The sequence below is a fragment of the Leptodactylus fuscus genome, chromosome 5 (assembly GCF_031893055.1).
Source record: "Leptodactylus fuscus isolate aLepFus1 chromosome 5, aLepFus1.hap2, whole genome shotgun sequence".
Taxonomy (NCBI): Eukaryota; Metazoa; Chordata; class Amphibia; order Anura; family Leptodactylidae; genus Leptodactylus; species Leptodactylus fuscus.
Genome location: NC_134269.1, coordinates 198,862,326 through 198,934,414, shown reverse-complemented (window position 1 = coordinate 198,934,414; position 72,089 = coordinate 198,862,326). Strand labels below are relative to the sequence as shown.

At 43.4% G+C, this 72,089-nt stretch overlaps 1 protein-coding gene across 2 annotated transcripts; it reads right to left on the bottom strand.

Annotated features, from left to right (window-relative positions):
- Positions 1 to 27,295: 27,295 nt before the first annotated feature.
- MACROH2A1 (macroH2A.1 histone) lies at positions 27,296 to 70,203 on the bottom strand. 2 transcript variants are annotated; one of them, XM_075275038.1, is made up of 9 exons: positions 70,115 to 70,203; positions 64,485 to 64,676; positions 63,075 to 63,181; positions 60,947 to 61,144; positions 59,729 to 59,839; positions 57,434 to 57,533; positions 46,416 to 46,505; positions 39,041 to 39,215; positions 27,296 to 28,235 (listed from the first exon to the last, which is right to left on the bottom strand). In XM_075275038.1, the coding sequence occupies exons 2-9, from the start codon at positions 64,654 to 64,656 to the stop codon at positions 28,070 to 28,072; spliced, it is 1,119 nt and encodes a 372-aa protein (XP_075131139.1). In that variant the 5' UTR covers positions 64,657 to 64,676; positions 70,115 to 70,203; the 3' UTR covers positions 27,296 to 28,069. The 2 variants fall into 2 exon arrangements, with proteins under 2 accessions (XP_075131139.1, XP_075131140.1); XM_075275039.1 differs by lacking the exon at positions 57,434 to 57,533 and adding an exon at positions 52,026 to 52,116 and having other exon boundaries at positions 27,297 to 28,235.
- Positions 70,204 to 72,089: the final 1,886 nt, after the last annotated feature.

The following is a 72,089-nucleotide window of genomic DNA, read 5'->3' as shown; positions in this document are numbered from 1 at the left end:
TGCAGCCGGCACACAGCCTGTACCGGCGTTCGTCCGCTTAACCCCCTACGCTTTGGCTGCATCCATTCATTCTAATGGGAGACTATCTAACATCTCTAGTAGCTAACACTTACCTGCACAGATCGCTGGTTTGGTCTCCGCTGTTCTCGGTCCTCTTCTCGCCTCGCTGCCCCCGCCTCTCAGGTTAGTGTTACAGGCCTAAGCTTGTGGCTTAGGAGAGTGTGGGCGGGTACTGGGAGGGGAGACGTGACATCTCCCCGCCCCGTACCTGCCCAGACTTTCCTAAGCCACAAGCTCCGCCTTCTTCCTAGGTCTGTTACACTAACCTGGGAGGCGGGGGCAGCGAGGCAAGAAGAACGAGAACAGCGGGCACCAGACTAGCGATCTGTGCAGGTAAGTGGACATCAGGAGGGACTAAGTAGCCAGGGGATTTTTTTAAATCACTACATAGCGTGGATTCTAACAATCAAAGCGTTCAATTTTTAGTCTCCATGCTGTGTAGTGAATAGGATCATTTTTAAAATCCAATCTCCGATTATTAAAAAAATCCCATTGACTTGCATTGGGATCGGGATCGGGTTCGAATGGAAAATGATCGGAAATCGGATTTTTAAAAACGATCCTGAAATCTCAAGATCAGCTCAACCCTAGTCGTAACCACAATAGTAAATCTGGGCCAATGTCCTCTGGTCTGACCCTAGTTTGTTTAGACCTAGCACAAATGTCGCACATTACACATACCCCTTAATATCCCTACAATAACACAGCTACAAAAACAAATGGGAAAGCATTTAGGTGTGCGGAGGTGAACAGGGACAAACAAATGACTGGCAGGCAGCGACTCAGCAACCAGATGTGAAAGGTTTCTGATTTCCTGAGTTAGATCAGGCAAAACAGAAAAGATAACAATTCACTTAGGAAGACTAGTCATTGGTTCAGAAGGAGACAGTGGAAACGCTAGGATACCAGGCAAAAAAATATTGCACTGAGCAATTTGAGATTCTAGTTGATTGAAGGTAGATGAGATGTTTTTGATCAATGACAAGACAGCCTGAGACAGCTCTTACCCCAATATCAGATGAATCAATATCCACATTTAAGGGTTACTTTAAGTCAGAGTGAAGCAAAACTGGGATAGACATCAAACAAATGATTGAAGGTCTCCAAGGCCTACGGTTCCCACAAGACCTTTTCTTGATGAGATCAGTAAGTGGCTTAGCAATATCAAAATAAATGTATGATCATAAATGGCAAACCTCAGATAGCTCTGTAGACTTTTCATGAATGGCCTAAACCTTGTGTCAAGTCTTGGCCCGCTCTACTAAATGCTCCGGGTCTAGTGCTTCCATGTTCTTCAGGGGGAGAACCTCCGCAATAGTCTGCGGGGGTTGCCGGTCTCCTCCTGGGAATGGAACCCGGACTACCGAGGTCAGCGGGAGCCAGAGGATATTTAGGCCTGACTCTGGCTCTGGATTGCCCTGATATCAGCTCAACCTGTGCTCCTGTCTCTCCCTGTCTCTACTGTGTTCCTGCTATTTGGCCTCCCGTGTATGACCTTGCCTTCCAGACCACCTCTCCTTGACCTACGTTTCTGTACCTCGTGACCTCCAGTGTATGACCCGGCTTGTTTGATTACCCTTTTGCTGCACCATTTTGTACCACTTGTCTCGTCCCTGAAAACTGCATGACCTCCTGACTACCAACCCGGCCTGTACGACTACTCTGCGGTGCTTCCGCCATCTCTTGGTGAACTCCTGTGATTGTACTCAACTCCACTGACCAGCTTCATCGGTTTCTTCACCCACCTAGGTGAGTGGTTTTCGGGTCTTCTGGTTCCACGGTAACTTGGGGTGCACTGTGCGTGTGATGCCCTCTGGTCGGTTGCAGTTCTGGTTCCCAGAAATTACCAGTCCATCTCCACCATCAGGAGCTCTGGTGAAGACCTCTGGGGCCTGGTTCTACTCCAGTTTGGAGGGCTTTGGATGCTCAATGCTGTTTTGACTCGGTGTGCAGGGGAATCTGAATGTCCGGTACTAACTGTCTGTTATATACTGTTTTTGGTTCCTAACACCTTGGCAGGCAAGATCCATTCAGAAGCCTCTCCCACTAAGAGGGGGGGGGGACAATATAACCTCCCCAACAGTATATTGATGTCTGAATCACATTTCCTTCACTTGTATAGAATGTCCCTTGGTCCTTGTTTTTGGAATGAATAAGTCATGTGCCCATTATTTGTATCGGTCACCTATTTACATATGTACATATAAAGGAGGTTATCGTTAACCCCTTAAGCACTATTTTGACTTTTAGGACACGGTATCTTTTCCCATCTTTATATTTTTTTAATATTTTCATCAGTGTAACTGAGGTTTATTGCGACATAGGTTAAATTACTCAATGGTATAATTTTGGGGTAACTATAACTTATTAACTCTTTCTGGGAGGGATGATAAAAGCCACAAAGTGTTTGGTATAAAATTTTTTGTTTTGTATTATTTTTGCCCTATTCAGCATGTGGCACGAATAACATTTTTTTACTGAATTCAGCATTGTATACGGGAAAAGGGGGATATACAGGATGCAACATTTTTTCCACTGTGCAGTAAAAATCAATATAATCAATATTATTGACATGGTGCAATTTTCAAAACCGCGCCAGATTTTGGAAATCGCATCCGCACTTCTGTTTTTACTGCAAAGAGGGCATGGGACTCGCTAGAATCCCATCCACTTTGCCCTTACCGTAAAACGCTGCAATTTTTTCGGGCGTTTCCATCCCGTGGGGCCCTGAAAGACAGACGTGCCAGGAGTGTTGGCAGTTCCTCTGTCAAAGTAACAAGAATATCTGTCTCCAGTCATCTGGTTTGCCCTGTGTCTGTACTGAAGTCTGACCACCCCATTCGCCCACTTAGACATTTTTAGAGAAAAATCTAATCATTGATCTCGGATTACAGGAGAGGAAATAAACATACAGGTTCATGGCGGTTTTCATGGCTGACAATATATTTCTATATTACTGAGGGAAAATTCTCTGCTGTAACGATTCTTCTCGTACGCACGGCAGGATTACTGGGGCAAAGCTATCTTTGGCACTATTAAAAAGAACATTTTATTGTATACAAGACTGAATGAGTGCACTAAATGCATACACAGTTACTTGTTGGCACATATGTTACTGGTCCCAGAGCTGCAATAATTCGGCCCAGTCGTTTGTGTGCATTGTGTGTGTTTCATTATTTTTACACATTGGACACATTCATTTAACAACAAATCCATAAAATTACAGTTTTCCGTCCAATGCAAAAAAAAAAAAAAAATGTTTTCACTAATGTGAACGAAGTAGTATGAATTGCAAGAAAATGGTTTTACCGGGGGATACTGGTGTTTCTCAGGTAAGTTGATCGTTTTTAGGTTTATTTAATATGTTTTTAATGGACCGTGAAATGGTGGTGCAGTCAGAACCCGGCAGAGCTTCCTTCTATTTCCCCGCTCCAGCTTTATTCCCCATTATTGCTTCGCTTTTTGTGTATTTGCTTTAGGTTATGTGTCTGTATTTCAGGTATAGGGTTGGTGGCTACATTTTTCCATAGCTCATTATGGACTAATCGTTGACAAAAGATAGAACATTGACAGATTCTTGGTGGCGAGATCGAGTCATTTACAGAGAAAATGGACCACCCGAGATCAAATCAGCATGGGCTCAGTTTAGTCTCTAGATTCTGTTACAAATGGGTAATTCTGTCTGCCCACCTTCGTTGCGTGCGCCACATGACTTTGAAATGAAATTGTTCTTTATGCATACAGTATGTGTTTCACATTATCGGAATTAATATGGTCTGTCTACAGTATAATACTGGTAGTATAAGGTCATGTCAGGGGCGTAGCTACCAGGGTTGCAGTGGTAGCGGCCCAGGACATTAAGGGACCGTTGCTACCGCTGTGTTTTTATGCCCTATTTACTTACCGATCCCCGTCTCCTGCCCACGGCAACCTGCGCTTCTTCTTCTGCGGAGGATATGAGCAGGAGCCGGGATCGGTAAGTGAGACCGCGGGCAATACAAACACTATCATTATACTTGGGGGTCTTTCCAGGAACATAAAAATAATAGCAATGTTAATTACTTCTCCTGGCTCCAGGCAGGCTTCAGGCCTACTTGTGTAACGTCCCTGATGTCACATGGGCCAGCTTGCGTCATTATGCATTGTGACGAAAGCCTGGCTCATGTGATGTCTCGTATATCCCTGAAGATGGCCGACATCAGCAAGGACTGCACCAGAGCCAGGGAGAGGTAAGTATTTTATGTTTGTATCCCCCCCCCCGGGTTTCCAATCATTATACTCTGGGGTCTGAAGAGTATAATAATTGTTCATGGGTGTCCACAATTGGGAATAATACCATGTGCTTGGGCCTCTATGGAAAATAATAACATGTGCAGGGGCCACTATGGGGGATAATACTGTGTGCAGGGGCCACTATGGGGGATAATACTGTGTGCAGAGGCCACTATAGGGGATAATACTGTGTGCAGGGGCCACTATGGGGCATAATACTGTGTGCAGGGGCCACTATGGGAAATACTACTGTGTGCAGGGGCCACTATGGGGGATAATACTGTGTGCAGGGGCCACTATGGGAAATACTACTGTGTGCAGGGGCCACTATGGGAAATAATACCGTGTGCAGGGGCCACTATGGGAAATAAAACTGTGTGCAGAGGCCATTATGGAAAATAATACCATATGCAGGGGCCACTATGGGAAATAATACCGTGTGCAGGAGCCACTATGGGAAAAAATACCTGTGTGCAGGGGCCACTATGGGACATAATACTATGTGCAGGGGCCACTATGGGACATAATACTATGTGCAGGGGCCACTGTGGTGCATAATACTATGTACTGTGTTGGTCGGGGTCTTCGGAGGTGAGTGGATCAATCTTTCAGGGGGAGGGGGTGCATGTCAAAAGATCGCCATGGGGCCCTGCCATTCTTAGTGATGCCACTGGGTCATGTTATTATACATTGTTATGCTACATATTATTTTGGTCCATATTTTCCTTTAGTACTGAATACCATAATAGTATGAATTGCAAATAGGCAGCAAATTGTCCGACTGGTGACACAGTGTACCTTTATTGCTATATTTGGATGCTTGTCCAGAAATAAAAGAATACTTTAGGCTGGGGCTCCATGGGATGAAAATGCTGTGATTTGCCTGTGGCAGAAACGCCGGGGAAAAATGGCAATGTTTTACAGTCAGGGCACAGTGGATGGGATTCCTGTTAATCCCATGCCCCTTTGCGGTAAAAACCGTGGTGCGGACACGCTGCAATTTTCATAACCGGCAAGGTGTCAATTATACCTACGGAAATGCCGGCGGTTTCCCCATAGGTATAATTGTAACAGAAAGTCCGCAGAGGAAAACTCCGTGAACCTCCTGTAAAAAGTGCTGCCGGAAGAACCATGATGCGTTGCCGCTGCACTTTTTTGCTGTACTTTACAATTAGCTTTACACTTTGAGGCTGGGGCCCCACATTGCGAGAATGCAGCATTTTGCAGTTCCTGCAAAGCGGATAATATTCTGGCTAATCCCATCCACACATTGCAGAAAAAAATTGCAACGGAAAAGCTGCGTTTTTTTTTTTAAAAAAAAAAAACCTTGTGTTTTTAAAAATCGCAGCATGTCATTTATAGCTACAGAAATGCTGACGCTTTCCACATATGTATAAAAAGGGTAGAAAGTCCGCAGAGGAAAACTCTGCAAAAATGCAATGAAAAACGATGCAGAAGAAAACAGCAATGCGTTTCCACCATGATTCTTTCTGCCGCATTTCTTTGCTACATTTCGCTACATGGGGCCATAGCCTTGCATGTCACTGGAATATGAATTCTCCAAGGATTCCAAAGAGAAAATTGCAGGGCTTTACTTATAAAGTGTCCAATCTGGAATTCTTTACAAGATAATCTGATCAAACATGAAGGCAGGACTCCGCATCCCTGGATAAATAAGTGATCGTACTGTTTCGTTGAGAATATGGTGCTGAACACAGAGAGGCTTTGAGTTGGTCTTTGAGTGCAAATTTGGGTTAAAATTAGCAACTTCTTCCCTTCTTGACATGTTTCCAAAGGGGCAGTAACAGCGCGTAGAGTCACGGCCAGAAACATCATCACGTTTCTAAGGAAAGAAAATGGCCAACTTGATGCAACATGGGTGAAATACAATCCCAGACGGTCCATTGGCAGAGGCGGCATTACTTATAGAAAATATATAGCACAATATAAACACAATAACTGGGGATATAGCGCTTTACATGGAGTGCAGATATTTCCTAATACCTAAAAAGAGACTGACGCGAGTTATAAGCGTTCAAGTCAGATTTATCCTTAAACCAGAGATTCCCTGTTCTTATTCCATGATTGACACTTCCCCTATTTACCATGCAAACTATTCTATAGGAAGGAGGGTCAGCAAAGTCGGAGCCCAGAAATGCAATAATCTGTCACCGCACACGAGAGGCATCTGAAACCGAAGTCTGTTCACTATCACGAGTCCGGCTCTGAACACAGGACTGGCTTTCATGAAACAGTTACTACCAAAAAGAATTCGCCTGCAATGAAAATAAAGGCAACAGACCCATCTATGCATGAGCACATATGGACGGGGAGCGACATGTGAACTAGGTGTTGGTGGAAGAGCTGAATGGGTTGCGGATTCGGATTCTGAAAATTTTTGTAATAAGTATAATACACAACACTGCATATTGCATAGTAATGATTCACATCTCTGTACAATATATATATATATATATATATATATATATATATATATATATATCATATTCTTATGTTAGAACCCAGAGATTATGGTGCTACATGGACACCGCTCATCTCTCCCCGCAGAAAAGCTTTGCCGCAGATCACATTTGCAGAGTATTTCTTCTCCTGAACCAACCCTACTTCACAACAACGTAAGATGCTGCAGATCCTCTTTTTCAAAATAATAAGGAAGTTTAATATCTACAAATGGTTACGGCCTTATTCATACATGCTCTTTTAAAAAAAATAAAATAGAATGTGCATGTATGAATAAACAGTGCATAAAAAAATGAGCCTGCTCGATTTTTTCCATTTTGACCGACCCACTGACCCAATAGAAATCAGTAGATTCTGTTCAACGGATTGATATCCAAGTTGCGTCTATTGAAAATAAATCAATAGATTGGTCCAATAAAAGGCCTTCATTTTTTAACGGTTCATTAAGACGGAGGCAAAACTGATTTCATTTCACCATCAACCATGGAATGTAGGCAAAATGATTGTGAAAGATGGACGTGGACACACGTGGAGAAAATTGTTGGTCGCCCTCGTTTAATGAAAGAAAAGCCCACAATGGTCACAGAAATAACTTGAATCTGACCAAAGTGATAATAAATAAAAAATTTATGAAAATGAACAAATGAAAGTCAGACATTGCTTTTCACTTCAACAGAATTTTTATAAAAATAAACCTAATGACACAGGCCTGGACAGAAATGATGGTTCAGTAACATAATATTTTGTTGCACAACCTTATGAGGCAATCGCTGCGATCACACGATTCCTGTAACTGTCAATGAGACTTCTGCACCTCTCAGCAGGTATTCTGGCCCCTCCTCATGAGCAAACTGCTCCAGTTGTCTCGGGTGTGAAGGCTGCCTTTTCCAGACGCCATGTTTCAGCTCAAAGATGCTCAATAGGATTTAGGTCCGGGCTCATAGAAGGCCACTTCAGAATAGTCCAATGTTTTCCTCTTAGCCATTCTTGGGTGTTTTTAGCAGTGTGTTTTGGGTCATTATCCTGTTGCAAGACCCATGACGTGCGACTGAGACCAAGCTTTCTGACACTGGGCAGCACATTTCTCTCTAGAATCCCTTGATAGTCTTGAGATTTCATTGTACCCTGCACAGATTCAAGACACCCTGTGCCAGATGCAGCAAAGCAGCCCCAGAACATAACAGAGCCTCCTCCATGTATCACAGTAGGGACAGTGTTCTTTTCAAGATATGCTTCATTTTTCCATCTGTGAACATAGAGCTGATGTGCCTCGCCAAAAAGTTCGATTTTTGTCTCATCTGTCCATACAGTCCTATGAAAAAGTTTGGGCACCCCTATTAATCTTAATCATTTTTAGTTCTAAATATTTTGGTATTTGCAACAGCCATTTCAGTTTGATATATCTAATAACTGATGGACACAGTAATATTTCAGGATTGAAATGAGGTTTATTGTACTAACAGAAAATGCGCAATATGCATTAAACCAAAATTTGACCGGTGCAAAAGTATGGGCACCTCAACAGAAAAGTGACATTAATATTTAGTACATCCTCCTTTTGCAAAGATAACAGCCTCTAGTCGCTTCCTGTAGCTTTTAATCAGTTCCTGGATCCTGGATAAAGGTATTTTGGACAAACAATTCAAGTTCAGTTAAGTTAGATGGTCGCCGAGCATGGACAGCCCGCTTCAAATCATCCCACAGATGTTCAATGATATTCAGGTCTGGGGACTGGGATGGCCATTCCAGAACATTGTAATTGTTCCTCTGCATGAATGCCTGAGGATTTGGAGCGGTGTTTTGGATCATTGTCTTGCTGAAATATCCATCCCCGGCGTAACTTCAACTTCGTCACTGATTCTTGAACATTATTCTCAAGAATCTGCTGATACTGAGTGGAATCCATGCGACCCTCAACTTTAACAAGATTCCCGATGCCGGCATTGGCCACACAGCCCCAAAGCATGATGGAACCTCCACCAAATTTTACAGTGGGTAGCATGTGTTTTTCTTGGAATGCTGTTTCTTTTTGGACGCCATGCATAACGCCTTTTTTTTATAACCAAACAACTCAATTTTTGTTTCCAAAATGAAACTGCCTTGTCCAAATGTGCTTTTTCATACCTCAGGCAACTCTATTTGTGGCGTACGTGCAGAAACGTCTTCTTTCTCATCACTCTCCCATACAGCTTCTATTTGTGCAAAGTGCGCTGTATAGTTGACCGATGCACAGTGACACCATCTGCAGCAAGATGATGCTGCAGCTCTTTGGAGGTGGTCTGTGGATTGTCCTTGACTGTTCTCACCATTCTTCTTCTCTGCCTTTCTGATATTTTTCTTGGCCTGCCACTTCTGGGCTTAACAAGAACTGTCCCTGTGGTCTTCCATTTCCTTACTATGTTCCTCACAGTGGAAACTGACAGGTTAAATCTCTGAGACAACTTTTTGTATCCTTCCCCTGAACAACTATGTTGAACAATCTTTGTTTTCAGATCATTTGAGAGTTGTTTTGAGTAGCCCATGATGCCACTCTTCAGAGGAGATTCAAATAGGAGATCAACTTGCAATTGGCCACCTTAAATACCTTTTCTTATGATTGGATACATCTGGCTATGAAGTTCAAAGCTCACTGAGGTTACAAAACCAATTTTGTGCTTCAGTAAGTCAGTAAAAAGTAGTTAGGGGAATTCAAATCAATAAAATGATAAGGGTGCCCATACTTTTGCACCGGTCAAATTTTGGTTTAATGCATATTGCACATTTTCTGTTAGTACAATAAACCTCATTTCAATCCTGAAATATTACTGTGTCCATCAGTTATTAGATATATCAAACTGAAATGGCTGTTGCAAACACCAAAATATTTAGAACAAAAAATGATTAAGATTAATAGGGGTGCCCAAACTTTTTCATAGGACTGTAGGACATTCTCCCAGATACTTTGTGGCTTGTCAGTTTGGCAAATTCCAGTTTGTCAGATTCAAGTTATTTCTGTGACCATTGTGAGTTTTTCTTTCATTAAACGAGGCGGAGCAATAATTTGTCCACGTGTGTATGTCCGTTTATCATGTGAATAAGGCTTTGCTCTTCCAAAGAGGCTTTATAGCAGAGAATAGCTACTGTGACTGTGAGAATATTAGAAGTCTTTGTGACTAGTGAAGATTAGACGCAGTGGACTCAAAGTCTTAGATTTTTATAGGGTCACAAAACTCTTTTAAGGAATGCTAACACTTTTATTATTTAAGGTGGGCCATTAACCCATGTATTATGTATCTTAGAAAAGATATATATTGTATATCTGCTCCTGTAGAATAGGGAGTAACAGAGTAACAGAGTCATCAAAAGCTCCATTATCAGTAAATTTTATCTATTTCTTTGTGTCTTATTGTAATACCTTGACATTTCAGGTTACAATGGATTGAAAAAAACGAATTAGCGATTTCCCAAATTCTCAAATATCCGAATAAAAATATAAACCAGATTAATTGCGGAATAATTTTTAAAAAGTTATACATTAGCTCCCTCTTCTGTAGAAAGACAAGCAAGTCAGATGGCACAAGCACTTTCATTATCCCAAATAAAAGAAGATTTAGGATTTCCGTATGGATCAATGAACCCACAGAAATACCTCGAAAATAAGCAAAACGCTGAATAGTATTCCACAGATACACAGTATACAAAGATAGCAAGGATTTTTATATTCCTTATAAAACACACCATCAGGTATATGGAATATACTGTTTACAGATGTGGGGTGCTCCAATTTCTAGTTTATTTTCTGCACAATAGGACATCATGGAGACATGTAATGTGCCACTTGTACGCTAAGTTATTGCACTCATTAATGCTACCAATAGGTTGTATAAGGATTAGTATAGAGTAGCCGTGTCCTGCGCCCTGTTCTGCTTTAGCACAAACCTCCGCAACGGCATAGTAAAAGAAAATATGTCAATGTACATAAATACATCAGCAAACATCATTTGTTTTGTCTTGGGCCCTTGGAATCAAAATGGTCAGCATCACATTATTCTGTTCAGTGGCGTAACTAGGAATGGTGGGACCCCATGACGAACTTTTGACATGGGGCCCCCCGACCGACACAGACCCCGAAGACCTTGACCGACCCCCACCTACGCATTCCTGCGCATTCTATTATCCCCCATAGTGGCCCCTGCACACAGTATTATCCCCCATAGTGGCCCCTGCACACAGTATTATCCCCCATAGTGGCCCCTGCACACAGTATTATGCCCCATAGTGGCCCCTGCACACAGTATTATTATCCCCCATAGTGGCCCCTGCACACAGTATTATGCCCCATAGTGGCCCCTGCACACAGTATTATTATCCCCCATAGTGGCCCCTGCACACAGTATTTCAGACCCCAGAGTATAATAATCGGAGACCCGGGGGAATAAAAATATAAAAAACTACTGTTTCTTACCTGTCCCCCAGCTCCTACGCTGTCGGCCTCTGCTGCCGTCCTTCTGTAATGACATCGGACGTCACATGACCCGGGACACAGGCCGGGTTCATGTGACGTCAGAGACGTCAGAAAACAAGGATGGAGGCCTGGCAGGATCCAAAAAGACCCCCGAGTATAATGATAGCAGCGGTAGCTGCTGTCACCGGGCCCCGAATGTCCTGGGCCCTGTGGCAGCTGCTTCTGCTGCTATGGCAGTAGTTACACCACTGATTCTGCCCCCATACTAGAAGACTAGAAGACCTGCTCTAGACACAGTGGAAGACACGAGACCTGCTCAAAACCTGAGGCAACCTTGGAGAGGTTAAAGAGGACCTTTCATCAGATTGGGCACAGACAGTTCTAGAAAGAAATAGAAATATCCAGCTCACCATATATCTCACGATACAAAAGTCCTCTGGAGAGCTTAGGCAAACAGGTGGACTCCTCCCGTCAGTATCAATAGACTCCAAACAGTAAAAGAAGGGCCAGCTTCATCCAGATTGACTTCAATTGTCTCGGTACTCCAACATATATAAAATATAACTTTTATTCCATTTTCGTTAAAAAGTTACATAGTAACTAAATACATGTTCACAGAAGACGACGACGCGTTTCGGGTGTGTCACCCTTCTTCCCAGCTCAACTGCTTCCACTAACACTCTTCCCTATATACTACAAAATCCACATGAACACGCCTACCACATTACATGTTTAACCCACTATGAACCATACATAATAATATGCACACATTACAACGCATATACATTAACAGATGAACAATAGGTTATTCATATATGTGTATAATACATAATATCAAAAAACATTTGGAATATTCAACATTTAATAATCTTAAGTACCGTATCACTACCGCATATTCTCTATTTCATGGTATCTACAACACATCTCGTATACTATGTGTCCATACTCACCAAAAACGCACTTCCGCTAAGAGCTTCCATTGAATACTATGCTCCTCACTATTCCGGGATAACCTGACATGCGCAGATATTCCAACAAGTCACATGACCCATCACATGATACACAGCCCGGTAAAGTTTAAAATCTAGAGCTGCATAGTGTACTATCTACACACTTATCCTACAGAATAAATCTCAAGGGCATGTTCTACTGAAGCCCACTATGTACATCATAAAAATACTACTATAAATCGTTTGAGGAACAGGGGTTATCCTTTATGGAGTGTAAAAAGAGCAGAAAAAATTGTTGAGGCTAGAGATAGAAATTCTCTGTTGAGAGAGACCAATAATAATAAGAACTACAAGTATAAATCTAGTCAGGTTGTGTTTTCTACACCTTACAGTAGACAGTTCACAGATATTAAGTCTATTTTCTATCGGAATTTACCTATTCTCCTACAAGATAATATCACGAGTAGCATCCTGAGCGAAGGAGTACGTGTAGTGGCCAAAAAAGGGTGTACATTGGGTAATAGGTTGTCACCCAGTTTATATCGGAATAATGAAATGAGGGCCACTACATGGTTGGACATCTATGGCTTTTACAAATGTGGAGGAGCAAGATGCGACATGTGTCGGTATGCTCATAAAACAAAAAAGTTTAGCAGCTCCGATGATTCAGATAAATTTAGTATTAAATCATTTTTGAATTGTGCTTCTGATCATGTCGTATATATAGTAGAATGTACCGCATGTAATCTTTTATATGTTGGTTGCACAATAAGACCTGTGAAAAATAGAATTTCAGAGCACATTGCACAAAGTAATGGTAGTCGAGACAACATCTCCGGAGTGTCACGTCATTTCTTTGATGTGCACAAGGGAGATATCAGGCACTTGCGGTTTTATGCAGTGGAGCATGTTACTCGTCCCTTGAGGGGGGGTAACTGGCGCAAAAAACTCCTTCTGCGGGAAGCCTATTGGATCATGAGGCTGAAGACACGCCAGCCTCATGGTCTAAATATTCGATCAGACTTAGCGTACATTTATTAAGATTTGAATACTAATTATACTTTGGTAGGATTTGAGTTAAAGTGTAATGTCTCTTTAGGAGAGATTAATTAATATGTTATAAGTCTATATTTATGAGATAGGGATGCCGATTTTGGAGTTGAGATTTATTCTGTAGGATAAGTGTGTAGATAGTACACTATGCAGCTCTAGATTTTAAACTTTACCGGGCTGTGTATCATGTGATGGGTCATGTGACTTGTTGGAATATCTGCGCATGTCAGGTTATCCCGGAATAGTGAGGAGCATAGTATTCAATGGAAGCTCTTAGTGGAAGTGCGTTTTTGGTGAGTATGGACACATAGTATACGAGATGTGTTGTAGATACCATGAAATAGAGAATATGCGGTAGTGATACGGTACTTAAGATTATTAAATGTTGAATATTCCAAATGTTTTTTGATATTATGTATTATACACATATATGAATAACCTATTGTTCATCTGTTAATGTATATGCGTTGTAATGTGTGCATATTATTATGTATGGTTCATAGTGGGTTAAACATGTAATGTGGTAGGCGTGTTCATGTGGATTTTGTAGTATATAGGGAAGAGTGTTAGTGGAAGCAGTTGAGCTGGGAAGAAGGGTGACACACCCGAAACGCGTCGCCGTCTTCTGTGAACATGTATTTAGTTACTATGTAACTTTTTAATGAAAATGGAATAAAAGTTATATTTTATATATATTGGAGTACCGAGACAATTGAAGTCAATCTGGATGCAGCTGGCCCTTCTTTTACTGTTTGGAGTCTACAGACAGTTCTATATACTGCTGGAAAGCTGACAGTGCACTGCATTCAGCGTACTATCGGCTTTCCCGATCTGTGCCCTGTGTAAAGCGCTATCGGACGGACTGACAGACTGTCAGGAACGTCCTTCTGCCAAGCAGCGCCTATAGCGCTGTACAGTGTGAGCGGGGAGGAACGCCCCCTCCCCTCCTGATAATACTCGTCTATGGACGAGCTGTGTGAGCAAAGGGAGGGGACGTTACTCCCCGCACAGATCGGGAAAGCCGACAGTGAACTGAATTCAGCGCACTGTCAGTTTTCCAGCAGTATATAGAACTGCCTGTGCCCAATCTGATGAAAGGTCCTCTTTAAATATCATCACCTTGACCATAGATCATCACATCACCTTGCAACTCTTAGTGAATGTGGGTGCATTGTGTCTAGAAATGGGAGAACCTCTCAAGATGAGTTTCGTGTTTGGGTTCAGCAGCTCATGTCCCTGGTTCACTTGGGGACAAACAAGTTTGGCACAAACCACGCTTAAAATTTGCTTAAAATATAGTGTAGAACACGGTCAGGGCTCCATAGGCTTGGGTCGTCTGTACGGTTCAATAGCCACATTTGAGGAGATAGAACCCATGGGAGTTTTCATTTATGTTTTTTTGTTTTTTCAGTCTTTGTTTACACGGTTCAATATTAACGGTTGTTGTAATTCGTTTCAAATGTTGACGATTTAACTTGTAATTATATAAACTTGTCTCAGCCCGTCTATTCTCTGACACATACTTGGCTTGAGAAAGCGCCCGTGCCGGCGCGAAACGGCTGTTGCCCACGCCATGCATGCTATTTTTCCCTCCCGGTTTGTTTTACTGCTATTTCTTCAATAAAAGATTGGATTTTATATAATAACGTCTAACTGGTGAGTGCCCCCCACTTTTTTCCTCTTTTTTTTGTTATGAATATTCTACTTACCTCTGCTTAGTGCCACTCTATTTTTGATCTTTGGCTTTTTTGGTTCACATCTGTGTTCGGTATTCCTTTCAGGGAGTCTGTATGGGGACCCACCCAAAAAGAATACTGAACGCATTGACAAGCAGTGAGCACTGAAAGCATATGGACCCCATAGACTATAATGGGGTCCGTGTGTTTTCCGCGCGGTGTAAAATACTTAATGAAGTAGTTTCCTCTCCGCATGACTTGTACGGACACCGCACAGAAAACACACGGACCCCATTATAGTCTATGGGGTCCATGTGCTTTCATTGCACACCGCTATGGGGAGTCTACATGGGTCCCCATGTAGACTCCCCAAATGGAATACCAAACGCAGATGTGAACCAGGCCTAAGAACCTATCTATCCAATCTCTAGCTCTCTAGGAATTCACAACGGAAGTCTATGATTGGGCCACCATGGGCATGTTTGTTTTTTGTTCACCTTCCTTGGGTCTCCACCTATTATACTCTGGGGTCTGAAGAGACCCCAGCGTATAATATGGTGCCCATTTTAGGTTGTCTGAGATAAATCTTTATTTCTTCGGTTTTGCAAGAAAAACTACAAAAGTAGAATATTTGGGTCAGACCTGGACTTGTACAAATCGATTAGCCCATGTGACCTTGAGGATGCCATGACTGCAACTTCTAGTCACAAAAAAGTTGGACATTGCTTGACTTTTTAGTCATTGTCTAGGAACCCTTGGGGGTCACAATGTCACTCCATTCACTAACATGAGTGGATGTGTCACAAGGTGACCTGGTGATCTTTAGTCATGTGATCTAAGTTGCAGCCAAAATCGCTGTGTAGCCCTAGCCTTAATAACACCATTGAAACATAAAGGTTTGGAATCCTCTCCCCTTGAGAATAATATGTCTTTCTGTTCTTTTACCATCTCTACACCTCAGAAACTGGATGGACTGTTCCACAATGCAAAGGGATAAACTAGTTGCTGCTGATGAGACTGCTCCTGTCACACAGTCATAATGAAGGTATTCACAGCTCTGCATCCCTGAATATTTATTTATGGTCTTTTAGGTTATGTATGAGAATACAGAGAGAAGGAGATTCTTACTGTCCCCAGATGGTGTTGCCCATTTGAATCTGTGCTGAGGCGTCATAAGATTGATAGCAGAGTATAAAGTAAGCAGATGAAGGAAATATAAGATATCCAGGCCCCAATAACAGTATCTTCTTGGGCTCTATTGGATCATTGGATCACCATCAGCAGGGTCCTAACTAGAAATGGTTTAGCCCTATAGCAAACGTTTGACTAAGTCACCCCAAACCCTGTGTCTTACTACTACTGCTATCCGAATAAACACATTGAAATGAATAGGTCTATATGACGTCTACAAAAAATGCAGATGCTATACTAAGCCAAATGAGGACGTGTCAATAAGGCCTTACCAGTATCCAATAAATATATGTCCATGGCTGGAATGCCCCGTCTAGCTACAGTGACCACAGAATTTAACCCTTACGTACTATCATAGTGTCTATCATACACCACTATCATACACATATCATTATGATAGGCACCATGATAGTACTTAAGGGTTAAGTAGTTAGACCCTAATACACTTCTGCAATGCAAGAATGGAGTGCCAAGTAAATGTCATGGCAGCAATGGTTAATATCCAGTAGCTTCCTGACGAAGACCATTCCATAATGCCCTCTGAAGACCATGGATGTGGCGGGTTCTTCACAGCAAAAGACAAGTGGAATATTTCTGTACATTATTTTATGTAAAAATAACATCACAGAGAAAAGTAGAAAAATATCAGGGGCAACACGGTGGCTTAGTGGTTAGCACTGCAGCCTTGCAGTACTGGAGTCCTGGGTTTGAATCCTGCCAAGGGCAACACCTGCAAGGAGCTTGTAAGTTCTCCCCGTGTTTGTGTGAATTTCCTCCCATACACCAAAGACATACTGATAGGGAAAAATGTAGATTGTGAGCCCCACATAGGGCTCACAATCTACATTAAAAAATATATACATATATATCCTATCCTACTAATATTTTAAAAAGTTTTGATGTTTGTTCCTCAATCACGGCCAAACCACTGAACGGATTTCAATGAAATTTGACACATAGCTAGAATGTCACCCGGAACCATAGGCGCCTTACTATCCCTGCATATTACCGGGCTTGGCAACCGCAAGCACTGAAATTACGTTCGGTATAAGCTGAAGGACCTGAGATGACGTCATCTCAGGCCCTTCAGCCGTTACCCGATTGACTCACGCGATGGAGGGGGTGGAGCTATAGATGCTGCAGCCAGGAACAAGATGAAGAACATCTTCAGAAGCCAAGTGCCGAACATGCTGGCAGCATTTTTGGGCCGAGCACGGTTTGGAGTGGTGAGTACGCAGGGTGCACGGGGGTGGGGGACCAGGGGCGCGATAGTGGTGGTGGGGGTCGCGGGGTACGGGGGTGCTTGGGCCGCGGGCTCTGGGGGTGGAGGGCCAGGGATGCGATGCTGGGGGTGGAGGAAAGAGGCAAGGGGGGAAACCGCGCTTCAGGTGAGTTGTGCAGGGAGGGGGGGAGTGCGGACAAAATCGCGGGATATGATATATATATATATATATATATATAAATATATATATATATATATATATATATATATATCAGTATGAACAAACCCTTATTCAAGTCAAGTTCCAAAATTTCTAACACGTAATTCCTAGGTAGCAGCTCAATATACATTACATTAAGAATATCCCTTGTTTTCCAGATGAAAGTGAAGGTTTTATTGTTTGATGCACACTCTCATTTAATGTAACATATGTTTGATTTTTTTTCTCTTTTTGCAATTTTTGCAAACAACGCGACTACACCTTATCAATGCATATATTAACAATGAATAATATTTGCAGCCATTGCAATCTATGTACCTTTTTGCACATAAAGCAAAACACAATTCCACAAAGCCTCTTGCTACATTTTTTTCTATACAGTTCCTTTTACGATTCTGCTGCGCCCTATAAGAGAGAGATGTAGAAATGGAAGTGCAACTACTAGAGGACCTAATGAGAAGCTGCAGGCCATTCAATTATCTTAAGAAGTCCGTCTCCTTGCGGTTTGATTGACAGCTAATTATTGTGGTGCCATTTTTTTGGCCGTTGGATTTAATCTCCCAGATGGAAAGCAAATCAGTTGGTCCTTGCATCCCAGCTGAGGTATAGTTTGGATCAGATGTAATTTATTCTTTTAAGCCAAAAGCGTCTTTTGTAATTTTAAGGTACAAAAAATACCATTTGCTGACTCTAAGCGTGGAAAGTGAAAGGCACCAGTCAGACTTTGCAGGTTTTATGATTTTCAGGGGAATATTGACACAATTTGCTATGCAACTCTCTCAAGTCGTGTCATATGTGGATGATTCCCATTTCGAGATGTAATGGTGGCATTTTTGACTTGGGAGCTTTTTGTAATGGTTAAACATGAGGTTGGAAAAGCATTAAGTTGGATTGTAGAGAGGAACGAGACAAATCTCCGAACAACACGGCGCGCGGAGGAATCAGTCACAATTTGAAATTTCGCGAGCTTTTCAAAACATGTCAGTTCCCAAGTAGGTTTTACACCAGGGATATAACAAGAATCCTTTTACTTACCTGTACTACTGAGATCTATCAATTATCCCCGTGCCTTACAGTTCCTTGGCCAATTTAGGTATTATCCAACCATGTACAAAATGTAACATGCATAACCAAGCGATATCCCATTCTAACTAGATTCTCTGCTGCAGAAAGTCATATAACAAGAGAAGAATTAAAGTGTTTAGCGGCTAAAACTTTGTAATACCCCGCATGCAAGTTGTTGGAGAAGATGACACATTTTTTCCAGAACACTACATATTGTCTTAGATTGTGTATAATGTTGTTCACACTTGAATGCATCCAAAATATTAAACTTTCATTATTCGCCATAAGTTTGTAAAAGGTGGAATATTATTGGGAAGAGTCTAATATACTTAGCTGAGTTAGGTAATACCGATGGATTAAAGCTTTGTATTAAAGTAGAGAGGGTGCAGATGAAGGTTCGGAAAGAATGGAAACCAAGGATGAGTTAGATTAGGGTGCCCATATAGAGATGAACGACAGGGTACAACTGTGCCCATTAAACAGGTGCCAACAGGTTGGCGATTTAGAGGCAGGAAAATAACTTGCCATATAGGCTTTTTATGTCTCCAAACTATCAGCCATTCACTATCTAAAAAACCTCATGGGTGACTATTCCGTGCAGTCCAGAAATACACCACAGTAGGTGCAGAGTAGGTCCAAAGTGTCTAGAGACCATAACCTCCTTTCTCTCCTCCCGCTTTCTCTAACTCAATATGGAGAAAATAGAGTTCATCATCTTCGCCCCACCTCGTACGGCCCCTCTACCTGACCCATGTATCAAAGTTAATGGAACCACCCTTACCCCTGTCCCATGGGTCAATTGACTTGGGATAATCCTGGACTCTGACCTGTCCTTCAAATTGCACATACAAACCCTCAAGACCTCCTGTCGCTTCCAACTCAAGAACAGCCATCGAATCTGCTCCTTTCTCACTCCTGAAACCACAAAGATGCAGGTCCATGTCCTCATTATCTCCGGCTTAGGCTATTGTAACATCCTTATTCATGGCCTCCCTGCAAATACTCTTGTCCCCCTCCAGTCCGCCTTAAACTGTGCTGCTTGCTTAATACACCCTCCCCTCCGTAGTTCAGTGGCTGTTCCCCTTTGCCAAACCCTTCAGCGGTTACCCGTTGCCCAGCAAATAGAGTTCAAAATACTAAAACTAACACGCAAAGCCATCCACAACCTGTCCCCTCCATATATCTCTGACCTCATCTCCCGCTACCTGCCCACACGTAACCTCAGATCCTCCAATGACCTCCTACTCCGCTCTACTCCTATCTGTTCTTCACATAACTGTCTCCAAGATTTCTCCCGTGCATCCCCCATACTATGGAATTCCTTACTAAGACACATAAGACTGACCCCCACAATCACAGGCTTCAAGAAGGCGCTGAAGACTCAGCTATTCAGGAAGACCTACAATCTCCAGTAACACTACTGTCACCACACTGCCAACTGAACTGTCTCCCCCTCTCCTCCTGTCTCTACCCCCCTTCCCTCATAGACTGTAAGCCCTTGTGGGTAGGACCCCCTATCCCACTGTGCCAGCCGGTCATTGTTAGTATATTTGTTTTGTATATTTTTTATACTGTATGTAAAGCACCATGGAATTAATATAATAATGTGCAGCACCATGGAATTAATATAATAATGTAGAGCACCATGGAATTAATATAATAATGTACAGCACCATGGAATTAATATAATAATGTACAGCAACATGGAATTAATATAATAATGTACAACACCATGGAAATAATATAATAATATAAAGCACCATGGAATTAATATAATAATGTACAGCACCATGGAATTAATATAATAATATAAAGCACCATGGAATTAATATAATAATGTACAGCACCATGGAATTAATATAATAATGTACATCACCATGGAATTAATATAATAATGTACAGCATGATGGAATTAATATAATAATGTACATCACCATGGAATTAATATAATAATGTACAGCACCATGGAATTAATATAATAATATAAAGCACCATGGAATTAATATAATAATGTACAGCACCATGGAATTAATATAATAATGTACAGCACCATGGAATTAATATAATAATGTACAGCACCATGGAATTAATATAATAATGTACAGCATGATGGAATTAATATAATAATGTACAGCATGATGGAATTAATATAATAATGTAGAGCACCATGGAATTAATATAATAATGTAAAGCACCATGGAATTAATATAATAATATAAAGCACCATGGAATTAATATAATAATGTACAGCACCATGGAATTAATATAATAATGTACAGCATGATGGAATTAATATAATAATATAAAGCACCATGGAATTAATATAATAATGTACAGCACCATGGAATTAATATAATAATGTACAGCATGATGGAATTAATATAATAATGTACAGCACCATGGAATTAATATAATAATATAAAGCACCATGGAATTAATATAATAATGTACAGCACCATGGAATTAATATAATAATATAAAGCACCATGGAATTAATATAATAATGTACAGCACCATGGAATTAATATAATAATGTACAGCATGATGGAATTAATATAATAATATAAAGCACCATGGAATTAATATAATAATGTACAGCATGATGGAATTAATATAATAATGTACAGCATGATGGAATTAATATAATAATATAAAGCACCATGGAATTAATATAATAATGTACAGCACCATGGAATTAATATAATAATGTACAGCATGATGGAATTAATATAATAATGTACAACATCATGGAATTACTATAATAATGTAAAGCACCATGGAATTAATATAATAATGTACAACACCATGGAATTACCCTAATATAATAATGTATAGCGATTACAATATAGCGAAGTGTATAACATCTATATTTGCATGTAATTTTCTGAAGTTTCTGACAGTTTCATGTGGTTGGCCATCTCTGGACCCATTGAATGTTTGTCCACTTAGAGAAGCAAATACTATACGCAATATCAGCGGGGGCGTAGCTATAGGCGGTGCAGAGTCAGCAATTGCTATCAGGCCCTAGAGCCTGAGCGGACCCATGGCTACTCTACTACATATGAAGACACCAGTATTATGAGTGGGGGTCCCATTACATATTTTGAACTGGGTCTCAGGAGCTTCAAGTTACGTCTCTGAATATCAGGTAGAGCTAATAGGGATAAAGCTTTCATGACATGTATCTATGTTTCTTTTATGTATCCCATAATCCCTGACATTTCTTAAACTTTGGCTGCCAAATTGCATTTGCGGTCTATGCAAATCCTTCCTGTCTCAGTTGTACCTTTATCCCTGATAATGTGGATATCGTAAATTTGTTAACACGGTTCAAGGGTATCACATTAAATAATTCTGCACTAAATATCATTTTATTTTTCCCCCCCAATTTCCAGTTTTTCTTGATCCTGCCATACTGTAATGTTATCTTTACACACTGATTTATATATGAACATAGACAGACCGGACCGCAACTCGGGCGGAAAACACCATACAAAAGAGGTCGGTAAGACCGAACCTATCTATTAAGTGATGCACAAGAGGTCTAGGTAAGAAGACCTGTGTTTTTAAGTTTTCTATTGGGGTTTTTGGTGTGTGGAAGTAAATATTTTATCATTTTTTCACTGATGCTGTTGTAGACGTTCCTACACGTTAGTAGGTGTGTAGGCCTTGTGCTCACGGAGATCACCTGTGACTATAAGGAGCGGGTGAGATGATGTTTTAATTCCTTTTCATCTTGAAGAATCAATGCAGAGGGTAAGTAAAAATTCATTCCATAGAATATTGGTATAGCGGCAGCTCATGCACTGAACTAAAATAGAAAAATGTTGAGTGCACAGAATTATTTCAGTATCCTCGGAGTGAGACTCTTCAGATGTCTTGACAATAAAATATTAGTACGAATTAAGTTATAATAAAAAAAAAAATATTAAAGGGGTATTCCCATAACTCTTGTTCTGCAGCCTGCAGGGCTCTGTGCTCTCTTCACTTCCTGGATTTCTCAGCACACTGGTGGGTGGGGTTTCACTTGCTCTGCTATCTGCTATGTTTGCAGTGAGTAATGAGGGATTGGTTGTAAATGCATTACCACAGTATAAAGCTGATGTAGCAGAGCTGGATGAGTCAGCTTGCATTACATACAGAGGTAACGGACTCCTTATCTCAGCCCTTATCAGCCAAATTCAATTAAACCGACTTATAAGTGGAAAAGCTGAAGATAGACAGCCCAGTAATCCCGGAGCTCTCACCTCCCCTATCTGAGGAGCTCTGTTACTCCCTCCCCCCCTGAGAGCAGGCAACTTCAAATGAGTAGATAAGCCCACTGGCCATAGAAACGCAGTGTCAACAATGAAGTGAATACATTAAGATAGCGGCCAAACAAATCAGTTTTGATAAAGCAATGTATTTAGGAAAAAATAAATTAAATCCAAAAATCCACACAAACTAGCAGTATAGATAGGATGCTTTTCATGGGACAACCCCTTTAAGTATGTAGTGGCCACAGATCAGCTACAAAAACTACTTGTGTACCTTCTATATTGTCCCATAAACTGTTATTACCTATTCACGTGGACGTGCGAGGTCAGTGTTAATCATAGACTGTATTCAAACCCATTGATTTCTTTTTTCCACTGAACAAAGGTACATGGGATGAAAAACAAGACACGCTCTATTTTGGTCTGTATTGCTAACCATAGGCACATTAAAGTCTATGGGCCCATGAAAACATAGAAAGCATGCAGTGCACGCAGTGGACTCATCTCTGTCCATTAGAGGGTTCTGGGCCCGGGGAGAACATACTGGAGGAGAACATCATGTGATCACTGGAGAAATGTGAGAAAATGTGGTCTCGATGTAGTCATAGTCCATGTTCCCTGAAAAGGGGAAACGGGACCAATCTCTTGCCCAGGAAGCAGGTTCATACACAGCAGCATGAGTTGGCACCTCCAGCAGAAGAAATGGAAGGTGGCCATCTTGGAAATTGGTGAGAGTGAACAGTGATGGGAGCAACAGTTGCATGTTATGCCCAGTTACCACCAAAGGACTGTTTTGTTGATTCCATTATTACACCCCATAGGAGGGAGGTTCACCTTCCACAGACCAGATGGCTGAAGGCTACAAACCTAGTATTGATTTGCTGAGAACTGTTTCTGTTTATTAGAATTCTACCATTAGTATCCCGTTTTCAGATAACATCACGTCCGAATAGCCTTAGGAAAAGCTATTCGTCCCCTTCCTTTATATTTCTGATCTGCGCTGCCGTTCCGTTAAAATACCGTTTTTCCCGTTATGCAAATAAGTCTCCAGACAGCACAGGGGGTGTCCCCTGTGCTGCCTGAAGACTCTCCAGCGATGCCTCCATCTTCTACGACCGTGCCTCTCCACCTTGTCCTTCCTGTAGTTTTCTTCCAGCGAGCCTGTGTTCGGAATCTAAACATCTGTTCGGCATTTTTACTGTGGCTGCTTACATGAACAGTACGTTCGTGTAAGCGGCCACAGTAAAATGGCTGAACAGACATGCGCAGTTGGCTCTACCCAAAGCCCGATGCAACTGCACAGAATTTATGGTAGATTCTGAATGCAGGCTTACCGGAAGAAGACTACACGAAGGACGTGGCGGAGAGGCGCGGCTGTAGAAGATGGAGGCGTCACTGGAGAGTCTTCAAGCAGCACAGGGGGCGCCCCCTTGCAGTTTCAGCACAGGAGGAACGCCTGAATGTGGAGCGGCGGTCCTGCTGGCGGTCAGCCCATTATACCGCTGAAAGAGCAGTTGTGACTGCTTCTAATTGTGAAATCTACATTAGTGACCCCTGATGAATCTATAATAGGAGGAAACGCGTAGGGTCAGAGATTAATATCTAGTGCGGGAGTTGAAATATACCGGCTGCTTTAATAGGTGACCTGGCCAGTGAGTCCTTCCATTCCCTCTGTTGGCGTGGCGTTAGGCCAGTAACCTCGGAGGGGAGGAGGGGGTGCTCGCTGAGCCTTATGCAAGGTCCCGTGAATGCAGCTCGGCAATACTATACCCCGCAGGACATGTGTATGAGGGAGTGAGGTGTTCTCAGTCTCTAGGGATTAACCAGAGACAGGTCCCCCCACATGTTTCAAAGTAAATGGTTTGTGTATGACTTCACAATCAGTATTCACCCTGAAGGGTATTGTCAGCAGTTTTTAATTTAGTTTGTTTTTTTAAACAATCAAATAAAAGTCAAGTTTTAAATTTCTTGGGCAGTCAGTGTCAGTGCCCTTCCGTGATATTTTTATAACTGCACGGAATTTATGGTAGATTCTGAATGCAGGCTTACCGGAAGAAGACTACACGAAGGACGTGGCGGAGAGGCGCGGCTGTAGAAGATGGAGGCGTCACTGGAGAGTCTTCAAGCAGCACAGGGGGCGCCCCCTTGCAGTTTGAGCACAGGAGGAACGCCCCCTGTGCTGTCTGGAGACTCATTTGTATACCGAAAAAAACCCGGTATTTCAACAGAACAGCGGCGTGGAGCAGAAATATAAAGGTAGGGGACGAATAGCCTTTCTTAAGGCTATTCCGACGTGCTATTTCTGAAAAATGGATTCTAATGATAGAATCCCTTTAAATCAGCAACGCACCTTTCATTCTTGTGTACTACCTTGCACATGTTACAAGCATATGGATGCCGTCCACATGACGTCTGTTTTTATGGACCCAGAGACATTGAAAAGCATAGCAAATACAAAAACATAAAAAACACCAAAACTGTTATATTATGGATTTGTAAAAGGGACATGGACAGCACTTAACCCAACAAGGAGTAGGATCATGTGCCGTCTAAGTAAAATGGTTGTCTGACTCAGGGCTCGTTTACATCTGCGCCCGGTCTCCGTTCTGCAGGTTTCCATTTCCTGCCCGAAACTGGACAGGAGACGGAAACCTGCAGGCATTTTTCAAACCCATTCATTTGAATGGGCTTGAAAAGTGTCGACAGTGAGCGCCCGTGAGAGTCTTCTGCTATCCGCAGCGAAATCAGTTTTTTTTTAACCGGACACAGAGTCAGACATACAGGACTTTGTGTCCGGTTTAAGAAAACAGTTTCGCTGCGGAGAACATAAAAAGCTCAACGGCGCTCACAGCCGGACCCGGTCTGACAGGTTTCCGTCTTCTGCATACAGAAGACGGAAACCTCAGAATGGAGAACGAACGCTGATGTGAACCCGGTGTCAGCCCTTATCTCTGTGCTGATCAGACTGTCAAGCTAAACTACTGACTATCCTAATTTTCTGAAAAGGTTTTTTTTTTATTTTGTTGACTCAAGTTTTTATTATGCAAAAACCTCATGAACATTCTATGTCCATATGACTTACTGTAGACCTATTGCATGATGTTGCTCTGTTTGTATCACCTACGGCTGCTTTCAGACAGGGATCGCTTGTCTGCATTGTAGCCTCTATACTCTATCCCAGATCTGGGCAATGTGCGGCCCGGGGGCCACACCCGGCCCTCTGACTGCTTCTATCTGGCCCGCATAGCTAGTGGAAGCTTTTTCAAGGACCTGTGATGATGTCATCACAGCCTATCACCAGGATAGGCTATGACTTGTTAGTGGGCGGAGCCACACGGGACTGTGTGCTTGCTGCAAGCTGCCGGCAATGGAGGCTGCTGGATGATAGAGAAGAGACAGCATGTGTGAGCAAGGGGGGGGGGGCATTAAACTGAATGCACATGGAAGGGGGACATTAAACTGGGGCAGCTGGAGGAGGATATTAAACCATGGGGGATAGCTGGAGGGGGACATGTCTGCCTCTAGTTGCCCCCAGTTTAATGTCCCCTCTAGTTTCTGCTAATTTATACTGGGGCACCAGGAGAGGGACTTAATACTGTGGGAAATTTGGAGAGAAACATTATAATGTGGGGTGTATAATGTTAGGGTGACTGTAGGAGGATTTTACTTTGTGGGGCACATGGAAAAATGATTGAGAATGGGTGGAGTCAGCGGAGAAGTGGGTGGAGCTAAATTTGCCACACCACGCATGGCCCTCTAGAACCGTTACAATTTCTCATGTGGCCCCATGGGAAAATTAATTGCCCACCCCTGCTCTATCCCTATAGCGATCAAACATTAGTAGAACCACAGTAGGCCTGGGTTTGTGAGTTACAATACAGGTGATAAAAAATAGCCTATAATGGGGCAACACGGTGGCTGAGTGGTTAGCACTAGAGATGAGCGAACACTGTTCGGAACAGCCGTTCCGAACAGCACGCTCCCATAGAAATGAATGGAAGCGGCCAGCACGCGGGGGTTAAGCGACCGGCTGCCGGCAAAGTCTGCATGCCAGGTGCTTCTATTCATTTCTATGGGTGCGTGCTGTTCGGATCGGCTGATCTGAACAATGTTCGCTCATCTCTAGTTAGCACTGCAGCCTTGCAGCACAGGAGTCCTGGGTTCGAATCTCTCCAGAATCTGCGAGGACTTTGTATGTTCTCCCCGTGTTTGCATGGATTTCCTCCTATTCTACAAAGACATACTGATAGGGGAAAAAAATGTGGATTGTGATTCTTATATGGGGCCCACAATCTACATAAAAAAAAAAAAAAAAAAAAAAAAAAAAAAATGGAAAAAAAAAAATACAAATATGGAATAAAAAAATAGCCTATAATGTGCAGGTCTAATAGTATGGCGGTGGAACGGTTTACAGCAGATATACTATTTTATTAAAACCAGGAAAGAGGAAATAAACTTGACATTTATTTAGCAAATTCATGATATTTTCAATGCACAGAATATCTATTTGGTTTTTTTCCATGGTAATGTCCCTCTAAGTTCAACCGTCTGTTTTATTACGGGATTTTTTTCAATAACAGATGGCATCATTAACCGCTGGGTCCTGAAACAGTGCACTGACTTCCTACATTCGCTTCACTTGTGCTTGTAAAATATCCCTAATGAGCTAATGGTGCAGAATTACGGACATTTCTTCATTCGTTTGAGGCTACCATAAAAGAAGCAGAAAGACAACTCGGTGTTTAAATAAGGGACTAGAAGACGTCAGACACAATGTGAATATCTCTCTTTACAAAGGGGCAAAATAGAACACCACATACTATACAATAAAATCACCGCACCACATTTACAAAATAGTTCTTCCATGTTGTCCACATACAAAATACAATAGACTCCCGACGACGATCTGTAGAATTTCATACCTCAGTAAAATAAAACTATAAAAAAATCTTCTAAATTAACAACAACACCGCAGATATAGTGCATCGAGAAATGTAATGCCAGCTATCAGTGCCAAAGGAAATCATTCTCAATGGTCAAGTGGAATCCTTGGGTTTCCCAAATGAGCATTTTTTTCCCAAAACCGTGGTGCAGTCTTGCAAAAAAGGCCTAAACGTATTTTATTTTTTTTTAGTAAAGAAAAGAGCTGGACAGGAAAGGGTTTGTTGGATCCGAAGGCTTAGTTGGCATCGAGCTTTGCCATTTCCTGCACGTAGATGCCTATGCTCTCGCTGTCGAAAAGCACAAAATACACAGTCTTGATTGAAGAGGACATCGTGGACACAAAGTAGTTGGAAATCGCTTTCAGGATAAGCTGTGCGGCCGTCTGCTTCGGGAAACCGTTCCTGCAAAATTGGTAAAACATTAGTCAAGCGGCAATACTATAAGACTATGACCTGTAAACCCAGTGTACAAAAGCGTATCAACCTTACAATTTACATCCAACCAATTATAAGCTATAATAATAAGAGTATCTATCCATTTTTGTGCCCAACATTGCATATTTGGTAGGGCTCATGCATTGGTTGTCAAAGGGCTCGTTCCCATGGAGTAAAGCCATGCTCATTCTGACACTTAAACACGTGGTAGAGTGAGCGCTTCAAAACAGAATCCCATTGACTTCATTGGGTTCCGTCTTAAGCGCGCTATGCATTGAAAATCAATGGGAGGCTTTTTTAACTCATTGATTTCAATGGGTTCCGCGCGTTAAACAGAACCCGTTGAAGTCAATGGGATTCTGTTTTGAAGCGCTCACTCTGCCACGTGTTTACTAGAGATGAGCGAGTAGTACTCAATCGAGTAGGTATTCGATCGAATACTACGGTATTTGAAATACTCGTACTCGATCGAGTACCACTCGCTGTTCGAATGTAAAAGTTCGATGCAGAACCAGAATTGATTGGCCGAATGCTATACAGTCAGCCAATCAACGCTGGTTCTTCTCCTACCTTTAGAATCTTCTCCGTGCAGCTTCCCCACGGCGTCTTCCGGCTCTGAATTAACTCTGCCAGGCATCGGGGCTGGGCGGAGACGACTGCGCATGTCCACTTGTAGTGCGGGCATGCGCAGTCGGCTCTGCCCAGGCCCGATGCCTGGCAGAGTGAATGAAGAGCCGGAAGATGCTGCAAGGAGAAGACTTCTCGGAGGATCCAGCCTGACCCTCACTCATGGACTTGGTAAGTATAATTTGATTGAACGTTGCCTACCCCTGAAACGAGCATTTTCCCCCCATAGACTATAATAGGGTTCGAGTAGTCGAATATTGAGGGGCTACTCGAAACAAATATCGAACCTCGAACATTTTACTGTTCGCTCATCTCTAGTGTTTATGTGTCAGAATGAGCAAGGCGTTACTTCGTGGGAACGGACCCTAAGTCTAAGGCCTTACGTAGCGGTTCGCAGCGAAAAAGCTCTGTGGGAAAAAATGAAGCGGCTTGCAATTTTTCCTGCAACGATTTCCACTGCAGGCTTTCATTATACCTATACAGAAAACACCTACGTTTCCATAGGTGTAATTGATATGCCGTGATTCACAAAAACACAACTGTTTTGAAACTGCTGCCTGTCCGCCGCGGATATTTTTCTGCAACGTGTGGATTGAATTAGCCCGCATCCCATCTATTTTGCATGAACTGTAAAACCACCATGTGGGCGCTTCAGCCTTAAAAGTGTGTTTTCACCGCAAAAATACACATTAGAAAAATCTAGCATGTATTTTTGCTGTGCAGAAGATCAAGGTGAAAGAGAAGCTTTCATGTCCTCAGGCACATGGGGCTTTATATACAGCTAGAAAGCCGACAGTGCTCTGAATACAGCGCACTGTCGGTTTTACCATTATGTGCCCTGGGTGAAGAGCTATCGGTGCACATACCAATAGCACTTCATTGTTAGGGCTAGTTCACACGTAGTTTTTTGGTCCAGATTTTGACGCAGGAAGCTGCGTCAGAATCCAGACCAAAATGCGCCTGTCGCAGCTTCTGTCAGTCCCAACTTTCCACTCTGGATTAGGGAATGGGCCTAGTCCGGAGGCATTGTCTTGACACAGACGCTGCAGAAGTCTCTGCCGTGGAATCCGTCAAGCTAGGGCAGGTCGCTTCTTTTTTTACCTCTCGCGGAAAAAGGAAATGACCAGCTCCCATTGAATTCAGATTCTGAAGCGGATTGTGCGTCAAAATCCGACCCAAATAGCCCCGGGTGAACCAGCCCTTAGAAGCGCGTTCCTGACAGTCTAACTGGGAACGCCCCTCCTGACAGTCTGTCCGCAGCGCTGTATTGTGAGGGGGCGTTCCTTACCTCCCAGCCATGATGCTGAGCAATAATGAACGCCCCCTCCCTCCTAGTGACAGTACTCGTCCATAGACGAGTACTGGGAAGTGTGTGTGTTTTTCTGACTGCTCAGCGCCATGGCTGAGCAGGAAGGAATGCCCCTCTGACAGCACGGTGCTGCGGGTGGACTGTCAGGAGGGGCGCTCCCAGTTAGACTGTCAGGAACGCCCTTCTGACAGTGAAGAGCTATCAGTAACTGCACTGATATCTCTTACCCCTGGGGCACATAACGGGAAAGCCAACTGTGTGTTGAATTCAGCGCAAGGTCGGCTTTCTAGTGGTATATAAAACCGCATGTGCCCGAGGACATGAAAGGCCTTCTCTAAGCCTTGTTTTTTCTGTGGATAGATAGATAGATAGATAGATAGATAGATAGATAGATAGATAGATAGATAGATGAGAGATAGATAGATAGATAGATAGATAGGAGATAGATAGATAATAAATAGAAGATAGATGATAGAACAGATAGATAGATAGATAGATAGATAGATAGATAGATAGATAGATAGATAGAGTGGGGCAAAAAAGTATTTAGTCAGTCACCAATAGTGCAAGTTCCACCACTTAAAAAGATGAGAGGCGTCTGTAATTTACATCATAGGTAGACCTCAACTATGAGAGACAAAATGAGAAAACAAATCCAGAAAATCACATTGTCTGATTTTGTAAGAATTTTTTTTCAAATTATGGTGGAAAATAAGTATTTGGTCACCTACAAACAATCAAGATTTCTGGCTCTCGCAGACCTGTAACTTCTTCTTTAAGAGTCTCCTCTTTCCTCCACTCATTACCTGTAGTAATGGCACCTGTTTAAACTTGTTATCAGTATAAAAAGACACCTGTGCACACCCTCAAACAGTCAGACTCCAAACTCCACTATGGTGAAGACCAAAGAGCTGTCAAAGGACACCAGAAACAAAATTGTAGCCCTGCACCAGGCTGGGAAGACTGAATCTGCAATAGGCAACCAGCTTGGATTGAAGAAATCAACTGTGGGAGCAATAATTAGAAAATGGAAGACATACAAGACCACTGATAATCTCCCTCGCTCTGGGGCTCCACGCAAAATCTCACCCCGTGGGGTCAAAATGATCATAAGAACGGTGAGCAAAAATCCCAGAACCACGCGGGGGGACCTAGTGAATGAACTGCAGAGACCTGGGACCAATGTAACAAAGCCTACCATCAGTAACACACTACGCCGCCAGGGACTCAGATCCTGCAGTGCCAGACGTGTCCCACTGCTTAAGCCAGTACATGTCCGGGCCCGTCTGAAGTTTGCTAGAGAGCATTTGGATGATCCAGAAGAGTATTGGGAGAATGTCCTATGGTCTGATGAAACCAAACTGGAACTGTTTGGTAGAGACACAACTTTTCGTGTTTGGAGGAAAAAGAATACTGAGTTGCATCCATCAAACACCATACCTACTGTAAAGCATGGGGGTGGAAACATCATGCTTTGGGGCTGTTTCTCTGCAAAGGGGCCAGGACGACTGATCCGGGTACATGAAAGAATGAATGGGGCCATGTATCGTGAGATTTTGAGTGCAAACCTCCTTCCATCAGCAAAGGCATTGAAGATGAAACGTGGCTGGGTCTTTCAACATGACAATGATCCAAAGCACACCGCCAGGGCAACGAAGGAGTGGCTTTGTAAGAAGTATTTCAAGGTCCTGGAGTGGCCTAGCCAGTCTCCAGATCTCAACCCTATACAAAACCTTTGGAGGGAGTTGAAAGTCCGTGTTGCCAAGCGACAGCCCCAAAACATCACTGCTCTAGGGGAGATCTGCATGGAGGAATGGGCCAACATACCAACAACAGTGTGTGCCAACCTTGTGAAGACTTACAGAAAACGTTTGACCTCTGTCATTGCCAACAAAGGATATATAACAAAGTATTGAGATGAAATTTTGTTACTGACCAAATACTTATTTTCCACCATAATTTGCAAATAAATTCTTACAAAATCAGACAATGTGATTTTCTGGATTTGTTTTATCATTTTGTCTCTCATAGTTGAGGTCTATCTATGATGTAAATTACAGACGCCTCTCATCTTTTTAAGTGGTGGAACTTGCACTATTGGTGACTGACTAAATACTTTTTTGCCCCACTGTAGATAGATAGATGACAGTAAGATATGGGAAGAACGCTTCTTTTTTTTTTTAACTCAAACTTTTTCCTCGAAATTCAGGCGCGTTATCCACTCTGCGAAATAAAATGCCAACCGCAGTGTTCCCTCCATGAATAAGCTTACTGGACCCTCTGATACAAAAAAACGTGTCTGCACTCCAAGGTGAATTTTCCATTTTTTTGGAAAGAGCATTTTTTTTCATCAAGAACATTTCTATTCACGTTTTAAGGGCTGAAATAGAAAATGATACCTCCATTTAAGTTACCATGAAGAAAATTATAGAAAGTGACAGATGGGCTATTTATGATGGATAAAATTGTAAAAAGAAGGTTTTGGGAAGTACAAATGTGGGATTTGTACCAACACTACACGTATAAAAATACTGTGCAAAAGTTGTGTTTCATTTCAGCTATGCGAACATAACTCTCCTTTCTCTCCTTGAAGTAGAACATGATTTATTTGATCCTTCTGCCCAAAGCATAATCCTATTCTGCAGTTATAAAGAGGAATTAAGCGGTTTCTGTTGCTTTCAGAAGTCGTGTCTGCCCGACAGATGTTTTCAGTTCAGCAGCTGCACCACTAAAAGTACTGTATATTGTTTTCATAATGCAGTTTGACTTTGACTTCTTTTATAAATAAGCTTTAGTTTCTGAAATGTATCTTCATCAACATAGTCTATAATGGGGCAGGTCTACTGCTCCAGCCGTCAACTTTTTATGTTGCCAATTTGAGCTGTAACAACCAAAAAGTAATGCTTAGAACTGCCTGCCATGGCGTCACGGATTGCACAACCCCGGGTCATTATAGACAGGTATTTTATATTTATGTACAGCATATACCATATATACTCGAGTATAAGCCGAATTTTGCAGCACAGTTTTTTTTATACTCAAGTCAGCAAAAAAAAAAAAAAAAAATCTATGACCAGCCGCAATATCAATGTATAGAATGTCCCATAAAATAGTGGGGAAAAAAAAAAGCTTTAAAAAAATAAAATAAATAAAAGTTGTAAATCCCTCCTTTTCCTAGAATGCATGTAAAAGTAGAAAATTACTATGAAACACATACACATTAGGTATCCCTGTGTCTGACAGTGCCCAGTCTACTGAATATAGGGGATCTGCAGGGCTCCTGTTCCATCGGGAAGGGGTTAATAGGAGCACTGCAGATCCCCTATATTCAGCCAGGCTGAATTTCAAGTGGGGGGGGGGGAGAAAACAGTCCTCAAGTTCAGGGAAGGGGCAGACAGACAACCAAAACACCCCCTCCCCTTCTCCAGCAACTACTGCACCCAAAATATGACCATTTAAATTTTTGACATTTTCCAGTAGCTGCTGCATTTCCCCCCTCAGCTTATACTCGAGTCAATAAGTTTTCCCAGTTTTTTTGTGGTAAAATTAGGGGCCTCGGCTTATATTCGGGTCGGCTTATACTCGAGTATATACGGTACTTAATGGTAATCCTTTTCCGTTAATAGTACAGTATAGGTGACTATGTGAAACTTAAGATATCGTATGAACAGAAAGTGGCCTGCAAACGCTCTATAAATGCAACAGAAGAGCTAGGCCGGGGCTCCACGTGGCGTACATGCCACGAAGAAAAAAAAAACACGGCATCCTTACATAGCGAATCCCATCCCCACTTTGCAGGAAAATACGCACAGCGGACACACTGCAGTGTCCAAAATCATTGCGTTTTTCGAAATGACAGCATGTCAATTATACCTAAGGGATACGGAAACGCTGGCGGTTTCGCTAAAGGTATAATTGAAGAAAAAAGTCCGTAGAGGAAAACTCTTGGAACTTTCTATGAACAGTGCTGCAAGAAGAGCCGCAATGCACTGCTGTCGCGGTTTCTCCTGCAGCACTTTTCTTGCTGCTTGACGCAAGGTGGGGCCATAGATAGGAAGAAGAAACAGTGGTCAAATTACAGGCCTCAGTTTGTTTTTGAGATACAGCAGCAATCCAATACTGTAATATTAGAGATATCCGCCGGCAAACATGCTTTTTCTGAAAAAGATCAACTTTGGTGCTTTAAGGCCTAGTTCGCAAGGGGCATTTGAATGGGCCTACCCCAGAGGGTGCTGCCGTGAGGCAAACAACAGGGCTGAATCAGCTGCGGAATCCACCTGAAGAAAGGACAGCTCGCTTCTTTTTTCCATGAGCGGGGACATATCGCTCACAGAAAAAAATGAAAATAACGGTCTACATAGACCTCTATTGTGAGGGGGCGGATTCTGATGTGGATTCATCACCAAAATCCACCCCCTCCTTGCCCCGTATGAATGAGCCCTAAGGCTAAGGCCCCACGTTGCAGAAAAGCTGCTTTTTTAAAAAAAAATAATAAATAAATAAATTTGTACTAAAAAAGCCCCCCTCGGCTTATACTCGAGTCAGAAAAAACCCCAGTCCTCAAGCTCAGGGAAGGGGCAGACAGACAACCAAAACACCCCCTCCCCTTCCCCCGGCACCCAAAAACTCAGACCATTTTAATTTTTGAAATTTTCCAGTAGCTGCTGCATTTCCCCCCTCGGCTTATACTCGAGTCAATAAGTTTTCCCAGTTTTTTGTGGTAAAATTAGGGGCCTCGGGTTATATTCAGGTCGGCTTATACTCAAGTATATACGGTAATTATGAAAAGAAATAGCAACTATATGGGAAGTACTTATAGAACTCCTCTCTAGTTCTGGCTTTAGCTTAAAAAAAAAAAAATGCAGCTTTTCTGCAACGTGAGGCCTCAGCCTAAGATTAGTTCATAAAATCTGGATTGTATGACAATATGGATTAGTATACAAGGATAAAATTATCCTGCATAAAGAATATTTAGAAAAGACACAAAATATGCAGGTCATTTGGGACTTTGCTGGAGGATCTTCAGCAGCCTGTGTGGTCTGGAGACTCATTTGCATACTGAGAAATCCATTAATACCACCGGAACGCCGACGCGGAGAAGAATTCTAAAGGTAGGAGGAGAATAGCCTTCCTTAACAGCCCGCCTGGTGTAAGCGGCCATTTTTTTGTGGCCGCTTACACAGTAGGCTGGGGTAAGTGGCCACAAAAAAAACGGCCACGCGCAAGTGCAAATCGGCACTGCCCGAGTCCCGATGGCAGAGCCAACTGCGCATGTGTAGAGGTTTGAACCCAGCTCTGGAAGGAGACGTGCAGAGAGGCCGTTCCTGAATAAGATGGAGGCGGCGCTGGAGATTTCTCTCGCAACATTGAGGATGCCCTCAGTGCTGTTTGAGTGCTGGGGACCACTCCCAGTGCTGCGAGATAACATTTGCATACAGACGAACACTGAATTATATACGGAACGGACCGGAGAAGACATCTAAAGGTAGGAGAAGAATAGCCTTTCTTAAGGCTATTCCTATATGTGATCGAGAAATAATGTGATTTTAATGATAGAATCCTTTTACGGAGTTGGAGTCAAAGTCAGAATTAGACTAAGACGAAATACAGGAGTCAGAGCAGGTACCTTGTCCTACTGACTCCACAGTCCTGGAGGAGACCGTGCTCATCTGAATGCTATGGTCTCTTCAAAAATTGCAGATATCATACAGTAGTAGTATGTTGTCAGTTATTAGGAATGACTTTTCTTTAGGACTGACGCAGGCTTGAGGAAACAAATATAGATATGGCTTAGGGGGCGTTCACACTACCATCTGTGTCCGACAGGTAGTGACCGCTGCTAATGTCCGTTCAAAATCTTGTGCGGACACTAGCTGTGTCCATGACATTTTGCATTCATTTAAATGGACATCGGGTGTGTTGTTTTACTGTCCAAGGGTGTCCTTAACTGTCCGTTCCCAAAGATGTCCGACTTTTCAAGCGGACAGAAAAAACCTACATGTCAGGTTTTGCTGTCCGCTTGAAAAGTCGGACATCTTTGGGAACGGACAGTTAAGGACACACACGGACTGTAAAAGAACGCACCTGATCGCCATTTAAATGAATGCAAAATGTCACAGACACAGCTAGTGTCCACTGCTAATGTCCACGCAAGATTTTGAACGCCCCCCTTAGTGCACTATTTAATCCAGAACATAAGAAGGTAAACAGGGATGGTTAAAGGGGTTGGCCACTTTCAGACCAATATTGACAAACAAATGTACAATAAAAAGAGATACAATTTTCAAATACACTTTCTGCATCAATTCCTCACGGTTTTCTAGATTTCGGCTTGCTGTCATTCATTCTGTTACGTCTAGAGGATAAAACACTGACCATGGTCATGTGATTTACGGTCCATGGTCATGTGATGAGCACACAGGTGCCGCTCGTTATAGTCACAGCACAGTAATCAAACATCTGCCTGGTAATCAGCTGTGCACCTGTGTGCTCATCACATGACCATGGACTGTAAATCACATGACCATGGACCGTACATCACATGACCATGGTGAAAGTGGCCAACCCCTTTAAGTAAAAATGAAGTGCTGCATTGTATTTATTGAGAAGTAGATGGATTGATATAGTACAACCGAGCAGCGGTGTAACAGACGTATAAAAGCTATAGTATGTATATACTACATAGGAACCCCTTTCTTTGCCGTCCTTCTACATCATGCCATCTGCTTGGAGCATGTTCTCTAGGTATACATGCAACAAAGTAACCAGAATGGTTCCGCATAGTCAATATGTGTTTCTCTGAACTTCCCCAAAACTCTGTATACTTATTTTCTATAGGAGTAGAGAAAGCATTGTCGTCATTTCTTCTTTCATAGCAGAAGTGAGATTAATGAAAGGAACTGGAAGCCAGACTGGAAATCCATTTATAACTTGGAAAGTATAGATGGCTGATAGTTATATACAAAAAATATAATATTATGCTTTAAAAAAAAAAAAAAAAAAAAAAAGTAAGTTCATAAAAGATTACTGTATATACTCGAGTATAAGCTGACTCAAATATAAGCCGAGGTCCCTAATTTTACCACAAAAAACTGGTAAAACCTATTGACTCGAGTATAAGCCGAGGGGGTGAAATTCAGCAGCTACTGGAAAATTTCAAGAATTAAAATGGTCGGAGTTTTTGGGTGCAGTAGATGCTGGGTGCTGGGGAAGGGGAGGGGGTGTTTTGGTTGTCTGTCTGCCCCTTCCCTGAGCTTAAAGGGATTCTACCATTAAACTACTTTTTTTTCTAATTACCACGTCGGAATAGCCTTAAGAAAGGCTATTCGTCTCCTACCTTTAGACGTGGTCTCCGCCGCGCCGTTCCGTAGAAATACTGGTTTTAACCGGTATGCAAAAGAGCTCTCCGCAGCAATGAGGGCGGGCCCCAGCGCTGAAAGGCCGATGAGCGCATCCCCATTGCTGCCCGAGAGCTCTTTCCTGCGCCGCCTCCTTGTTCTGCAGCAACTCCGCCTCTTCTGACTTCTCTTGCTCTTGTAGTTCTATACAGGAGCATAGAGAGGCCACCGCAAAATGGCCGCCGGCCAGCTCCTGTATTGAACTGCAAGAGCGGCTACCCAAAAATGGCCCCGGCCAAGTCCTGTATTGAACTGCAAGAGCGGCTACCCAAAAATGGCTGCCGACCGGCTCCTATATTGAACTGCAAGAGCACCTACCCAAAAATGGCCAGCGGCGGCCATCTTTGGGTAGCCGCTCTTGCAGTTCAATACAGGAGCCGTCCGGCGGCCATTTTGGGGTGGCCTCTCTATGCTCCTGTATAGAACTACAAGAGCAAGAGAAGCTAGAAGAGGCGGAGTTGCTGCAGAACAAGGAGGCGGCATAGGAAAGAGCTCTTGGGCAGCAATGGGGATGCGCTCACCAGCCTTTCAGCGCTGGGGCCCGCCCTCATTGCTGCGGAGAGCTCATTTGCATACCGGTTTAAAACTGCATTTCTACGGAACAGCGCGGCGGAGACCACGTCTAAAGGTAGGAGACGAATAGCCTTTCTTAAGGCTATTCTGACGTGTTCATTAGAAAAAAAAAGGTAGTTTAATGGTAGAATCCCTTTAAGGACTTTTTTTCCCCCACTTGGAATTCAGTCTGGCTGAATATAGGGGATCTGCAGTGCTCCTATTAACCCCTCCCGACGGAACAGGAGCCCCGCAGATCCCCTATATTCAGTAGACCGGGTACTGTCAGACACAGGGATACCTAATGTGTATGTGTGTCACAGTCATTATCTACTTTTGTGTCTATTCTAGGAAAAGGAAGGATTTAGAACTGTTAATTTTTATTTTTTTTAAAGCTCCTTTTTTCCCCCCACTATTTTATGGGAGATTCTATACATTGATATTGCGGCTGGTCATAGATTGATTCTTGCATTGAGCCAGGGTTGCAAAACAAACAATAATGGGACCTTTCCTGACCCTTGTTCCTGGACTTACAGCTTGTACATTTACCTGTGATAATACACGGGTGTGTGTGTACAGGGTCATTAGAAATAATAAAAATAAAGTTTACCTTAAAGGCACCTACTTGCCTTGAAATCCTGTTACTCCATCATGCAACACTGACAAGTAATAGGTCCTCACAAGAGACCATAACAGTAGAATAAATTGCATATTGGTGTAGAGGTGCCAGTGTCTGTACATGTAATGTAACCCCCTAAGAACCCACCTCGAAAATCCAGAATATTTTATCACTTAGAACCGGTACATTGCATTGCTTTGTATAGATCCTGATGTAGATTCACAACTGAACATCATTGGTACTAGCAATACACTAAAACATCACTTACCTTCCACTTCCAATTGACGGGAAAGCAATGGATTTGATCTTTTTCTCATCCGCCAAAGCCAAGCAGTTCTTCACCGTCTTTTCCAGCAGTTCTTCGCACTTGTCAGAGCCCCAGCTTGGGCTGTTGCAATGGATCACAAACTTGGCAGGTAATCCATGACCTGAACTCACAGCAGCTGATCAAACACAAGAGACAAGAAACATTAAGAAGTAAGGCTGGCAATGGCTTCCTGTACAAATAGCAGTGACTACAGGGTAGGTGGGGAGTCTCAGGAGCTGGCGACACTGTGAGCGGATTATCACCAGGGTAGCCTTCTGTCAAAAAGACAATGCCGCCCCTGCTACCTCTTGTGTCACCCCCGCTACCTCATAGATTGTAAGCTCTTGCGAGCAGGGCCTTCAGTCCCATTGTGTGAAATGACTTTCTTTGTAATGCATCTTTCTTCCTGTACTTGAACCCTACAAATTGTACAGCGCTGCGGAATATGTTGGCGCTATATAAATAAAATTTATTATTATATTTTTATAACAACTCCTTTAGGCCAAGGCCCCACGTTACGGAATTAGCTTAAAAAAAAAAAAAAAAAAAAAAGAAAAAAAAAGGCCTTAGCGCCATTTTCTTGTGGAAGATGGAAAAAAGCACACAAGAAAATGGCGCTCGGGCATGTGCAGTAGTGCTCAGAAGGGAACGTTACTGCGCATGCCCAAGATTTCAAAGCGCAAGATCGAGTCTACAGAGAATGGCGGTGGTTACACCTACGGAGGAGGAGGGCATCTTGGAGCACAAGCAAAGGAGGGGGCGTTACAAAGGTATGATGGGGGGGGGGGGCATGATGGCTTGGGGAACGTCCAGGGTGTACAGAGAGGTACATTTGCATATTGGTTTTACCGATATGTAAAAAAAACGGTGTGTGTGTGTGTGTGTGTGGGGGGGGGGGGTCTTTTCAAAATCTACTAGCAGCATCTGAATAGCCTTTTTAAAGGCTATCCAGGCCTATCACTATCTCAAATCAAGATTTCCCGATGATAACGCCCCTTTAAATAAGCCAATCTAAATATTTCTTACAAACTTTAATTCTGAGAGTCCCATAAAGAGGTAGAGAGCAAAAAGCTGTTAAAGCAAAGATGTCAGGTGATGTATACTGCCTTATCCGAGGGCAGAATATAATGGGAGAGCAGCTGAGATCTCTGACAAACAGCAATGTGGAGTAAGACAGGAAACTGACTCAAATTCCTCCTTCTAAAAACGCCTCACCATAGGACTGTACTGTATGATGAGGAGTTTTTTGGAAGAGGAATTTGAGTCAGTTTCCTGACCAAAAAACTCTGTGTGAACGGGCTAGTTCACACGGGGGCAATGAAGCAGATTTTGACAGCAGATTTCGCCTCAAAATCTGCCTCCATACAATGGTGGTCTATGGAGACTGCTTGCTTTTTTTTCTGCTGGCAGTTTTTTTTCTGCTAGCAGAAAAAAAGAAGCGACATGACCTGTCTTCAGGCGGATTCTGCCTGAGGAAAGCAATAGAAGTGAATGGGAGGCGAAAAATGCCTAGTGTTTTTTTGCAAACGGAGGAGGATTTTGACAGCAGAATCCACGTCATAATCCTCCTCCATACCCTATGTAGACTGCTAGCTTTTTTTTTTCTGCTAGCAGATTTTTCTGCTAGCAGAGAAAAAGAAGCAACATGACCTTTCTTCAGGTGTTTTCCACCTGAAGTAATAGAAGTGAATTGGAGGCAAAAAGGCGCGGAAAAAAACGCGACAATGTTTTTTCAGCCCATTCACTTTACAGGAGGGGAAAACAGCCTGGCTTTTTTTTAAGCTGTTTTTGCAAAAAAAAAAAAAAAAAAACTGCTCCAAAAAACGCTCCAAAAAACACCTCAAAGTCAAAAATACGCCTCAGGACCAAAATAAGCCAGGAGGTTTTTACGTGTGAACTAGCAAGGTTGAGTTCACAGGGAGTTTTTTGGTTAGGAATTTGGTCAGGAAAAATCCGCTGAGGAAAATTCCTGTGGCGCTTTTTGCCTGAAAAAAATCAATGCAAGTCAATGGGAGGCAGAAAATCTGCCTAACGCTAGCGATTTTTCCACCTCCAATTGACTTGCATTGATTTTTTTCAAGTGGAGACCTCCTGAAGAATGGACATGTCACTTCTTTTTTTCCGCTAGCAGAAAAAAAACAAAAAAAAAAGTTACATAGGACTGTATGGTGAGGTGCTTTTTGGAGGAGGATTTTGAGGCGGATTCTTGACCAAAAAACTCCGTGTGAACTCAGCTGCAGAGTGTGTGGTTGGATGTCGGTGCGGTGCCGTATCCGCCTCAAAATCCTGACCAAAAAGACGGCTCCCATTGAAATCAATGGGAACTGGTTAGTTCTTTTTTTCTGGGAGCTGGTTTGTTCCAGCAACCAGAAAAAGAAGCGACATGCTCATTCTTTCATGCAGATTCGTCTCGCGACATCCACCTAAAGACACTCCCATTAATTTGGGCCTACTCTGGAGCGGAGTGCGCAACTGTATGCCGCTGCACTGAGGTCACAGCTACCCGTATTTTGGACCGGAACTGAAGCGGCCTCCGCCTCAGGTTCCGGTCCAAAAACCCCCGTGTGAACTTCCCCTTAGAGAGACAGTGAGAGTCCTGCTTATCCGGCCCATACACAGTGACTGACCGCTTTCCCCTTGTGTACACACCGACATAAGAAAAGCAGTCAAGCACCCTGTGTGGGTTCAGTAAGCAGAACTCTCTTGCCTAAGGGTCTTATTAGGATTTCTGGTTTGTTTTACTGTGAAACCCTATTCCCAAATGTAAGAACCTATAAATCACAGGGCTCGGCTTCTCTCTATCTATCCTATGATGTTCTCAGACAATGCAGCCAAAATCACCTAAAACAATAAGAAATGAAAAGACAGGTCATAAAAAAAGATACAGGTAGCCCAATTACATGGCGTACTTTCATTTCCTATACGTGTTCAGTAAAGTCTAAATTTCATTGGAACCATACTATTGAGCTATTTACCGGTGATGAGACTTATCTCTTCCTACAGGCAGTTGTAATAGATCATCCTAATAAAATACTATCCATGTACTGCCGCTAGAGCGTCCTCTACGTCTGACCCACACCTAGTAGACTTGGATGTATGGCAGATGTTCTCTAGGTAATAAGTCGCCATCATGTCATCTGCTCTTGCAACCAAACCAATATATTTTACGGTGTAACACAAATTATCCCTAATGACCGTGCGCCTTTGATGCTCCCCGGGCTACACAATCCAGGTTTATCATGTATGCCCCATTACTCTATGGAAGTCATTTATCCTATGGTCCTGGGCACATGTGTGCTCACCGTAGTCCTTCAAAGATCTCAATTATGAAATTTCTTAGCCAAAAAAAACGGTCATAAAAACCTTATCGAACGCAGTGATTTTCACAGTTACACTTCGCCGCTTGGTGTCATGATACATCTGCAGCTTTAAAGTTAAACAATTCAAGACACTGCTGGGCAATAAGATTGCAATATGTGCGCGTAATTGAAAGCCAGTGTTCGTCAGATCAACATCTTTCAGGAGGTGACCAAAAAACCTGCTTTTATTTGGTATGAACACGCTCATTCCCTCCACGTTATTGCTTTTTCTTTTTCTGCACGGACATAAAAGAGCCATCATCAAGGACGAAAATTAAAGTGATTGCAGGAAAACCCGGGTCACCTATAAATTTCATAGAGTTTAAGGGGAGGACCAGGAACAATTGTGCAGTTGGGCGTTGTTCCCTAACATATTGAAGAAGTTGAGCTCTGGACATTTCCAATTTGTTCTAATTTATGTTCCACTGTTTCATTTGGCATATGGAGAATGCTTCATAAATTCAGAGAAATCTAATAAAACAACCTGACATTCCTGTAATCAGATGGGGAATTAGATGCAAAAGGTGGCCAATATGGCAACTTAAGTGTTTCACCTTCACACTACAACTTTTCCTCTAGAATTAGATGTTATCCACGGTGTGTGTCTGTGAAGTTTTCTTCTCCTTGAAGGAGCGTGCACTTAAGGAACTTTGCAGGTTAACAAAAAGCAGTCCGTGGTTTATATACTGTGTGACCCATTACCACAACTGTATATGGAACGGAGTTAATACAATCGTAGGTTCCATGAAACATGACCTTACAAACAAATGTGTGTGTATTAAAAAAAAAATAATTTTTTATATATATATATATATATATATATATATATATATATATATTTATATATAATAATAATAATATTATATATATATATATATATATATATATATATATCATACATACACACACACACACATATATATATATATATATATATACACACACTCAGTGGCCAAAAGTCATGGGAAGGTACCGGGGATGCGCCGGTAATAGCGGGTCGCCCCTCCGAGAGCCCTGATAACTGCAACAAGACGACGTGACCTGGTCTCCACGAGGTGTTAGAAGAGTTCTGGAGGGATATTGATCCACGCAGTCCGCAGTACATCCCACAATTGGTCCTGTGTAGTTAGCGCTGGGTCCATAGAGCGGAAACCGGTATCCACAGCATCCCATAAATGCTCTATGGGGTTGAGGTCGGGCGAGTGTCGTGAGGTCACTGGTGTGCTCATTAAACCAGTCCCGTGCCATCAACAAGCAATGACATGTTGCATTGTCTTGTTGGTACACAGAATCCCCATCAGGGAACTCCAACACCAGAAAGGGGTGCAGATGGTCTGCCATAAGTTGCATGTATCGAGCACCGGTCATTGATCCCTGCACCCGGACAATGGGGCCCAATTGCGACCATGTGAACACGGCCCAGACAATGACGGAGACACCTCCTGCCTGGACACGTCGTCCCTGTTGGCATGCAGGATCCATGGCTTCATAGGGCATACGCCACACTTCCACAGGCTCTGTACAACTGGAACCATGATTCATCAGACCATGCCACATGCCACCACTGTTCCATACTCCAATGATGCCAGTCTTCGAGCTCTGTGTTGCCGAGTCAGTAAAGGGGCACGGGTGGGGCATCGACTGCTGAAGCCTAGGCTATGCAGTTCTTGGCTTACAGTCCTAGTGGAAATGGGGTCCTGGTGCCCCACATTTAGATTTGACCCACAGTAGACCGTCGAGAGCTCTGTACGACTCTGCGGAGGTGACGTGACATCCGTTCATCGAACACTCGTGGTTGACTGATGCGCCGGTTTACGCGGCTGCCAACATTGTCTCTGCGATATTGCAGTTTCACCCGAGACACTGTTGACCTCGGAAACCCAAATCCCTGGGTAATCTCCAAAATACTATGCCCCATGCGTCTTGCACTGATTATAAACCCAATATTCAAAGTCATTTAACTCACGATGTACTGCCATGTTCACGAGACACCTGTCTGCATCACACTACTCAGATATCCTGGCGACACTAACGCCGTCATATCCGACACAACCGGCCCTTCCTGTGACTTTACACGCTCACATCGTTAAAAAATAAGAAAAGGAAAAGCAAGTTATAAAATGTGTCCCAGAAAACCCCTCTTAGGCTAAGGCCCCACGGGCCGTAATCGCAGCGCTAAGTGCTGCGGAAAGAACCACTGCGTGAACACATTGCTGCAGGCAAATCGCGGCGTTTACATTCCGTGGGGCCCCGGCCTTAAGGGGTTGTCTGGGAATTTCAGTACTGAGCCAGGAAGTTCGGGAAGGTGAAAAACATAAAAAATAAACTTGTATTCGCCTGTCACCGGTTTCTTCCCTGTGACTGCTGAGACCACTGGTCAGCACAGGCGCACACTAGACTGGTCAGCAGCAAAAAACACTGGCGTGCCAGGGGCCTTATTTTATTTTTTTATGCTTCACCTGGCTCAGTAGAAAAATTCCTGGACAACCCCTTTAATATAAAAAATAAGTTTTGTCCGTCTGGTCCATATTGAGATAAGGAAAAATTTCTCTAACAGACAGGAACCCCGCTGTGGTGATCAATGGCGTCCAATTGGCCCGGCCCCAAAAGAATAGACACTTTATTCCCTTTTACTGTAAATAGAGGCCAAGAGTTTCTTCCGGGAAAACGTGTGAGTTAAAGGATTGCAGATTTTTGGAACTAGATACAGAATGCCAGTAGTCAGCCGATTTAGTAAATATCATTTTCATAGCCAACAATGGAAACTGAATGTTAGGTGCAAGCGGTCATCCAGTGATCAGATGTTACTATTGTGGAAAGCTAGTATTAGATGGTGACCAAGTCTGTCCATATTAATCCCCTAGATTATATTTTAATGCACCGAAACAAAAAATATGCAGGAATTGTCGGCAATGGGTTAGCACAAAATCATATATATTTTATAGGACCGTGATGGCGTGATGTTGGCAAGTGTGCGATCACCCGGATCGCTAATTAATGTGGAATCCGATACAGAATTCCTTGTTGATGAATGATAGCTGCCTTCAGTTGTATGTGCAAATGCACATACAACTGAAAGTTGTCAATGTAGGCTGCAGATCGCGTGACTGCGGCCTACACTGACTGCAGAGTTTTACCTCTGCGCCAACGCAGACGGGATGACGTGAGTCATCAGCGCCTGCAGTCAAAAGGAGATGAACGCCGGCGGTTCTTCATGGGTAAGTATAAGAGTGAGTCTGAATGTGTGTCAGTCAGTCTGTGTCACTCATACTGAAGAGAATATAATACTGGGGGATACGTACTGCGGAGCATATAAAACTGAAGGGGGGGGGGACGTACTGAGGAGCATAGAATACTGTGTGTGGGGGGGGGGGGTACTGTGGAGCATATAATACTGTGGAGGGGGGAATAATGAGGAACACATAATACTGGGGGGGAAATGCGTACTGAGGAGCATATAATACTGAAGGGGGGGATACTGAGGAGCATATAATACTGTGTGTGTGTGTGGGGGGGGGAGTACTGAGGAACAGATAATACTGGAGGGGAGATGTGTACTGAGGAGCATATAATACTGAAGGGGGGGCATACCGAGGAGCATATAATACTGTGTGTGTGTGTATGGAGTACTGAGGAGTATATAATACTGTGTGTGTATGGAGTACTGAGGAGAATATAATACTGTGTGCATGTGAGGAGTACTGAGGAACAGATAATACTGGGGGGGGAGATGTATATTGAGGAGCATATAATACTGAAGGGGGGGCATACTGAGGAGTATATAATACTGTGTGTGTATGGAGTACTGAGGAGCATATAATACTGTGTGTGTGTGTGGAGGGGTACTGAATAGCATATAATACTGGGGGGGGGGGGTGCGTACTAAGTGTAGCCTACTTTCTATTAGCTACACTTCAATGATGTGCCCTTTAATGAAAGCAGACCTGCATAGGATAACATCACATAAAACCCATTACCTCCAGCTACATCTAGAGGTCCATTCTTTTTCTTCAGCTCGATGACCGCCTCCAAGAACTCTTTCCCTCCTTTCTTCTCTAAGGCACTGCCTAGGTGGAAACAATATATTTGTTACGTAGAGACAATCATAGGGCGATCTTCACACGCTTATCTACCACTAATTATTATGGATAAAAAAAAAAGTGTAAATAATCTTATATACAATCCATTTTATGCTATGGAATAACGTTAAGAGCAAACCATGAAAACATGAAAAATGTAATACTTGTTATTTATAAAGGCTGCAATCTTCTATACAACAAGTTATTGAGAGACTCATGGACAAGCATAAAGCTTAAAGGATTCAAGTCTTATGAAGAAATAGATCCCTTGACGCAAGCCTCACAGCTTCTAGATCGCCAAAAGTGTAATACTGATATATCTTGCAGATATATAACTTGCAGATCAGTGGGGTCCGACCATTTAGTGGATTGGGGGACGTTTGTCCACCATTCTGAATGGAGAGCTTGTTGGGCAGCACGAATACCGCTCTACTCATTTCAATACAAAAAGTAGTCCATGCTTATATGAACAAGGCTGCAGCTGCCATGAGGCAAGATGAGTAGCTCGCCTAAGGCGGCAGAACACAGACCCCTGAGAGGAAAGGAAGTGGCAACACTTTCTGCCCTTGAGCCGTGAACTGCACATTTCCCCGGTGTCCCCTGCTGCCGTCAGTGTTCGGTGCTCCTCCACTTTTCCCTGTAGCACACAGTAGGATTTCTGGGAGCAGAACAGAAGATGAAAACATCCTGTTTACCAGAGCAGGTCCTGGATGCTACATTATTGATCTTTAAGTTTATCATTTTCACCCCATACCGTATGGCCCCTCCATCCGACCCATCTATCAAAGTTAACGGAACCCCACTTACCCCTGTCCCACAGGCCCGATGTCTTGGGGTAACCCTGGACTCTGACCTATCCTTCAAGCCACATATTCAAACCCTCAACACCTCCTGTCGCCTCCAGCTCAAGAACATCCATCGAATCCGCTCCTTCCTCCCCTCTGCCAGTCCCTCCACTGGTTACCCATAGCCCAGCGAATTGAGTTCAAGCTACTAACATTAACATACAAAGCCATCCACAACCTGTCCCCTCCATATATCTCTGAACTAATCTCCCGCTACCTGCCCACACGTAACCTCAGATCCTCCAATGACCTCCTAATCCGCTCTGCTCTCATTCGCTCCTCACACAACCGTCTCGAAGAATTATCCCATGCATCCACCATACTCTGGAGCTCCTTACCAAGACACATAAGACTGACCCCCACAATCACAGGCTTCAAGAAGGCCCTGAGGACTCCTCTGCTCAGGAAGGCCTACAACCTCCAATAACACTATCACCTCACTGCCATCTGTACAGTCTCCCCCCTCTCCTTCTGTCTCTACCCCCCTTCCCCCATAGACTGTAAGTCCTCACGGGCAGGGCCCTCTACCCCACTGTACCAGTCGGTCATTGTTAGTATTATATCTACCTGTATAATTTGTGTATTGTATGTAACCCCCAAATGTAAAGCACCATGGAATTAATGATGCTATATAAATAAACAATAATAATAAAATAATAATAATAATATAATTGTAGTTCAGAGAAGACTGAACAGTATTTGGAGGAGGGGGGGCTATTATCTTTGGGGGTATTATTAGGTCACAATATCTTCACAGTTATTAGCATTACATATGTGGGGAGGTGCATCAGATAACATTACTTATGTGGGGAGAACACTACTACCCTTGGAGGGGTTCTATTACAGTAATAGAGCCACCCCCCAGTATTAATTATGGGTGAAGACACTATTAGGGCGCTCTTACTGTAATAGTACCCTTTCCAGTTAATAACATTACTTATGGGGGGTACTATTAGTATACTATTACAGTACTTCTCCCCACACATGTTATAGTGCCCCTATTAACTGTGGGGGCACTATTTTTTCCATGTGCGTACATGTGTGTGTGGGGGAGACTTTTAATTTTGCCTCAAGCGTCAGATAAGCTAGAATCGGCCATGCATATGAAGCAGGACTTTGTACAACACAGGGAAGTGAAAGGAACAGGTTAAAGTACATTTTCTGAAAAACCTTTGGGTATATGGAAGAACTTACACTGGCCATACACATTAGATTTTAGACTGCTGAAGTGGACGATCTTGAACTGTCGACAGCATTTAGTCCCATAGAGCAATTCATCAACTAAAATTGGTCACATCCAAAGTCTATTGTGTCGATTGTTGTCTTCCATCTGTGTGCCATGAACTGTTGTGCATGCGCAAGATTGACAGACCTGTGTAAAAAGTGGTTTTAGCCAATATGCAAATGAAGTCCACAAAGTACAGGGAACATTGTCTTCATTGACCCCTAGCACAGTCGCATCATCCGTTACCACTCCCATCCTGGCTTCTTGTTCGGGCCCCGGCCAGTGGAACATTAGCGTCATACAGCCCTGACGTCACTCCGCTCCAAGCCGAAATACCGTGCATGTGCAGTATGCTGTATGATGCTGATCTTCCATTACCCAGGGGGCTGAATCAAAAAGCAAAATGGGAGTTGCTACCGATGATGTGTCTGTGCTCAGGAATTGAAGACAACGCACCCTATGCCCCGTGGGACTCATCTGCATATTGGCTAAAACCGATTCTTACACAAATCCCAGGGGCCCATCTATATTTCAAAGGCACGGTTTGATTTATAATAAGAGCCCGTACAGCCCTATAGCAGTGGTTTGCACTGGCGGGGGGGGGAGTGATCATTTATGACGGTCTGGTCTAAATTTGCACTATTTAAAAGTTAGACAGTATTAGTTTATCAGCGCCAAAGTGTTAAAAGCAGGAAAAATAGGCAAGCGCAATGCTCTTAGTAACAGTGTCATGTGGCAAAACTGCTATGGTTAGGTTACGGTTTCATTATATCTACAAAATGTCAGTTCTTATAGGGGCAACATGGTGGCTCAGTGGTTAGCACTGCAGCCTTGCAGTGTTGGAGTCCTGGGTTCAAATCCCACCAGGTTCAAAAATGGCCCAAGAAAGGGGAACAGAACTGTTTACCAAGTCTACGTGCACCTTCCGTTTTGCATCAATAAATTCATTTTATTATACAAGAATTAAGCTAAAACCATAAAACACTTTTAACTGATCAGTGAGTTTCTAGTAAAATATTGATATTGCTGATTTTTCACGCTTTTTTTTTTTGCAGACTTCACAACAGTGTGTGACCTTCCTTAAGTGAGAGGAGTGAATTGAAACTGTACTATATTATACTGTACATTACAGTATTCCCTGTCCCACATCTTTGTCGTTTTTCTGGGTAAGCAACAAGTTATAAACAAAATGGCAATTTTCGAGTTTCAAGAGGTATTTGTAGAGCACCACTAGAACAAAATAGGTTAAAGTAGAACTCCAATCCAACCTGGTTAGTAAGTCTCACCACCCGACAACTCTTACTGCCACGAGGTCCCACATCTCTAAGGTCAGTAGAAGGAGGGGAGTTGGTTTGTCCCATATTGCCTCAACTTTGTTTTCGCTCAATGGATGCCCATAGTGTTGGTACATGTACGGTATAAGAACATGCTATGTACAGAGGTGACAAGACAACCTCAGTCTAAGACAAATCTCCTTCACTTTGGTCTTAGAGATGGTGTGAACTGGTACCAGTATAGTTGTGGGGAAGAAGACGACTGATACACTACAGTCCAAGGGAAATTGATCATCACTAAGACAAGAGACCTATCACCGACACATACAAGGGGTGTTCAATAAGTTATCAACCACACCATGTTCTGTTAGTGCTATTGTGAAGGTTATAATCATGTAATGTATGAAAAACATTGTTATCCTTACAAGCTGAATGCTAGATATAGTTGCTTATGCTTGAAACTGGTATAATGTTACATGATAAGATGGCGCCTGCATGCAGCATGGGTGCAAGAAAAACAAATGCTTGTCTTGCTGCCACAAGACAGCTCCCCAAGGTTACCACGCAGGACCGGGAGTAGCTGGCTATATATGGCGCTGCTTAAACTTTTTCCGTTTGATTGAGATGTACCATACCAATCAGGAATGAATATGAAAACTTACGTTGTTGTTATATCACTTCCTCCCTCTGCTACTATTTAACCCCCGTGTTTGTAATAAAAAGTGCACCAGCACACATTCCTCAACTGAGAGAGGAACGAATACCGACATATAGAGTGGTGTGATTTCTTTACTGCCTGGCACTCAGCCTAATTAATTAGGACAACGACAGTTACCCAGGGTTATAGGTCAATTAGTCATAAATACGGCTTTGACCTTATCACTATAGCCGGTTCACATTTGCGTTCGGGCCATTCCGTTCCCCTCTCCGTAATTTTCATACGGAAACCACATGGACCCCATTATAGTCTATGGGGTCCACGGGTATCCTTAGGTAACCACTTTTTTTCCCCAAGCGGACTCCCCGAACGGAAACCTGAACACAGATGTGAACCGGGCCTTAGAAAGCTGAGCTTGTCTGTACAGGCTGAGACATGTCTAGACAAGCAGCACACACAGTAGCAGTTCAGTCTGATAAAAGCACTGGAAGTGACAGGATGGTAAGGGATAGTTCACATGGAGGTTCCGCGTGTGCACATTCCGACGCGGCTTTCCGCTCCGGATTAGGAATTAATGAATGGTGCTAGTCCAGAGGGTGCTGTCGCGAGACGGATACTGCGGCTGAATCAGCCTAAAGATAGGACAGCTCGCTTCTTGTTTCTGCTAGCGGGAACAAACCGCTAGCGGAAAAAAGAACGCTAGCGGTCTACACAGACCTCTATTGTGAGGGGGCGGATTTTGAAGCGGATTCTGCGTCAAAATCCGCCCCCTCTTGCCCCGTGTGAACTGGCCCTAAGTGCAGTAGACTGCGAGTGTACTAAGAAACTGAGGGATTTGGGCCATTGTTCCATGATTAAATTCCTTACAAAAAAGAAGCCAAAAGAAATTTGTGAAAGGATCATCCCAGGAGGCAAAGTGGAATAAGTGTGTTGAAGTCAAGGGGGGTTACATTGAAAAGTAGAAAGTTAAATTTTCTCAAAAAAAAAATAAAAAAAAATATCATATTCAGATAACTTTTTTTTTTTTTTTTTTTTTAATGTAGGGATCACAATGTACATTTTTTTCCTATCGGTATGCCTTAGTTAGAATGGGAGGAAATCCACGACACACAGGGTGAACATACAAACGCCTTGCAGATGTTGTTCCTGGCAGGATTCAAACACAGGACTCCAGCGCTGCAAGGCTGCAGTGCTAACCACTGAGCCACCATGTTGCCCCCTATTCAGATAACTTATTGAACACCCATCATATAGATAAATAAGGACATTTTGTGATCAGAATCCTTATTTCTGACAATGGGGGGCACACGGAAGTCCCAGGAGTATTACAGTAGTTCAGATGAATGGTCTCCTATTTGTGACATGCATTGATCTGTTGGTTAGGTGACGTTATGTTAAAGGAATGGATAGAATACAGATTTGGTTAGCCGGTATATTAGTAACATTTTGCTCCTATGTAACCATGCATAAATATATGAAACTCTGCATCACTAAACTTTTCATTACCTACTTCACCACCGGTGTAGATGTCAGAGCCTGTCGGATGAACGACAGCATCACTTTCGAGGGTGGCAATGTCAGCCTTTACAACTTGCAACTATAATAGGCAAACACATGTACGTCAACCATGTGGGATAAAGGAACACAAAGGACACATAGCATGATGATTTTACCTCTTGCCTGGTCGTCCTACCTTTAAGGCTCAGGGGAAAAAGAAAGAGTCATCCGGCTAGCAGATCTAATGTCATGGCAGCCATTTTTGTCAGATAGGATTGGCCACCGGAGGGCGGTCTGCTTTATTCATATGTGATTTATAAGAAGAAATATGTGGATACGGATAGTGATAGAAGACCTGAAAGAAGGCAAGCTGGTTGTAGGCTCGGATATCATAACCGCACACCGGGCAAGACGACTTAAACCTTTTACCTGTTAAAGAGGGCCAGTCAGTGAGCAATGTGCGGGGCAAGGATACAAGACATTAGTCATGAACAGCTATCTTATTCCACTATAAGTCTACATCGCCTTATATATATATATATATATATATATATATATATATATTATATATATATATATATAATATATATATATATATATGCTGACATGATCCGTCTGCTTTAATAAATACTTGCCCTTGCTATAAAATCATCTCATTGCGTCTTTTCTCTGTATTGTTCCCTTCCTGTTATTCATCTTTTATATCTATGAACAAATAGACAACTGGGTGGTGCTATCCCTCGTGCCATGGGTGCGTAACACTTAAAGGGGACATTCACACTACAGTTATAAATACCCATGGTTTTCATCTGTCAAAGGATGAGAGCAATGGACATCAAAGGGGCTCTATCATTAGATTTTCATAATTTGAGATAGGCTATTCAGGAGCTGCTAATCGTTTTTGAAAAGACTCCCCCGTTTTTATGAATTACCGTTAAAATGGATATGCTAATTAGTCCCTCCGTGTACCCCCCAGCGTCATACCTTCTTCTCTTGCTTGTGCTGTATAAATCCTCCTCCTCCTTGCAATTCACCACCTCCAGCGTCTGTATTCCTGGCAGTTTCGCTTGAAATCTCGCGCCTGTGCAGTAGTTCAGTTCCCTTGAGAACTACGCGAGCGTGCTGCGCATGCGGTGTACAGTCGCGCAGTTCTCTATATGAAAAATGGTGTGTGGGAAAGCTACTGCGCATGCGTGAGATTTCAATGGAAACAGCCAGGAATACGGACGCTGGAGGCAGTGAATCGCAAGTAGGAGGAGGACTTATACAGCACAAGCAAGAAAGGTGGGCGTGAAGAAGGTATGACGTTGGGGGTGCACAGAGCGCCAAGGGTACATGGAGGAACTAATGAGCATATCCATTTTAATGGTAATTCATAAAAACGGGGGGGGGGGGGTCTTTTCAAAAACGATTAGCAGCACCTGAATAGTCTTTTTAAAGGCCATTCAGGCATATGTTTATCTCAAATTACGAAAATCTAATGATAGAGCCCCTTTAACGGTAACATAGTGATGGATGCAGACTGAGCCCTCTCTGTTTCCTTCTTTCTTCTGTCATATTTGCTTACTTTTGTAACAGAAGAAAAGATCCTGCATGCATGACTTTCTTCTGCCATAGTTTAGTACTTTACTATTGAATCGGTACTGACACTGTTAGAAAGTACAGGGACACCCTATAACACCCGATGCAGTCCAGTAATAAAAGCAGACACCTTTGAAACCTCACTTGGTGTCCCCATGTAGGATTGATTGAGAGACTGGTACTTGCATGAGACTGGCCCTTTTAACCAGAGTAATGCAGTTATGAACTCTAGCTTTAAAGGGATCCTATCATTCAGTAATTCCAAAAAGGGGGCCCCCTTTTTGGAATTATTGTAAAATTGGCAACCCTTGATCCAGTGTGTTCTATCCTATCACTCAGGCATGATTTTTTCTAAGTACCACGACGGAATAGCCTTAAGAAAGGCTATTCGTCTCCTACCTCTCGTAAGTCTTCTCTGCGCCGCCATTCGCCTACAATCCCGGTTCTTGTCAGTATGCTAATGAGCTCTCTCGCAGCACTGGGGGCGGATCCCAGCGCTCAGACAGCACTAGGGGCGTCCCCAATGCTACGAGAGAGCTCTCTCCAGCACCGCCTCCTCTTCTTCAGCAGCGTCATCTTCCTTCTATTCTTCCGGTGGTGGGTTGTAACTTCTAAGGCCTCGGGCGGAGCAGACTGCGCATGCCCACAGGCCACGAGAAAATGGCCGTTTCTAATACTGTGCAAGCGGCCATTTTCTTGTGGCCTGTGGGCATGCGCAGACTGCTCCGCCTAAGGCCGAGGCCTTAGAAGTTACAATGCCGGAAGAATAGGAGGAAGATGACACTGCTGAAGAAGAGGAGGCGGCGCTGGAGAGAGCTCTCTCATAGCATTGGGGATGCTCCCAAAGCTGTCTGAGCGCTGGGGCCCGCCCCCAATGCTGCGAGAGAGCTCATTAACATACCGACAAGAACTGGGATTGTAGGCGAACGGCGGCACAGAGAAGACGACGAAAGGTAGGAGACGAATAGCCTTTCTTAAGGCTATTCTGACGTGGTACTTAGAAAAAAAAATCATGTCTGAGTAATAGGATCCCTTTAACAACATTACGGCAGGATTAGATATCGCCGCAGCATGCCTTCTGACCAAGAACCGCTTGGCTATTGGTTATACGGTATTTGTGTGACCATGTGGCGGCCTACCCAACAAAGGAGTCCAGCCGAACTACAACCAGCTCTGTTACCTTACTTAAATTTTAAAAAAAGTGAAAGGAGGAAACAAGTTATTCGCCCCCGCAGAAGATATTTCTCAGTTTTACTCATGACGAGCTATTAATATTAATAAAGCTGTCAATATTAAAAATTTATAGCTCCCATATCACATTGTAATTAATATTCCTAAAATCTGACCAATTATTTCAGACCAAAAATTATTTTATTTTAATTATAATTTGTACATAAATCTGAATTTTTGCTATTTTTTTTTTATTTTAAAACATTGAAGATGGCTGTATGTATCACAATGATATGGCACGCCCAAGATCATAGGTGCTCGGGGAGGATCTCACAGATAAAAGGAACGCTGAAGTATTAAGCGCCTTACATCAGTTTTATTGAGTGAAAGCAATCCATATAACTTATTCTGTAATGTTCCGCTCCATCTGAGAAGGTTTCATCTAAACGTTACAGATTAAGTTATATTGTTTTTTTTTTTTTTTTTAATGGAATAAAACGAATCTAAAGAGCATAATACTTGATGGCTCTTCTTTTCGGAGGGCTCTTGTACATTATATTGTCTCGGTTCTCATTGCACTGAATGGTTTGGCCATCATGCAGTGTACAGAGCCATCTGCTTCGGGCCCCGTATGAAGTATAGTACAGGGCCTGACAGCAGTCTCATACAGCTGCTTGGTGCAAGGGTAAGGTAAATAAGTTTTCAGGTTTACGTAAATGAAGCTTAAAGGGATCTTATCATTGGATAACCTTTTTTTAAGAAAGGCTATTCTACTTCTACCTTTAGATGTGTTCTCCGTGCCGCCGTTCAGTAGAAGTCTGGGTTTTCCTCGGAATGCAAATGAGTTCTCTTGCAGCACTGGGGGCGGGTCCGGCGCTCAAACAGCACTGGGGGCCTCCCCAATGCTGCGAGAGAAATCTCCAGCGCCGCCTCCATCTTCTTCTGGAATACCCTCTCCCTGCGAATTCTTCCATCCTGGGTTCAATCCTCTAGGCATGCGCAATCGGCTCTGCCATCGGGCCTCAGTAAGCTGTGTAAGCAGCCATTTTCTTGTGTCCACTTACACAGTAAGCTGGTGTAAGCGACCATTTTCTTGTGGCCGCTGGCATGCGCAGTCGGCTCTGCCCGAGGCCCGATGGCAGAGCTGAATGCGCATACCTAGAAGATTGAACCCAGGAAGGAAGAAGACATCGCGGGGAGGGCGTTCCAGAAAAAGATAGAGGTGGCGCTGGAGAGTTCTCTCGCAGCATTGGGGATGCCCCCAGTGCTGTTTGAGAGCTAGGGACCGCCCTCAGTGCTGGGGGAGAACTCATTTGCATACCGAACAAAAAAACAGACTTCTAATGAATGGCGGCGCGGAGAAGACATCTAAAGGTAGAAGTAGAATAGACTTTCTTAAGGCTATTCCTATGTGTAAGTCAGAAAAAAAGGTTATCCAATGATAGGATCCCTTTAAACTAAATGAAAAGTTACACAACGCTCCAGCATACTTCTGTTTCAGTTGCTTGCTATTTTTAAAGGTCATTCTCAATAGAGAAGTGAATACTCCTGACAATGCTCTGAGCTCTAGACAGTCAAGTATCATGACTGATGCAATATTGCATTTAGCACACAGAGCGTTGCCTATACTGATACAGTCACATCCACTACAATATGCTACCTCTATAAACATGAAAGTTTTCCGACTGAGGGGACATTGTACAACTGCACCATATTACTAGTAGTGTACATAAAGCCAATCTCCAGTGCAAACATAGCTAAAGATAAGCTTTATAGTCATGCTCCATGGCTAGCTGTGTGACAGTATGTACTGACACCAGGTATACGCCTTATATTGCAGAACCTCATCTAATAATGCCGACTGATCTTTCCCTAGTTGAAGGTAAAATTGAGAAATGATCTTTTGCGAGGCAGATGCAAATAAATACCATAAGCAAAAAGAAGCAGCTAATAGTGTGAGATAATTATAGAAGAGATTGTCAGAATATACATTATACTGAAAGCTTAGATTTAGAGCCTTTAGCTACACCCCAGCAGAGGGCCCTTCTGAAAATCCAGGAGGGGTCTGACTGCTTTATATGGACAACTCCGGCCTTCTTTCTTTGCACCAGCTTTCATAGATCGTCCCATAATGTTGTCGGGATGATCTGACCATTCACAGAATACAGACTTCCATATTGGGTTCTGTATTCCGATGACAGTGCTTCGAAAGGTAGCGGAAAAAACAACATTGGGGAATTACCCATACAGTAGTTCTTAAAAACGGAGACCCGGTTCACATATGCGTTTAAGACTCCAGTTGGAAAGGCCCCACGATCGGAAACCTATACGCATAGAAAAGCGGTTACCTAAGGAAACATGCAGACCCCATAGACGATAATGGGGTCCGTGTGGTCTCCCTAACAGAGAAAAGTGCTACTTGCACGACTTTTCTCTCCGCAGGTTTCATGCGGAAACCACACGGACCCCATTATAGTCTATGGGGTCCGTGTGCTTTCCCAGGTAACCGCTTTTCTATGCGTATAGGTTTCCCAATCCCAATCGCAGAGGTGACCGGGCCTCAACAGGACTCCATTTTAAGAAAATAATCCATTAGCGTTTTCTAAATTTGGAATCTATAATATTCTCTCAACCATTAGCAATTATAAAACCCATGTCCCATTTACCTATATCATCTTTAAGGTCAATGTCAGCATTGGTAGGGTTGATAACAGCCTCCACCTCAAATCCGGCTAAATTACTGATTTCACTGTGAATAAGGTTCAGCTGCAAAGAAAAGTATGAGCGGGGAAGTAGTAGAGCAGCGGGAAGAGGTCAGGAGAGCAGCAAAGTAGCAAGCGACAGATGCAATGCAAGTACAAGGAAAAACCAGCAGTTAATATGTCTGACTGTCTCTATAAAGTAACTCAATCCATGCACAATAACATCTCAGGAGAGAACGTCAGCTTACAATAATACTCTAACATCTTTAGTAAAATCAACTCATGCAATGCTCATTATTGGTGAGGGGCAGTAGGGAAGCTGGGGGTCAGGAGCATTGGTTCTTACAAACTAGAAATCAACCATTCACATGGCTGGCAGTGTTTTATATATTGTACGAATGGTGTTCATATCAAATCTTCTGGTCCCATAATAATCTCCATTAGATTTGCCAAGAATGAGAATTGCATACTTGTTCTATTATGTTTGCTACGAGTGGTTATTAAAGGGATCCTATCATTAAAATCACATGTAGGAATAGCCTTAAGAAAGGCTATTCTACGCCTACCTTTAGATGTCTTCTCCGCGCTGCCGTTCTGTAGAAATCCCAGTTTTTGTCTGTATGCAAATTAGTTCTCTCGCAGCACTGGGGGCGGTCCTCAGCACTCAAACAGCACTGGAGGTGTCCCCAATGCTGCGAGAGAAATCTCCAGCGCCGCCTCCATCTTCTTCAGGAACGGCCTCTCCCTGTGTCTTTTTCCTTCCTGGGTTTCAATCTTCTAGGCCTCGGGAAGCGCCGACTGCGCATGCACGTGAACACAAGAAAAATGGCTGCTTACACAGTAACCTGGTGTAAGCGGCCATTTTATTGTGACCTGTGGGCATGCGCAGTCGGCTCTGCCCAAGGCCCGATGGCAGAGCCAACTGCGCATGCGTAAAAGTTTGAACCCAGCCCCGGAACAAGACGCACAGAGAGGCTGTTCCTGAAGAAGATGGAGGCGGCGCTGGAGATTTATCTCGCAGCATTGGGGATGCCTCCAGTGCTGCGAGAGAATTTATTTGCATACTGTAGAAAACCGGGATTTCTACCGAATGGCGGCGCGGAGAAGACATCTAAAGGTAGGAGAAGAATAGACTTTCTTAAGGCTATTCCTATATGTGATCGAGAAAAAAATGTGAATTCCTTTAAATCATGGCTGTTCCATTATGTTTTCAAGGAGTGGGTATTACGCCATGGCTGGTCCATTAGATTTGCCAGGACAGGGTATTACTCCATGGCTTGGGTAATCAATGAAGATATCTAATATGTAATACATAAGGTGACTCAAAAATCAGGAAATCAGAACTAACTCTAAAACTGGCCATACACATTAGATGTATATACTGGAGTCAAGCTGTCATGTTCTGACCCTCCTCTGATAGCAGGTATCTAAGGAGAGAAGGATCAGGCATGCTGGATTACAACATGCTCAATCATTGTGTTATTGGTGAGATAGCCGACCCCGCAGCTTTCTCTCCTTACATACATACATGTATGTCCTGCCCATTGCACATGTACAAGAACAGGCCACATAGCCGCTCCTCCAGCTGTCAGATGTCTCATATGTGTGGTCAATCTAACGTTAAGTGCGATAATAATTGTACTATTAATTAATTAATATTATATATTAGTTGGTATATTCCTCTATATAGCCTTACAGTTTTTGAGCCAAAGCCAGGAGTGGCTTCAAAAGGAAAGGGAAACACATCCAGTACTTCTCCCGTCTGCTAAATTCCCTCTTTGCTTTGACTCAACAAAAAAAAAAAAAAATGCAGCTTTCAACAACATGGGGGCTTAGCCCATGTTCCAGGTCCATGTTAAAACGGTACGGGTGGCACATGGAAGAGATCCACGTACCAGTCGTACCTCCACGGACCTATTCATTTCAGTGAGCCCAGATTGCAAAATGGACAAGTGTAGGACCTGACCTGAGTTTTGCCCCATACCGGGACCAGGAACAGTACACAAGCATTTGTATAGGGCCTTTAGTATATAATGGGCCATTGTGCTAGCTTCTAGAGATCCTGATGTTTGAGTCACTTTGTCATTACTGATTATTGATCCTATACAGTATATGTATTTTACATTGTTATCATTAACCGCTCAAGAACCCCATATATCTACGGGCTCAAGTCCAGCCGAGTGGAAGCCCCTATAATAATTATGTCTTATCTAGTTGTATATATGAGGTTTCCTTCCTATTTGTATGAATAACACATACCTTTTGTCCAAGGAAAAGGCTTTTGGTGGAAAGGATTGTGAATCCATCTGCAGGGGTCCCCTCTGTGGTGCTGTCAGCGCTGGCCGATTTGCTGGCTTCTCCTTGCTTCTTCTGAATACATACAAAAATACACATCACATAGTCACAGAAGTCATAAGCCTGAACTAAGAAAGCCTGACTATAGACTTAAGAGTGCAGATTATCAATATTATTCTCCTATTTTTAATCATTTAAAGGGATTCTACCATTAAAATCAAATTTTTTCTCACACGTAGGAATAGCCTTAAGAAAGGCTACTCTTCTCCTACCTTTAGATGTCTTCTCCGCGCCGCCGTTCAGTAGAAATCCCGGTTTTCGTCGGTATGCAAATGAGTTCTCTTGCAGCACTGGGGGTGGGCCCCAGCGCTCAAATAGCACTGGGAGCGTCCCCAATGCTGCGAGATAACTCTGCATCAACGCCTCCATCTTCTTCTGGAACGGCGTCTTCTACTGGCGCTAGCTTCAAACTTCTAAGTCTTGAGCTGAGCAGACTGGACATGCCCACCGGCCACAAGAAAATGGCCGCTTACACAGTATTGTAAGCGGCCATTTTCTTGTGGCCGGCGGGCATGCGCAGTCGGCTTTGCACTAGGCCTAGAAGTTTGAAGCCAACAAGAAGTCGCGAGAAGAGGATGTTCCTGAAGAAGATGGAGGCAGCACTGGAGAGTTATCTCGCAGCATTGGGGACGCCCCCAGTGCTGTTTGAGCGCTGGGGTCTGCCCCCAGTGCTGTGAGAAAACTCATCTGAATAAGGAAGAAAACCAGGATTTCTACCAAACGGAGGCACAGAAAAGACATCTAAGGGTAGGAGAAGAATAACCTTTCTTAAGGCTATTCCTACGTGTGATCGAGAAAAAATGTTAATTTAATGATAGAATCCCTTTAAAGGAGGTTTTAGCAGTTTTGACCCTGCAAAAATGTTGACAGTATAAGTCAAAAGAGCTGGTGGCCTCTAGTAGCCACATGACCATAATGGCATGGCTATGGCAAATGGTTTTTGTGTTCACTAACATTCCTCTCCTCTCTGCTCCAACCAGGAGACTGCTACAGTCACTATTAACATAAGAACACAAAGGCTTCCGCTCTACTACATACAATTAATACAAGCCACCATAATTACTTATTAACATTTCTTCATTGACTTCCATCATTATAAGAGAAATATAGTAAATAACATACCTTGGATTTTCTCATCCCCTTTTTGGCGCCTGGCTTCTTCGCCGTTGACTTTTTTGGTGATGACGTTTTGGCTTTCTTTGCTGGTGGCGGTGTGATGATGGCTTCCAATTTTCCTTTGGTTCCTCGCTTCTTTGCCAGCAGTTCAGGGTGAATATTTGGTAATACGCCACCACTTGCTATTGTGACCCCTTTTAGCAACTAAAAGACACACATAAATTAAAATGGCATAAAAAGCATGTCTGCTAAATAAATTTTAAAAAATAAAAAAAAATACAATAAAATAATTAATAAATAAATAAAATAGTTGGGTTGGAGGAGACCCTAAAATGTCACTAAACATGAAAAAAAAAAGAATAATAAAGAAAAATCATCATAGCTTATGCAGATCTAGCAAATCCATACACATATCCACATAAACATTGGTTTGAAGTTACAATGGTCCAGAAAAGACAATGGTAAGGTGAAAATATCATATTGTGAGGCCATTGTAACTTGTAGGACCACTGCAACGCAAATCACAAATAACTGAGGCCATAAATAATACAATACCGCCACCTTGTGTTTGGCAGGTATATGGCAAATCTGCTATTATTTTCATCTATCTGTCCCAATCACTGAACAGAAAGATGAAAATCATCAAAGAGCTGTACACAGAGAGTTTCCCTTTAAAGTATGGGCTATGCAGTATGTGTAGACGCATATCACTGTAGCTCGAAGTCTGACAGTGAAATTTTGCATCCTGTACACCACTTTGTATGTCATGGGCTCAGTCAGTTTTCTGGTATAAATGGGTGACAGACGGTGGCATAACTACCGGGGTACCCTGGGACATTAGGGGCCCAGTGAGTTACTCCAGACAGTAATAGGCCCTATTTACTTACCAATCCTGGCAGGAGCCGGGATCGGTAAGTGAAGCCACGGGCCCCACAAACACTATTATAATACTCGGGGGTCTCTTCATACCGGGAGAGGTAACAGAACATAAAAAACACAGTTACTTACCTTTTCGGGCTCCAGACAGGCTTCGGGCCTAGTGTGTGACATCCCTGACGTCACATGACCCAGACCTGTGTACCGGGTCATGTGATGTCCGGACGCCATTGAAGATGGCGGACACCACCAAGGAGTGCAGTGGAGCCAGGGATAGGTAATTGACAGCGTTTTTTATGTTTGTTTACCCCCTTGGGTCTTTGGTTATTATACTCTGGAGTCTGAAAAGACCCCACAGTATAATAATTGTTCATGAGTGTCCGCAGTGGGGCATAATACTGTGTGCAGGGGCCACTATGGGGTATTATACTGTGTGCAGGGGTCACTATGGGGTATTATACTGTGTGCAGGGGTCACTATGGGGGATAATACTGTGTACAGGGGCCACTATGGGGGATAATACTGTGTACAGGGGCCACTATGGGGGATAATACTGTGTGCAGGGGCCAGTATGGGGCATAATACTGTGTGCAGGGGCCACTATGGGGCATAATACTGTGTGCAGGGGCTACTATGGGGGATAATACTGTGTGCAGGGGCCACTATGGGGGATAATACTGTGTGCAGGGGCTACTATGGGACATAATACTGTGTGCAGAGGCCACTATGGGGAATAATACTGTGTGCAGGGGCTACTATGGGGGATAATACTGTTTGTGCAGGGGCCACTATGGGGGATAATACTGTGTGTAGAGGCCACTATGGGGCATAATACTATGTGCAGGGGCCATCATGAGGATAATACCGTGTGCAGGGGCCATTATGGGGATAATACTGTGTGCAGGGACCACTATGGGACATAATACTGTGTGCAGGGGCCATTATGGGGCATTGTACTGTGTGCAGGGGCCACTATGGGGCATAATACTGTGTGCAGGGGCCACTATGGGGCATAATAACGCGCGCAGGAATGCGAGGAGGGGGTTAGTTGTCAAAGTGGGGGAGGGTCATGTCAAAACTCCGTCACGGGGCCCTGCCATTCTTAGTTACGCCACTGATGCCAGAGAATGCACAGTCCTTGTGTGATGCGACAATTTGTGATAAGGCAGACACATCATCACAAATTAAGCAGGGCAGGGGTTGTCAAGGGTGGATCAGTCCCAAGGGTCAGACCTCAGTTACCTTGTTAGGAACTCACCTGGTTCAATTCCTCATCATTTGCTACTGCAAGAAGAATATGCCTGGGTGTTACTCTTCCCTTTTTGTTATCCCTAGCAGCATTCCCAGCCAATTCCAGTATTTCCGCTGAAACAAAAAATAATATATTAGTTTTATAATATAAAAACAACTCCTATGCGCCCTATTAGACACCTAGCAGGAGATTCCAATCCCAGGACTGCGCTCTCTGAGTCATTACACTGTATAAATATATATGTCTGGCCACATTTTCTCCATCAGCTTTTTAGTTAGGGCTTGCTAATTTTAAAGAGGTTGTCTGTTTTGAGCCAACCCCTTTAAAGAGGTTGCACGGATACATGCACACGATAATGCCTAGGCGTGTCATATAGGGTACAGCCAGCTACAGACCTCCTGCTTTTGCTATGGACATACATGTCTGGGATAATGGACATTTGGGGGAATTCATTATTTCATCTACACCAGAATTTTTGTGCCAAACATGCACCACTTAGTTCTTTCTGCACCCTCTAGATACTTTTTAAAGGGATCCTATCATTGGATACCCTTTTTTTCTGACTAACACGTAGGAATAGCCTTAAGAAAGGCTATTCCTCTCCTACCTGTCTTCTCCACGACGCCGTTCGGTAGAAATCCTGGTTTTCTTCAGTATGCAAATGAGTTCTCTCGCAGCACTGGGGGCGGTCCTCAGCACTCAAACAGCACTGGGGGCGTCCCCAATGCTGCGAGAGAACTCTTGTGGCCGACTGCGCATGCCAGTGGCCACAAGAAAATGGCCGTTTACTCAGTGAGCTGTGTAAGCGGCCATTTTATCCTACGTGTTAGTCAGAAAAAAAAGGGTATCCAATGATAGGATCCCTTTAAGAAAGTGGGAAGGGAGGGTCAGGGATCAAGATGGGCTAGCATGAGTTATACCGAAATCTAAATCCCTGACTGGTGTGACAATTCTGGCATGCATGGCCTCCCCTTGTGTGTATACAAGTGACATACATAACACATGTATGCTGTTTATCACTGTGATGTGCTCTGTAAGGCAATGGTGATGGCTGGGAATGCTTGGGGGCAGGTGGTGGCTCCCTTTAAGACGGAGGTAAAAAGTTCGACCAATTGTTAGTCAGGACCTGAACTAGGAAACAAAACTATGAATCTAGTAATGAAGGATCAGTGGTGATATAGTTACTACAGGAGGCCAATATGGTAGTCTAAAATATACAGCAAACCTAATGTAAGGGATATATGGCCGACGCTGTTGTTGATGCAAGTAGTACAATCATAAGATAATGCAACACCCGTCCCACTAAACCCCTTGTGTGCCATGACAGACTGAAGCAGATTATCACCAGACACTATCTTAATTTCTTCTACCCCCTCCACGTCGCCCACATAATGTACCCCAAATAACCCGGCTCACCAGTCAGATACTCCAGCACGGCAGCCATATATACAGGCGCCCCAACTCCAATTCTGTATTTAGGGTGTCCCTTCTTTATGTAACGCAGCATTCTCCCCACTGGGAATATGACTCCCGCCTTTGCAGACCTTGAGGTCTTGGTGGTCTTCTTCTTCCCACCTCTACTTGACATCTTGCTTGTGTGCTATATAACTGTAGGAAGAGTAAATGATGAACACTGACTAGAAGATACAAGAAAACATGAATGTATTGTAATGTACGTACAGCATGCAAACAGAAAAAACAGGAACCAAGTATGAATGGTGGAAAATACTACAGGACTTTAACCCTCAACAAGCCATATCGTAATCCGCCACAAGGACATAATATAACTTACTGCTCACCCTAGGTATTGAGTGACAGCTGCAGCGTATAGGATTGTGTACAACCTCATTTACTGCAAATGAATGGGTTTGAAAGATGGCGGCAGGTTTCCGTCTCCTGCCCTGTTTTGTGCAGGAAACGGAAACCTGCAGAACGGAGGCCCGGGCGCAGATGTGAACGAGCCCTTAGTGACAGCTGACCTAAACGTGTCAGAGTGCAGAGCGAACAGGCAAAGACGTGGTCAAAAGACAATCCGAGGTTGGGGCAGGCAGAGTCCATGCAATACAGTAGATCAGGCACGAGGTCAGGGCAGTAGGCACAGGTATGGATAGTCATTAAGAGGTCAAACATGGGAGGTCAGAGTAGCAGACACACCTTCATAGGAACTAGCAAGATAGGAGACTCTACCTGAAGAATGAGAAGAATGACCCCTGGGACAGTAAAGATGATGGAGGTGACCGAACCCTGGCGCTACACTGTTCTGTACCACATAATATATACAGTTGTGGCCACACTTAGGGTATGGTCACAAGCAGTATTTTGCAGGCGGATTTTGACGAGGAATCCGCTTGTACGAACGTCTCCCATTCATTTCCATGGGAGTCCCGCGCTTTTTTTCCCCGCTAGCGATTGTTTTCAGCTAGTGGGAAAAAGTAGTAACATGCCCTATCTTCCCGCGTCCGTGGCTCGAGACTCACTCCTGACTAGGCCCCGCTCATTCGACTAACAGCGCAAAAAGAAAAAAAAAATCATGGCGGAAAATACACATGTAAAAATAAGACTCCCATTGACTTCAATATTTTACAGGCGTATTTTTACACTTGTATTTTACCAAAATACACGCACGTTTACTCCGTGTGAACGGGCCCTTAAGAGTAAAAGTCGTACAATTAGGGTTCACGCAGAGTTTTTAGAGGGGGGATTTTGACACGGAATCCGCCTCAAAATCCGCTTGCAAAAATGCCTCCCATTCATTTCAATGGGAGTCACTCGCAGTTTTTTTCCGCTAGCGATTTTTATCAGCTAGCGGAAAAAAAAAAAAAGTGACATACCCTATCTTCACGCGGCTGAGTCAGCCGCCGCGTCCACGACTAGAGACACCCTCCTGGTTAGGCCCATTCGTCCGGACCTAATAAGGAGCAGGATTGCGCATCGCAGGATGGAAAAGGTGTGAACATACCCTAAGGTTATAAAACTAGAAGCCTAAGAAGTGCATTGAGAACTGGGATACAGGTCACAAGAAGCTCAGGAATTAATAGAAGACAAAGGAATACAGGGCGAGACCTCCTAGAAGTACTAGAGGTGCCAGGAGTATAAGAGCCATAAGGAGAGAAGGGATCCTACTTTTTGGAAACGTTGTGGTCTATGAGAACCAATAGCGTGCGCTGCCTTCTGTGCAGGAGAGCTCAGGTGTTCTGTCTTTCCCCTACAATTAGAGGTTTACTTGCAGGAATAAGACAGAAGACGTCAACTCCTTACATACCTGTCGCTAAGACACAGCTTCATATGGAGACAGAGCTGTATATCATCCATGTCACAACAATACAGATCTGTCTATTATAGGCTACACTATGGAGGCAGACGTTGACACAACTATAGATAGAGCAGCCATTCACCGTATAGAAACATGGCTTTAGTTAACCCCTTAGCACCCAAGGAACTGTAAAGACCAAGACACATTCCTAGCAGTTTTCTAAATCTTACCGGTTACAGCACAAATAAACTTTTGTAAAAAAAATATATATATATATATATATATATACACCTTTGTTTTCTGCAGCTTCTCCCCCCTGTGCAAGAGTCCAGCTCTTCTCTCTCACTTCCTGATTCTAGCCAGGGGAGTGTCTGTCAGTGGATGAGGGTTTGCCAGGACTGGAAGCAATAGTTCAATCTGCCCACAGTTCCCATCATGCACAAAGCCAGGCGCGCCAAAAAAACCTGTCCTTGAGCAACGCAGTTATTGCTAGCATGCGGCACCTAGAACTAATATATGTGTGCGTATATATATATATATATATATATGCACACACACTATATAGACACATTTTATATGTGCGTACACATTTCTAAAGGTAGTGCAGCTGCCTCAATAATGTATTTCTGTTATTTAAGTAGAAGGTCTCATCCAGGGAAAGCTGGGTGCAAGTAAAAATCTTAGAAAGCTGGGTGTTCCCTATAGTTCTGATCTAGACTGTTGAATGAAATGTCATTACCAGTCCGTTAGGAGGGCTCTATAAGGCCCGGGTTCACGCAAGTTTTTTTGGTCCAGAACCTGAGGTGGAGGCCGCCTCAGGTTCTGGTCCAAAATACGGTAGCTGCGACTGAAAGCCAGTGCACCACACTAAGGGTAAGTTCACGCGTAGTTTTTTTGGTCAGGATTTTGAGGCCATATCCGCCTCAAAATCCTGACCAAAAAGACGGCTCCTACTGAAATCAATGGGAAACTGCTCCCCGGAAAAAAAGAAGCGAGATGATCACTCTTCAGGCCATTTTGCCTCGCGATTCGGCCTGAAGACACTCCCTCCTCTGGACTAGGCCCATTCATTGGGCCTAATCTGGAGTGGAGTGCACAGATTCCAATCCAAAAAACTCCTAAGAAAGCTGGGTGTTCCCTATAGTTCTGATCCAGACTGTTTAATGAAGTGTCATTATTAGAGATGAGCGAACACTATTCGAAACAGCCATTTCAAATAGCACGCTCCCATAGAAATGAATGGACGTAGCCGGCATGCGGGGGGTTAAGTGGCCGGCCGCCTGCAAAGTCCGCGCCGGCCGCTTCCATTCATTTCTATGGGAGCGTGCTATTCGAAACGACTGTTTTGAAGTGTTTGCTCATCTCTGGTCATTATCAGTCAGCTGGGAGGGCTCTATAAGGCAGACAAGAAGCCTTTCCACAAGGCTCACACTCTGGGGAGGACAGGCTGTGCCAAGACGTTTGGTAGGAGTTGTCTTTTGTTGCATTTGAGAGCCACAAGAAACCACAGTAATGGTAACTAGTGCTAGAGGGTGATTTTCTGATGCCTCCTCTTCACCGACTTGATGGGTAAAGTAAAGCAACGTATTGGCAGAGGTGAAGCTCTGCACGGACAGATCCTCTGACTGGAAGAACGGTGCACGGTGATCAATTCTGTACTGCAAGTGAAAATGAACGCTGAATCCCAAGACTAGGACGGAAAACGGTGTCGACATAAACCATCAGGGAGCATTTGCACGACGACACTGATCTGAGCCAGACCTCCAGCTACTAGTGTGCCGCCATTGACCTCTCGCCAGCAGTGCTGTACAGCAAGACTGCAATGGAGGTCTATCCTCTTCATTGATGAGTTCATCTTCCCTTCTCAAGGGAATATCATACTAGTCCTATGTATGGTGTGGGGTCTTATAATATACGGTAGCTGGACCCCTCTACTCCTCATTGTAAGTACACTAACAACTCAGTGTAAGGCTGCATTCACATGGCGGAGCTCTGCACACAGCCGAGTGTACACAGAGAGTAGGTAGTTTTATTGGACTGTTAAAGTTTATGGGAATGCGTGCTGGCTGCTATAGTTGCATGTCCTCAGACATGTGCGGTATTATATATGTGCGCTGTCTGCTTTCCCGGTATGTATCCCATTGCTGGAGATATTGGTGCCATTAATTTTGGCACTGATGTTTCCCCACTGTCAGAAGGGCGAGCCTTACAGCCCCCTGATGGTACAAGTTTATGGAAGAGCACTGTAAGGCAAAAAAGCTGTGTAAAAAACCGTGACAGCAACACATCGCAGTTCTTCCCGCAGTGCTTCAGACAGAAAGATTGCAACACTTTCTGTTACAATTAGAGATGAGCGAGTACTGTTGGGATCAACCGATCCGAACAGCATGCTCGCATAGAAATGAATGGACGTAGCCGGCACGCGGGGGGTTAAGCTGCCGGCCACCGTCAAAGCGGAAGTACCAGGTGCATCCATTCATTTCTATGGAGCGTGCTGTTCGGATCGGCTGATCCGAACAGTACTCGCTCATCTCTAGTTACAATTATATCTATGGGGAAACCGCCGGCGTTTCCGTAGATATAACTGACATGCTGTGATTACCAAAACCGCACCGATTTTGGAAGTCGCGGTGTGTCCATACCGTAGTTATTACCGCAAAGTGGATATGGAATTTGCTAGAATCCCATCCACTTTACCCTGACTGTAAAACACTGTGATTTTCCCGCAGCGTTTACGGCCTAAAGGAGGGGGACATGTTCATCACAGCCTCTGAGACATTGGGGGAGATATCTGTGCAGATACTGGGGAAGCCACCAGTGCGCTGAATGGCTTTCCAGCAGTAATCTATATCCTCCTCCTACTTAATATTGGATCTTTGTTCCTCAATCACATAAAAACAGCTGAACAGATATGAAAGAAATGTGACACATAGATAGATTGTAACCTGGATTAACACATAGGCTACTCTTTATCCCGGTAAATGACATGGCTTCACAACTGTTATGAATTTATGTTCACATACTATATGACACTGCTCTTGTAGCAGCTTATCTCAGCTTCTGATAACCAGGTCTGTTACCTCTCTATGTAATCAAACAGCTAACCCTGAATCCATTGTGTACGTGCATTTGCATATTACCTGATCTGCTCTAGGAAGTGCTGACACACTGGCTGGCAAAACCCCTTTAATCCAAATTGGCAGTTTGCTACTTTTAAACACGCCGGGAAAAAGAAAATCTAATTTGTTGCAAAATTCTAAAACAACGAGAGTTATGAAGGAGCCAGAAGTCACAGAGTTCTCCTCAAACGGAGCTGAGGGGGATCATCAACGCCAACATGTTCATTATATGGCGACAGAGTGAGCTGCCGGAACAATCACAGGCACGGTGTGAGGAACGAGTTCAGCAGCAGGACAGCTTGAGAACTGCCGAAACGCCGGAGCAGGCAAGTTCAGCAGGGAGGGGGGGAGTGACAGCTGATCCCCCCACAGCCTACAGAATAGACTTGCACTAGGCAGAGGAGGTGTTGCAGGACATGTCAGCAGTCGCTCACAGCTTTGGGCAATGTGTACAGATGTGACCAACAAACCGCAGCAGCTAAAAGCAGCACTATGTGTACCAGAACATAACGCATCGCACTGCCAGTCTATAAATGTAACAACTAGATCGCTGTACACACTGCACTACATACGCACTCACGCCCATCCTGAACTGCCTCAACAATCTCCAAATAAAAAATGTCAGCAGCCAGTCCAGCTATCAGAGGAGACTGTGCACACAAGAAATCACTCACCGGATCTGGCCGCACAGATCAACGCTGCCGATGGACTGCTGTGTGAATTAGTGCAAGAGACAGAAGTAAACAGTGCGGGGGGGGGGGGGAGGGGGGTAATGAGTGCAATGTGCAGAAACAGTGTGAGACACTCCGGCCGGCAGCGTCCCACGTATAGCTAGTGCATGAACTGCACCGTGACGTCACTGACAGGAGTACGGAGCGACAGAGGAGACACTAGACCCCCGACGCGTTTCATTCCAACAGGCTTCTTCGTCTGGGAGAACTGAGCGCCTGTCGCTGTCTGGCTGAACAAGTCCTGGCTTGTAGTTAACCCCTTCCTGCCTCCTAGGATGGAGCTGAAGAAAATGAAAAAACATCGAATTGAAACCCTGTGTGCACATGTTATGTTATCTATGTGATATAATATATATATACTGTATATAATATATATATATATATATATATATATATATATATATATATATATATATATATATATATCATCTGTGTTATATGTATTACCCATTTGTGTGTGTGTATATATATATATATATATATATATATATATATATATATTATATATAAAATATATCTTTCCTAGTCCTATGTTTGCCTTTGCTATAGTCGCAGGTACTTTCTTCCACCACACCCTGCACACTAACCCCTGCACATACTGGACGGCTGGCTTCTCCAATCTCCGCGTTGACATTGCTATAACTCTGTCCATTCCTAGTAGTTGCTGCCCCAGTAACCATGTTCCAACTCAGCTGTTTCTCAACCGTATTCCTGGCATCTTCCATCTCCATGGGCAATGCCCTGGGGTCTAACATAGACATGATAGCACAGAATGAGGAACCCTAAGATGGTGGTTACACAGTTCTCCTTGTGTCTGCCGCCTCCAGCTCAAGAACATCCATCAAATCTGCTCCTTCCTCACCCCTGAAACTACCAAGATGCTCGTCCAGGCCCTCATAATCTCCCGCTTAGATTACTGCGACACCCTTCTCTATGGACTCCCAGCTAACACCCTTGCCCCCCTCCAGTCCACCCTAAACTGCGCTGCTCACTTAATTCACCTCACCCCCCGATCTTCATCGGCTGCTCCCCTCTGCCAGCCCCTCCACTGGCTACTTATTGCCCAGCGAATTGAGTTCAAGCTACAAACACTAACATACAAAGCCATCCACAACCTGTCCCCTCCATATATCTCTGACCTCATCTCCCGCTACCTGTCCACACGTAACCTCAGATCCTCCAATGACCTCCTACTCCGCTCTTCTCTCATCCACTCCTCACACAACCGTCTCCAAGATTTCCCTCGTGCATCCCCCATACTCTGGAACTCCCTACCAAGACACAATAGACTGACCCCCACAATCACAGTCTTCAAGAAGGCCCTGAAGACTCATCTATTCAGGAAGGCCTACAACCTCCAATAACACTATCACCGCACTGCCATCTGTACAGCCTCTCCCCTCACCTTCTGTCTTTACCCCCCTTCCCTCATAGATTGTAAGCCCTCGCGGGCAGGGCCCTCTACCCCACTGTGCCAGCCGATCACTGTTAGTGTTATACCTACCTATATATTTTGTGTATTGTATGTAACCCCCAAATGTAAAGCATCATGGAATCAATGGCGCTATATAAATAAATAATAATAATAATGGTGGCTTCAGCGCCAGATCCTCTTACAAGCCCTGAGGTGGCAGCATTATGAGGGCACAGCACCTTATAGGGTCCCTGGGGTGCTTCTTGCTGTAGGTCTCCTGATCTTTCATGTTTCGGAGTACCCTTGATGTTGAGGGTAAATGAGCCAATGGTAGTAACAGTAGTGTTGACCGGACCCGAACTGCAAAGTTCGAGTGTGCCAAACTTCATGTGTTCGGGTACCCAAATCTGAACCCAAACTTCAGTTCTAAAGTTTGGGTTCAGCTAAAGCTGGTAGATTAACTGCTGAGCAATAGTGTTGAGCGAGCAGTATTCGATCGAATAC

Excerpts from the sequence above, each read along its gene's own strand:
- MACROH2A1 (XM_075275038.1), bottom strand. The coding sequence starts at position 64,656 with ATGTCAAGTAGAGGTGGGAAGAAGAAGACCACCAAGACCTCAAGGTCT. Across the intron at positions 46,506-57,433 it reads TGACCTTAAAGATGATATAG|GCAGTGCCTTAGAGAAGAAA; the intron begins GTAAATGGGACA and ends GTTTCCACCTAG. Across the intron at positions 28,236-39,040 it reads CCGTCAATTGGAAGTGGAAG|GAACGGTTTCCCGAAGCAGA; the intron begins GTAAGTGATGTT and ends CCAATTTTGCAG.